We start from the raw sequence: 71,556 nt of genomic DNA on the forward strand, positions 1-71,556 counted from the left end.
TCGAAAAGGGCTAAAACACCTAAAATAGCTCGCTAAAATCAGTGGTTGGGGCTACCCTTGATTTTCATGTTGCAGCGAGATGTGCTGCTTTGGATTACCAGCATTCTCAAACAACTGACTCATGTGGCGGCGGGTCAAATGCAAATGGTGATTTATGGATGTTGAATTAATCGAAATTGCATCTGCTTATCCTGACAGTTCCAAAGACATAAGTCCTAAGATATCGACACACAGACACTGAAGGCCCATAAATCGGCAGCATCTGCCAGCTCTTCACCATTTAAATGCGACGCATCTCTTGCTCAGGGGTATGTAACGTGGCGTGGTGATCCGCATGCGCCGTGGTAGTCTGCACTCACACTATGCATGCGCACCTCTCCTCCTTCCCTCTCTCCGACAGTTGCGCGTTACTCTCTCCACTTCTCTACCAGCACCTGCTTGCGCTTCTGCGTTTTCGCTTCTGCTTTCACGGTGCATGCGCTACTCTCCTCCTCTAAGCGGTTAGAGCGCAGCGCGTGTTCAGCGCAGCGCTTGCTTTGGTTGACTCCGCTTGACTCCATTGGTGCTTCCGATGAAGCATGATGGAAGCAACAGTCCCATCAGTGAGTGGGCTGACGCAAGCACGCGTCAGCATCAGCCCAATTGCGTCCACTCAAGACAAAGCTGAGAAGCGAAGGGCAGCGAACTACCATTCATGGCACATGCATTGATCATGTCTTCACCAATTTCAAGATCCACCCACTGCACCAAGATCCCCTCACGGTTCACTTCAGCGACCACAAAGCCATCCTCATCAAAGCAAAGTGCATACCTCAAGTACTAGACGGTGCTCAATAATGACATTCGTTAACCGTTTCACCTTCGCCTACAACGTTAATAACGATCCAAGGTCGGTAACATGCCCAATGAATGCCAACGGAACGCGATCATGCAAGTGCTCTGGCTTCGCATCGCCTCATGGTCCCCTTTAGCGGGAGATGGTGTAATTTTTTTTGTCCTCCGTACAGGACTGACTGCATGTTTCACACGCCCTCCCACCCAGTGCACACGAAGGAGTGCTGCTCAGTCGGGTTACGGTTTAATTTTTGCATTTGTTTACTTATTTAAAATTATGTGCATACTTTCTAGGCCATTCTACTATCAGACCTGTGTCAGGAGCATCTAGGGAACATAGAACTGTCGAACAAGAAGACTACAGAGAAAGGGTGCTGGGAGGTGCACATACGTATGAAACATTTTCCAAATTGATTAATACACTAACACTTCTTATTTCTAGAGGCTGAATAATTACTGCCGGCGACTCTTTGAATAGCACTTTTTGCACATGGTTTACAGTCACCAAGTCATAATTTACTGGTCGGCACCGAAGTTTCCGGACACATATGGATGTGTTATCACCACTCAAAATGATCTTTTCAATAATGGCAAATGACCCATCCAAGAGTTGAATAACTGAACTATTAGTCTTCTTCTTTGACGCGTATGAGCAGTCTGTCAGGATTGAACCATTTACCATCATTCTTCTGTACTGTACAGAAGGTGGTGGGATTTCTTGCTCAGGCAATGAACAGGCTGGTGGAATAGGAATACCACTTCCAAAGAAACGGGTGCCATCACTGCTGCTTTTGCTTTTGTGTGTGACTTTGGCATCAAAAGAATTGCAGTACTGCACCACGCTAGGGCTGACAGCCAGATCCTGCAGTTCCATCACAGTATTTTCAATTTGCAGAACTCTGCACAGCTGATGGGGAATCCCATTTGCAGCTTTGATAGCTTCCTTGAGGCTCCCATTTCCCGATTCAAATGGAAACGCAGAGTGTGCCCACAGGGGTCCCCAGTCACGAATACTCTTTACAATATGCGTCAACTGGTGCATATTATATGTCATAAAAGCTTTTCCAAAATGCATTTCTGAACGCACATGAAATTCTAACAAGAGTTTCTCAGCTCTAGTCAGCTCAGAAGTTTCTATGCTGCACTGCAGCATAATATGCAAAGCTTCAACCATGCATGCCCAGTGCTGAAGGTATCTTCTGTCAAGAATGCCATCAAGTACTGGAATGCTGTAGTACAATATCCAATTTTCCAGCTCTTTCGCCTTCCACCATTTCCGCTCCTTCGTTGGTCTTGGCAATCTTTTCACATCCTTTGGTGGCCTGATAGCCATAAGCCTCTCATCGATTGTGTGTTGCTTGCGGCTTAGAGAGTAAGCACAACCAGAAGACTCAAACCATAAATCTAAGAATTGTCGTCCTACTCCAAGTAAAATACAATGCATGTAATCAGGAACAAATCCTGCTACAATGTGAAAATAAGGCAGGCTGATCAATGGAGATGCCGTTTTTACACCATGAACGGTCACTCCTTGCCTAACTGCAGTTGTCATGTCTTCAACCATCTGGCTCTCTGTACGCTCAGTGGGGTTAACTGGCTGAACAGGGTACTTTGTTGAACCACCAGCTCGTTCACCTTTCTGTAAACACCAGTTACACCCAAAATAACCATTAGATTGAGTGACACCTTGCATAGGTGCCCTGGCAACCGAGTCAACCGCACAACAAATGCAATAAGCTTTAAATGTCTGAAGTTGCCCCTTTTGCTCCAAGACAAAGCCACTTTCGCTAAGCTGGCTCATTTGCTTAACAAATGTGCTCTGAAAAAGCTCCATGTGTGGCTTCTCCTTCCAGAACCACAATGCTGCAAGCACAAGTTTTGACATCCTCTGCTCAGCCGGAACCTCATTTACAATTAGCTGAATAGGCCAAATGGACGTGCCACTTGACTTGAAAAGCGGTGTGCCATCAGCATTTAATGTGAAGCTGATTCTGGGACCACACTGCTGTGTTGCAGCTGCAAAATTGCGGTACATTTCGCCATCATACAGATCACCCAATGAGCCATCATGGTTAAGTGGCTTTGTTAAGTCAAGAAGTGTACAGTCTTTCAACAATCTTTGCAACTGCGATTCCACATCAAGAGTCACAAAAAAAGGCATATCAGATAAACTAGAAACACTAGTTTTGTGTCCACACTTTGTGCAGTGAAAAGAGGCATTTGTTTCAGCATTTTCTATGTGTGTGAAGCATTTGGGGCAAAAACAATAATATGTCATTGTTGTGCCTGTTTTGCTCAAAAGTTTGGAGAGCTGGTAACGTGAATGAGGCAATATTGGTCGTTCGAAAATTCTGTTGATAAGATGCTGGTCAGCCCTGCAAATGATGAATTATTTTTGACAGCGTGCTTCAGCACCATGAGGAGAATATCGCGTCTAGACAGAACCACTCTTTCAGTCACAACATCGGTAAATAACTCTCCAAAAAGCGACTTGCCACCATGACCAGGCGCTGTGGGACTGTTAGGCATTTGCTGCGGAAAGGAGAAAAGAAATAGTCACTAAAAATGGAGCAGGTGCCCAGCCATCAACATTTACGGTCGAAGTTCGACTATAAAGCAGGACAATAAATTAAGACCCCAAAAGGAGCCAGAAAGCCAGAGCTATTAGGCATGTCTTAACTGAACACTAAGCAGGTAATATTAAATAAATGATTTTGTAACCTACTGTATGGACCAACCAAATCAATATGTTACTAAAGAAAATTTGACAAGCATGAAGCAGTAAACTTGTGCTAAAGCGTTTATTCTAAATGGAAAACAGTTGCTGTGCTTAGTTTTCAGCTTTAAAGGGGCCCTGCAATGCTTATTTTAGTATAATCAGAAAATGCTGCCGATCAGTAGTCCAGGCTACCGAGACAAACATTATAGTGCGGCACATGGTCTAGAATTTACAATTAATTCTCAGTCAGCTAGAAATTGATCCCCCTTCTCTCTACAACTGATGCCATATACCCAAATTTTTGCACCATATACCCACATCCACAGCGATTGGCTGATTTGCTGCATAGTTACCGTGGCCGCTGCGGGATGCTGCCACGTACCCCCAAGCGCACTCGCGATCATGCTGAAATTAAGCCGCGTGTTCGAAGAAAAACAAGAAAAGAAGGTGCTCAAGATCATGACCCATGCTGACGAAGGGTCGCATCTTTTTGCCCCCTGCCATTCCCCTCCCTCCGTAGCTTTCAGTGTGCTTGCTGGCACGAAAGGAGAGAGAAAGCGCTTGAAGCATACGACAAATAACTTCAACTCCGCACTTACTCAACTGATTCTAAAAATTTTTGCAGCATGCGATTCAAAAATTTGAAATTGGTTACGAGGCAATGTGAATGAGGTTTCTGAAAATTAAAAATAGCCTGCAAATACACTCTGCAATCAGCAACCAGAGGCTACACTGCTATAACCAAGCAGCCCCTATGTCCTAAAGCAAGTAATAAGAGATGCAGTACCTTTCAGGAAGTTCTCGTGCCTTGTACAATTTTGATTACATTACTTATTGCTTGTTCTCAAGAGCACTGGTGGGATTTTACGGCAGACATTTAATATCTAGCAAAAATAAATGTGTTAGCTACACTGAGCTTCAGTATTTGCAATGCCCAAACATGTTAACTGGGCCCCTAACAGTTAATGACGTCAACCATGTTTGTGTAAATTTTGCAATTTCTGATGGACCTACCATGTCATCTTCTGAAGCCAGCTCTCCAGGATCATGTTGCTCTGAACCATCATCATCAGACATGGAAAGCTGCAAAAAAATAAAAAAAAAGAAAGACAAAAACAATGAAACCAAGAGAAAAGGGAACTAGACAGAGATCAGCACCACCCTAATTTGTGGCAAAGCCTTGTTCGATTTTTTAGTGCAAGATCTACAACGACACCACACATGGAGACACAACAGGCACAAGTGCTGCCATGTCTGTGTGATGCCATTGCAGATTACTCACTAGTCCGAACAACCCCTTTGGTGTAAACAGTTTGGTCATACATATACATACACATATAAATATAGGTATGTGTGTGTACCTCTTCATCATTTAGCAATGTGTCGTGGGAAATCATCGGGATGGCATGCTGTGGCCCATCATTGGTTGCTTGCAGTTCTGAAGTATTGCGACTGACCGCAGCAGATGCCATGCTGGAGGCCGCTGCACCACAAGCGTCGTTTGAAGTTTCCTGTGACAAAACAGTTTATTAATAAAATACACTTAACATTTGAAACATACTACCTCACCTGTTCATCCTGACTACTCAACGTATCAGTTTGAAGTACGCTGTTTATATCTGACAAGACTGAAGCTTGACCTGCTGCTTGGCTTAGTCCGGGCGCTGCATTGTTGGAGACTGCTTCATCATCAGATGAGGTTGTGTCCGTAGGCACTTCCTGAATGCAAAAAAGGATCTTAGACATGTGCATGCCTTAAGAGGACGCTTTACTTTGAGAGCTGCTATTTAAATATATCATAATAGAGGACGCTTTTTGTTTTTGCGAATGACAGCTTCAGTTCTAATTGGGTTTACTTTTTGTTGAAAAAAAAAAAAAAACGAACGCAATGACTCTACCTCAGCAATGAAAAGAGATATCACAATTTTGCAAACTACACCTAATAATACATCCAAAGCGGACAAAATAGTTGAATTATGCACTACTGTGAAATATAACTAGCCTGTAGGCAGTATAGTTGCAAAACTCCTGAGAACATCGTAACAATTTCACGCAAGCTGTGAATTCATACATAAACGTTGTCCGCTTTAAATGTTCTAACAGATGCAATGTACTGAACAGCGACAAGTGCTTTCAATGCACAAGTACAGATTTTCTGCTGATGTGCTGAACATTGTTAAGTCTATGTTTAACTTAGTTGCAGTGATCTGCTTAAATAACGGCTGCCGTTCACAACCGCTTTATTTGTACTGAAATTTCGCAGAAATACAAGTCTTCATTGTTCACTAAACAGTATGTTACAGCGTAGTTCGGTATGACCGCCGAGCGATATCTGCCGCTGATATTTACGTTGACCTTCGACAACTACATGTGCAGACAAACGCAGGTTGTTCGCCCGCACAAGCCGTTGTTAATACGCTAGGCTTTTTAGCTATGCGAACCAAAACATGCAGTCCTCTGTGAGTCTTTGAACACAAGCGCATGCGTATTGAAGGCGATAGAACAAAAAGGAAGGTAAACTTACATTGTGTTGGCAAGCCCTCTTAGTACTTCTCGGTAGCACGAAGTCCGATCCATGGTTGATGTATCGTTTATATGGGCCTCTTTTCTTTCTCTTTGGAAGTTGATCCATTATGATCGCATTAACATGCTCCAACAGGCGATTTGTTGTTGCACGTGTAGATGATCCTCAGATTGTTGCTCAGCGAATAACACAACCTGGCTGGCACTGCTGGTTCAGCATGACGAAAGGTGTCCAGTTTCGTATTTCAGTATTTCATTTATTAGTAATACCTGTATACCCGGTAAACCACTATATACTCATAAAAAACTAAATAAATTAGACATATTAATATACAGGTCACATGCGTCAGGCAGCACGATGATTTTACATGCAAACATGCATCTGTCAAGTACGAGCACGCGGCTCGTGAACTTTTAACATTCCGCACGTGCACCTGCGTGCATCGCGCACATGTCGCGCAGACATGCTAGATTTGCCTACGATCGCAGTGTTCTAGAAGTTGTACTACGATCCTGGATCTGTCGGCTGCGTTACCTTTTTCTCTTTCACGTGTGTACAGTAGCGCAAGAATGATCACGCACGCAAAAGTGCGGTATGAGGATGATCGAAAACTTGCGGTTGTGGACATTCGAGACATAGAAAACTTCCATCCCGAGAACGCGAAGGATTTCAAATCGAAGTTCTTTTATTCGGTGAAATGGACCGATCCGGACGGGACCTCGGACTTTTACCGGGCTCGGATTCTAGCTCTGGGAGGTAAGCTGTTCGTTTGAGCACACATTTATTTTGCCTTGTCAAGTGCATTTCTTGTGTTCCGCGGTGCGCATATGCCTATCGTTGTGGACGCTATCCGATGCGTGCGGTCGGTCTGAACAATGACACATACTTTTGTCTTGAAATGAGCGTAATTTAAATATATTCTTGTAACTTCCGTAATTTCCAAATACACCTAAAGAAGCTAGTGTAGTATAATAGTAAATTACCATACATGCTCAACTGTCTTTTGCGCCCAATCTCTTCTTCAATAAAACTTGTTGCTAGGCGAGATGCATGTTTAAGGGATCGCCTTTCTTTCCATTTTCCGAGTCGTGCTATAATTCCATGCAGTACAGCACAACTCGATAATTGCCCTTGAAATGTATGCACTGATCCAGATCATACCCCTCTCCTCCCTCACTTTTGACGTTTGTCTGCGCAGCTTCCAGCGTACGGCACGTGTTCGCCACGTGCCGCACGTGGCGAACTCGAGTCCCTCGCAGCTGACTTCATGCCCTTAGAGCACTGTTACGTAGGTCAAATAAAATAATTATTGATCGCGAGTGTTCATGCAGTAGTCATGATATTGATTAATATGCCCACCAGTGAGGTCCCCCCCCCTTCCCAAATGAAAAAGAAAAACGAAAAGAAAATCTGGATTTAAGCATATATATATATATGAAGTGTATTTGTTCCCTCTTAACACAATATGCATATACACAAAGACAGTTAATGAGCACATGAAAATGTTTCATGGTTGCTGTGATACTACGCACAAATATATTTATTCTCCCTGCTTCTGTTTGAGGCTTATTGCATGTAGAGCATGCACTTTTTATGATTGATGCAAGGACTACTGAAAATTCTAAGGATCCTTTCATATAAATGGAAGGCTTATTTAAGCATACACTCAGCATAATATTCTTTCCCACTAAATCTGTTGCCACTGTTCTGTGTTTCCTTTTGTACTTGCAGTGCAGCCTAGTCGCACATCCATGGCTCATAATGAAATTGTTTTCTTTTAAGATTTTTCAATGTGTATTCCTTTAATATTTTCCAGAATCAGAAGAAGACCTGGAGGCGGAGGGAAGAGGCCGGCAGAGGCTTAGATTTGAAAGAATGGCATATTCGCCTGACGGCGAAGATGAAGACGATGATGTCGAGCCAGAGGTACTTGTTTACGTAGTGCTGTATCCTTGCTTATGCATTGTATGACTTTAAACAGCCTCATAATACGTTTTTTGGTTTTGTGTGCAGCGTCCTGCAAAAAAGCCCTCTGGCCCAAAGCAGGAGCTATTGGACATGTTAAAAAAAAAAACTGACGACATCCAGCAAAGGGAAGAAGCTGCTTTAAAGAAGCAGAAAAAGAGGCCAACATATGACGATAGGGGTGGCCTAGTCACTGAGCTGAAGTACAAGGTACAGAGACTTGAAGGCCTTGTGGAAAGAAAGTGCAAAAAAATTGAGGAACTGCGAAACAAAAACGAAGAGTTGGAGCAGGAGGCCATGAAGCTGAGGCAGCTGAACATGAGGCTGCAGGAAAAAATGCTGACAGCCATAGATGAAGGCACAGGTATGGAATTCAGCTTTCTGTAGTTTTATGGCTTCTGTGGCTGCTACATGGACTTATTTGTAATTTGTATGCCAGTAGCATAGCCAGCAATTTTTTTTTGGAGGGGGGGGGGACTCAACTATACTTTATGTATGTTCATGCATGCATTTGTATGTGTGCCTATATTGCCAAACTGAAATGTTGGGGCTGGGCTTTGAACACCCCCTGGCCCTCCCCCTGGCTGCGCCAGTGGTGTAAGCATTGCCTCTACCTAGATTATTTTGTTTAAATTATAGGCTTCTTTCAAATTAAAACTTCCTTACAATTTCAAATCATAAAATTAAACAAGGGGAGATGTTTGTGCATACCATGTTTACACATTTATAAAATAAGGGGAGAGTTAGCCTTCGTAGAATTGTAAGAAAATTATATAAAAAGGTATTACAGTTATAACATGAGCTCGCCATACAATGTTGGAGAGCTTTTCTTCCAACCAGTGGTGACGATCTTGCATAGGACCACAAAAGGCTTTTCAAGTCGGCAGAGCATGAAAGAACTTGTCACCCAATAATTAAATGCTCATTATGCCAAGACACAGTGATGGGAATGGCCAAAAGTGTTTTGTATCAGGTTTTGTAGCAGGAAAAATGATGATTTGTAGCAGCTGCCCTCAGTTTTGTAGCAGGTTGCGAAAACGAAAAAAAAAAACAGGTCAGATGGCGTTTTAATGGTTTTATTATACAATAAAATGAAGTATTAAATACAGTGTGCGCATGAGTTCAATGACGGCGCAACTAACGCAAGCTTTAAACAAAGCCTAGGATCACAAATATATGAAGACTGGTTGACACAAAGACAGCCTCGCCGGTACGACTGCGAGGCTGCGGCACGCAGCGAAAACTGGGAATGAGCCGCAACTGCACTCAGCTCAAACGACAGTGCCACCAGGTAGCGACACCATAGTGTTTCCTACAATACTTACTAGAGGGAACTCTGGCGCTAGTGTCTATGGGAGCTGCAATGCATCGCACTTCAGCCAGCATGGGAATCATGGGTAGTACACGGATTTGTCTAAACTTCGTTCTTTAGGCTCCGCTTGGCTCCGCGTCGCCTGCATCTGCTTTGTCGCAAAACGAAGTTCAGCAAAAATCAGCAGTTTCACTTCACCACTTTAACTTCTTTAGGCTCACCGATTCAAATCTGGTCACGAAGGTCACAACGATACATTCTTTTATCCGAAAGAAAACCAAAACATAGCAATAAACAAAGCCACAAGTGCGTTCGAAGCCCACAAGCACGAAGACTAGGCAAATCCGTGTACTACCCATCATTCCCATGGTGGCTGAAAGATCGCAGTGCCAGAGTTCCCTCTAGGTCATTTTAGGAAACTCTATGACCGACACTACACAGTGACAAGCCTACGCACAACTACAGCCACGTGCCCACGCATTGGATTGTATTGGATTGGCTCTGCCTACGAATGGCACGAGAGGCGGCAGCCTATCTGCCACCTGGTGTTGCTGAAAAATCCCCTTGACGGTGGCCTCCGAGATAAAGCAGCGCATTGCCAGGTAATCTCGGAGGCTATGCGTAGCAGCTTTGGAGCAGTTCTGCTCATTTGTAGCATGGATGTAGCAGCTTTCACGAAATGTAGCAGGTTGGAGCAATGGTGCTCATTTGTAGCATAGATGTAGCAGCTTTAATGAAATGTAGCAGCTTGGAGCAATTGTAGCAGCTTTCCCATCACTGCAAGACACCACTGATTATGGGTTTCCAATTTCTTTGGACAGTTTATTGCCTTAGTTTTAAGCAGATCATTTGTACTGTGTTTTCTTCATCATGTTTTACCAGGCAGTGGTTGCATGTGCAAAACATTGCACAGACCCAACACGTTGCCATTGTCACTTAGAGTGCTCTGTGAAGCTGCTTTGAAAAAAGAAAAATAAGTAAGTGCCGTTATATTTGTAGCTTGGTTCCACATTTATTATGAGGTGTGTTCTCAAATTGTTAGTTACAAAAACAAAACAAAAAATTAAAAACTCTTGTGTCAGTACAGTACAGTACTTGCCTTTGGTACAATTTCTTTCTTGGATGTAGCGATATTTTGGATGTGAGCCTTTATATTGAAACTCATTTGCTTTAAATATTGATTCCTGACTATGCTGTCATCTTAAAGTGACCGAGTTCTGCTGTTTGTAATGAGCCATGCTTCGTGTTGATGATGCAGGCTACAGTAGAGCTTCGTGCTCCACTAAGAGCGGACCAGACCACTCGACGAGGGAAGTGGATATTGACAGCATGGACGTGATTCCTAGGGAGAAAACACCGCCACAGGATGATTACGCAAGAAAAGAGAATGCCATGGTAACGTCCACATCTGAAGGGCAGCTTCAGCAATTTTTAGTATTACGTACAGTTGTCATCATAAGTGAAATTTTCCTTGTGCTTGCCTAAACAGCAAATGCTGCTTTTTTAAATGGTTGTTAAAATGATTTTTTTTTTTTTTTTTTGCTGCAATACGTTTCCTGATGCAGGTGGACATTGGCGGTGGCCTTCAAATAAATTCTAGCGCATGGCACCACATTCAGGGCCATCAAAAGGATTCCCTTTTCGTTAAGGACCTCCTCCTGGGAATTTGGCCCAAGGACCAGCTGAAAAACCGCTCTTTGCAAGGTGTGTTTCTGTTCTATAGAATTCCTTGTACTTTCTTAACAGCGGAGCTGTTTAAGCCAGCTGTAATCTGTCCACCGTGAACAAAAATCCTCAGGTGGGTATGCGTCAAAGGAATTGGGCAAGCCCCACTACGAGTACAGCAGGTGCAAGTGTTAAATGAAAACTTCGCTTGACGAAGTGGAGCATGTGAAGCATGCAAGAGAAGTGAGGGGAATAAAGACATTACAAGATAGAAAGACTAGACAGAGAGAAAGATTGTGTTATAGTTAATCACCGTTCATTTGTGTCTTACAGGGAAGCGGTGTCCACGATTTCCCGATCGGCCTGCAAAGGCTCCACTGACACCTTGGAAAGTGGAAGTGATGCGTGGTAAGTGTTCATGCTTTTTATGATGTTTTGGTGCAAACTGTCTTTGGTCATTCTGCTTCAGACCGTAGTCTTATAGACTATTTTTGTTTAAAAATTGTTTCTTCGTACCAGTTAGTGAGGCCTTGTGAACTTTTTGTTTTAGACTGTTACAGACGGAGACTGCAGCGCCAGGGGATTCCCGAAACCCTTATGCCTGCTGCACTCAAGCAGCTGAACCATTTCGTGGTTGAGAAGCTGGCAGACCTTGAGAGGCTGGCAAAACGGTGAGGTGCTGTTATAAATGTGTTTTGACTAATTTCAGGGAGGTTCTTTGTATGTAGTTTTTAAATGACATGCAGCCTGGTAAAGAAAGTGTTTAAAGCATCATACTGACTAAATGCCATGCCAGTGCATTTGCTTACATCTATGCAAAGTATCATGTGGAGAAAGCTAGTCTTGAGCTTGCAGCACATCAAGTTAACACTGTTTACTCAAATCTGAGCCAGCCCAGATTCTAGGCTGACCCCCTAATGTTTGAAGCCAGAAAAAACAAAAATGTTACCTCAAATGTAGGCTGAGCAGGAAAAAGAAATGTTACAGTGTGCACGAAACTCGTACAGAATATACAGTCAAACACAGATATATTGGGTGCGAGGTCCTCCACTAGAGACGTGAGCACTGCAGTCGTTATGACGTGCAGGGTTGGATCGCGTGATTCACGTTGCTCTGGTGAAGGGAAGTGGACGGTTCAACGCGTTGCTTTTAACCACGATTTCTGGTGTTTTCCGCTTTGAACAGCGTTGTTTTGTTCTCACTTCATGTGTGCGGACACCTAGACTTCACAATGCGGGAAAGTGCAGTCAAAGTTATCGGCAGCATGGTACTTTATGCTGCTCCATGCCACAGTGCGAGTCTAGCGTCAGCTTTCACTTTCACCGTTACCCTGCTTTGCAAGAGCGTGATACCACTGTCACCTGACATTCGTTTATTGTTATTTCGAGCTCATGGGGTTCCTTGCTTATAGAGGACGTCTGTACAATGAGCCCATCTAATGTGGAAGTGCTAGACTAATTGCATAAAGAAATTCCGATATATAATATGTGAAACGGCTGCTGTTCATGTTCATTGTTCTACATCTGTGCCTAGGCTCGCACAATTTGTGCAACCTGCACGTCAACTGAAGGCTGAATTAGCTATATTTGTTTCAAAACCGACTGTGGGTATGTCGCCCGAGTGACCAAACCAAGCTAATTTTCAGCCTTTGAGCCACTAATAGTTGCGTGTGAACATTGGCGTGCAGTGGTTGAGCTGCCTATGCAGGTTGTTTTTCCTGCTTCAAAAGCCACTTCTATCACTCCATTATAGCCACAGAGAACTTGTTCGTTTATTATGGTGTAACTACAACATAATTTACATACTTTGTGTGGAAGTGTGTAGGAATAGCTTTTTTTTCTTTTTTTTTCTTTTTTGCAGCAAGTCTCTCCACCATCTGTTACAGCCAAGAACACAGATACATTCATAGTGTGCTTCAAGGGCAGCACCACAATATCGTTGCATCCTGTGTATATGTAACATTAGTGACGTGAACTTGTAACTTTCATGCACTTATGTATTTTTCAACACTTTCAGGGAAAAGGACACAGGAAATTCCTAAGTGTGGCAAGGTGCAAGTTGAAGAATAAGGAGTACCTGATTTTTTGCTAGTCATTATAACTTTTACAATGCTTTTAAAGTAATAAATTATCGTAAAACAAGTACCTCCATTGTATGGTTTTTATTTGATGTGTGTGCATTACATATCATTCACAAATAAGCATACCAGACCATTTTGTTCAGGATCAACATTTCTTTTGTCCAATTCGCTATCATTTTTGCGTCAAAAATCTGGTGTACTCTTTGCCCATGTTTTTCAGCCAATGGAAGAATATTCGGGTCAAGCTAGACCACCAGTTGTGCACGAGTGTACTTCAAATGGTTGACCAGTTGCGCACCACCTAGCTCTAACTGGATGACCATGTGTGTTCAACTGGCTAACCAATTAAGCACCAGTTGGCTCTAGCTGGGTGACCATATGTTTTCAACTGGTTAACCAGTTGGCTTTAACTGGATCACCATATGTGTTCAACTGGCTAACCAATTGGACACCAGTTGGCTCTAACTGGTTGACCGTATGGTTTCAACTGGTTAACCAGTTGGGCACCAGTTGGCTTTAACTGGATCACCATATGTGTTCAACTGGCTAACCAATTGGGCACCAGTCAGCTTCAACTGGATGACCATTTGGCTTGAACTGGATCACCATATGTTTTCAATAGGTTAACCATTTGGACACCCATTCACATTGACTGGTTGACCAGTTCGGCATCAATATGTTTAATTGGATGACCATTTGTTTTCAACTGGCTAACCAATTGGGCACCAGTTAGGTTCAATTGATAACCAGTTGGCTTTAACTGGATGACCATATGTTTTCAACTGGTTGACCATTTCGACACCAATTTACATTGACTGGTTGACTAGGTGCACACCAGTTATCTATAATTGGTTGACCATGTGTGTTCAATAGGTTGACCAATTGCGCACCATTTGGATTCAATTACGTCCAGTTAAATGCAATTGGAAAACCAATTGGCCACCGGTACTGCCCAAATGGTTTGCCAATTGGACGTAAACTGGTCTACCAATTGGATATAATTGGTGCGCTCTCAACTGGTGGCGAAATTCCAATTGGTCGAAAACCAATTGGTGGCAATTGGTATTTTTCCAATTGGACCCATTGACTTTTTTTGACTGGGGTTACAAGCGTTGAAGCACGACCTTGACATCTGGTCGTCTGGCGCGGGGGAAATGGGAGCGATGGGAACGGCCAGAGGCTTTTGTGCACGGCACTCAGAACACTGCGCGTTGGACATAAGAGGCGGCGCGCTTTGTTTGGGCTTTGAAATTCCTGGACGCCCCCGCATCTACGGAAAGTTTGCCAATTGCCCTCTCCAAGTTTTGCGCTTGTGCATTTTCTTGCTCTGATTTGCCTCGGGAGAGGGTTTTGCGTGGCTGTGGGCTATGGGGGCGGTCGTTGGACCTATACAAGCTGATCGACAGTGAAATATGTTGCGTAAATAGTGACAATTTGTTGGGCGTCACGGTGGGGCGGAGTCAGGGCTCCGAGGAGACGCGGGGGGTTCGCGCCCGCTCACTAACCGTGACGTCGAGGTCACGTGATCCGTAATACCCCCGTGTCCGCCGCAGATTTCTGCCTCGTTTGAATACCCCTTAACGAGTGTTGCTGTTGGATAATTAAAAAATAACAGAAGTAGCTGTAACGGGTTTTTCCGTTACAGTTACTAAGTAAAAAGTAACAGTGTTACAGTTACAAGTTACTCTAACTTAAAAGTAACTAGTTACAGTTAGAAGTTACCGAAAAAAGTAACTAGTTACCGGTAACGCGTTACTAGTAACTAGTTACTGCCCAAGACTGGGATGATTGATGAGAACACGACGTCATCCACGACACAATAAAAGACCGTCTAGCATCTTTTTATTGCCACCGCGGTTAGAGCGTGATGAAAACAGCGCGCCGCTATGTTCGCGTTTCTTTCCACCCCCCTGTACCTGTGAAAGCCTGCAAGATAGCACAAATGCAATTAAACTCGGATGCTAACACGAAATCGTGAGCTTCGTGATACGCGCGGCCGCTCAGCGCCAGCTTCCCGTTGTCTACTTGCACAGCGCCACCACGCGGCAGCGGCGAGCGGACGCGGAGCGCGCGCTCGACGGCCCGAGGAGAGCGTTCGCCCAGGCACTGAAAAATAGAGGAGGCACAAGGCTCATGCGGCACTGCGTGGCATAAGAATGGTGCGTATCGACTTGTTGTATGACGTGGCTTTCTTTGCAACTCGGACATGCAATAACCGGCAGCACGCGCTCCGCCGAAAACGCGCGCGGCAGCGCGCACACGATTACGCTAGACTCTACTGACTCTACTTCCTCGAGCCAGCCGACGACCTTCGACGTTTTCAGCGGCCCACCAGGGGAGCATCCGGCGCTAGCGTCGCGCGCGCAAACTTTAGGCCTTTAGGTTGCTTAGAATTATAGTGTACTAGAATATTCTCCTAGTGGCGCGTCCTCGAGGGAGGGACAATAGGCCGGTTTAAGCAAACGCCAGTAGACGCCACTGGTGGCGTTGCTGCGCCTTTTTCTAGTCGCCGAGCCGGTTCGGGCTGGTTTGGGCCGGTTCGGACGCGCTTTGCTACTGCTTACTTCGTTCGTCTGTATAGTGCGACGCTATACTTTCAACGTGGTAGCACTTGTGAAAAAAACGGTGGAGGACTTGTTTTTGTTTTCTTTTTTTCTCAGACGCTTCTATGTACGATGCTAAAAAGAAAAAGAGAGTCTCGTTGTACGCCGTGAAATGGTGTAAGGAAACGCCGGAATAATTTTGTTTAGATGCGGTTCTGTAACCGATAACAAAGTACAAAAATTTTATCACAATCAATGTGTGTCTGTCGAGGCCTTTATTTATTTGTAGGCCTTCTGGCATAGGAACGCAGCGCAGACGTTGCTGTGCACTTTTATGTAGTTTGTGACCAGCACGCGATTTAAATGTGATAGATATTGCGCCATAGAAGAAAAACAGGTCCATACATGCTGGGTTTGTGCAGTGTATGATAAATGTTGCGAATACATACTGCTGAGGCGATGTCCCGAACTTCAATGAATCCGCCGGTCTGCAGCCTTTACGCTAGCAGACGACGTTGTCGATACTAGTGTGTTGGCGTGGTTTTCAGAAACTTTCTTTACACTATACTACAGTAAATACAGTCTTTTTGTGCTGTAATAAAAGAATCCGTTGCATAAGGAACGCCTACAAACTCGGACAACGTCAAACGCACCGGTAGACAGCGGCCGGTCTACTAGAAAAAGGCGCAGCGGCGGCACCTGGTGGCGTCTACACAAACGGGCACGCGCGCTCCTTCCCGGACGCGTCACTAGGAAATTGTTCTAGTACACTATACTTAGAATAACAGAGAACTGAGCTAGTAGGGGGGCGATCGGAGATCTGTTCGTTCCTCTTGTTCGTTCTCCTGGGGAAGAACAAGCGCGCTGATTGGTTGAAGCGGGAGATGCCACTCAAGGCCGGGGCAACGTTTATATAAAAAAGTATCTATAAACGTTGGGCCGGGGTACAGTGTACTAGAAAAGGGCAGTGGGCTTACTCCGGCGCTCCTCTGACGCAGTTGGTGTCGCATAGGAGAGGTGGCGCCACAGGCATCTTCGATGGAAGCTTCGCCTGCAGAAGCTGCTCGCCGGTGGCCGCTCGTACAAGTTGCGACGCGCGTTTCTTCGATATTTATAATAAACTTGCTTGTATTCACTTCCCTCTGATTGTATTGAGAATGTATATTGCTCTCAGTTCGCCATTATTCTCTTTTCTTTTGCGATAGAGTTTGCCGAAAGTCAGTCCGATGGCAGCTTATGCAGCCTATGCTTTCTCCTTTCTAGTGCGAGGCAGTTAACGCTTTCTTTTCTTTTCTTTCTTTCTTCTTCTTGAGGTGGGGGGGGGGGGGGGGGAGCTTGAGGTCTTTGCACATTTTGACAAGCTCTACATTTGTTCAGGCCACATCGTATTTTCCCCAATATAACACCTCGCCGAGCCCAAAAGGACGGTGTACCCCTCAAAATATACGGTTTCATACAGTGACCACATATACGGTTACATGCCGCGTAGACCTAACCTAAAACGATTTTGTAGCAAGATTATGCCCTGCCTTACACCAGATAATTATAAAACAGTGCTCCTTCCGAGCCGAGCTTCAACATGCAGGCGTGCTGGTTGGGTTTGTGCCTTTGCTATGCTGAAATGAAATTGTAGCTCAAATATTTTTTGTTCTACTTCGGTTGTTGCACTTGGCACAGTAGTTTTCTCGGGGTTATTATTAACTATAATTATGCAGTTATCCGTCTGTTAGGCATATGTACAAGGTTCTGTTCACGGCATGAAGCTCATTATTTTCAAGAACTGAAGTACAACATCCAACCATTGATTTACACACTTTATTCACGTCATGTGCAACGGCTCAGCTTCATCTGCTTGGCCCTCTGCCGCTTTCCTCCTTTGTCACTGTTCAGTCCTTTCACATAGAAATGAAGACGTACGTGTGAAAACGTAAAAACTAATTCTGTGAGAGTAGCTGCGTGCACACTCACACGGACTCAGACTCACTGAAATTTTTCTCAACCGGACTCACTCGGACTCAGAATCCCGAAAATATTACTCAGCCTGACTCAGTCAGACTCAGACTCGCAGCTCGATCTGAGTCTGAGTGAGTCAGCTCATGAGTGAGTTTGCCGACCTATGCACGGCCGTGCAGTATACGACACCGGCGTGGCCAGGAAAACTGTGCTTGCTCCAGTACGGTAAAAGCCCATAGATAAAACTGATTCACAAGATGGTGGAGATGTAGATGCTTCTGGACATTCTTCATAGCCTGCATCCACAGCGTCGTCAGTGTGTTCAAACGGGCCAGACACCGTATTGTCGGTAGTACAGAATGCGGGCTTTGTCAGTCTGAAGATTCCGATCGTTTCCTCTTACGAACGGTCCTTTCTTGTGTCGGCTTTTTACTAATGTAAGCTAGCAGATTTGCTAGAGGCGTCGGCATAGCATCAGCGCATAGAATTGGTCTCCCGCGAGGTTTTCGCACTTCTTTTCCCTCGATAATATGCACATAGTCTCTGAGCATATAACGCGGCTCGAACTGGAGCTCGCACACTGCGCTGGTGTCTTCCAGGGGCTTGTCCGCTCTGCGCAGGTTCTTCTCCCATTCTTTACACCTGTTCTCATCCTTCGGGACGCCAAACAACGACAGCTTCGACCCACCCTTCACGAACACGTAGCCTGTTTGGCACCCAGGGGCGTAGCAGTGGTTTTGCCGATATCGCGGCATGGCTAAGGCACTAAAGAACATACCGATTTCTTGCGCGGTGTGCACGGCTTACAGCTGACGGCAAAAACTCGGCGCTACAACGTCCACAGCAATAACACACCGCTCGACAACTGCTGCTGTGCAAGAGCTGGCCAGCACTTTCAGCCGCCACGCTCCCCCAAAGTTCTATTGATGGCGATGCGAGCGCCGCCGCCCGGGCGAAGAGAGAAGCACACACTGGCGACGTTTGTGGAGCCACCCCACCGCATACCCTCCGCCGGGGAGTAAGCCCACTGCCCTCTTCTAGTACACTGTAGCCGGGGGGTGTCGCCATTTCTTTTTTTTTTTTTGCTTGATCTTTTTTTTTTTCGTGACGTCATACCGCGTCATAACGAGTAAGGTGATCGGAGATCTCTGTTCTGCGCCGTTCGTTCTGCACCCATTCTGGCGGCGCACGCGATTAGCCGAAGCCGGAAAAAACCACGTCTCTGAGGGGCGTAGCCATTTTTCTTTTTGCTTGATCTTTTTTTTTTTCGTGACGTCATACCGCGTCATAACGAGTAAGGTGATCGGAGATCTCTGTTCTGCGCCGTTCGTTCTGCACCCATTCTGGCGGCGCACGCGATTAGCCGAAGCCGGAAAAAACCACGTCTCTGAGGGGCGTAGCCATTTTTCTTTTTGCTTGATCTTTTATTTTTTGGTGACGTCAGACCGCGTCATAACGAGCATGTCGTCTGCTACAAACGAACGGATCGCAAGGCCGTTCGGACGCGTTCTCTCGAGCGAACAAACGGCTTCGCACGGCATGATGCGGCGGTTGCGGCTGCCTCAACAGCTGATTTTCAGAAAATGGCGCTTGCTACGTGTGCTTCTCTTGCGGTTGGAGGTGCGAGATGCGTTTGAAGACATGAGCGAGTGCGGCGTCGCTTTCATTTCTCGAAACGAACGGGCCTGCCACTGGGCTGTGGTCTTACGCGCAGGGACTTCTTACTTCAAAAGCGCTACCAGCTCTTGCCACGTGTCGTCCCGGTCCTCACTCGTGAATGACGGCCCCAGCGGGCGCGACAGCGTAGCTATCTGTGGGTGCTCTTTTATAAAAGCCAGCAGAAACTCCCTTTCACGATGCGACACCCGGGAGCTAAGCCAGACATTCCGGTGGGACGACATTTTGAAAAACTGCGACAACCGCTACTTTTCTTTTTTTTTTTTTTCGCGTGCGCGACTTAACATAGCAAGCACGTTAGAAAAACTAACACCAATAAATATCAGCACTCAAAGCTATTGCTGCTTCAGAAACTGCTTGAGCTTGAAAAGAAAAACAATATCTTTTCGTATAAAAACTGTATTTATTAGAAGGCGAGAAACACTTCGTTTTGAAATATACGGTTTTCTTGCCGAGGACAAACGATGCGCGTCTACTTCCGGAAAGCTCGCCGCTCACCGCTTGACGATTGGCTGTCCTCTTCCTCTCGGCGGAAGAGAGCTGCGGACCGCCCACTTTTGTGACGTAACACCGCCAGAACGAACGCGGAACGAACAGAGATCTCCGATCCCCCCCCCCCCCCCCTAGTTGGCAAGTATTCATTCTAAAAAAGACAGGGCGTGCAAACACGGACACAAGAAAGAAGTCAGGACACCACAAACGCCGACTAACAACTGAAGGGACGCACAACGGCGGAAAAGAACGATGGCACGAAAACTTAATCTGCGCATGCCCATGCAACAGGCGAACCTATCAATCCGGCACGCGTGGCGGTCTACGTGGAAGATAACTGTTAAGGCATTTAATTTCATTATGCAAGTTAATCGACGGTTGGCTCACGCATGCGCTACCACTGCTCTCGATATGCCATGCTTCAATCATCAGGCGCGTTTCTTCATTTCTATGCCGGTACAACACTGCGCATTCATCGAATTTTGGCGTGCACTTACAATCTCGACAATGTAAAGATAGATGAGAAGGTGAGCCTCCTGTTAGCGATCTCTTATGTTCCAACAATCTCTGGGTAATGCATCAGCCGGTTGCTCCGGTTCTTAGTGATTTATACCTTAGCAAGATTGACAAACTTTTGGAAGGCGCCTTAGGTAATTCCGGTACTAAGGTTTTTCGTTATGTGGACGATTACTTGATTTTTTGTAGTGGTGAGGCCTTTGAAACGGTGGTTACCTCAGTGAGCGAAAAATTTGAATTAAATGGAGGAGGGCTGACTTTTACTAAAGAGGTGCCTCAGAATAATGCAATACAATTTCTGGACATTTCCTTAACGTTTTAGAAGAACGACGTGTGCTGATAGTATTCTCCTAGATCTTTGCAACCGCTGTTAAATTTTTCGTCGAAGCACTCGACGGTTGTAAAAAATGGCATCGCCATGTCTTGCCTCAAGTCAGCCCTAACCAAGTCGTGTGAGCACAAAATGAGTGATAGCTTTAACGCACAGCTTACGCGTCTTTTTAGATGTAGGTTATCCTCGTGATGCAGGGGCCACTATCGCTGAACGTTCAAAGAAGTCCATTATGTTAAGTCCGAGCATGGCTGCAGAAAGCGATAGGAAGAAACGTGTCGTAGGTATACCGTACATTCATTGCGTATCTCATAGGCTAAAGAAAGTAGGACGTAGATACGGCGTTAATGTTGTTTTCACGGCTGCCAATAAGCTAGGTAAGATTTGTGCCGCTGTGCAGAGGAAGAATGAGCGAGTAAAAGACAAGAAGCGGACCGATATTTGTTTCGTAAAACACACCAACAAATTCACTGATTGTCGTACAAGTGTCCCTTTCAGCTGCGGCCGCTTCTACGTAGGACAGACGGGTCGATGCATTAACCAGAGATTGTTGGAACATTAGGAGATCGCTAACAGGAGGCTCACCTTCTAATCTATCTTTACACTGCCGAGATTGTAAGTGCACGCCAAAATTCGATGAATGCGCAGTGTTGTACCGGCATAGAAATGAAGAAACGCGCCTGATGATTGAGGCATGGCATATCGAGAATAGTGGTCGCGCATGCGTGAGCCAACCGTCGATTACCTTCCATAAAGATGAAATGAAATGCCTTGACAGTTATCTTTCACGTAGACCCCCAGCGCTCGTGTGTGTCAAGCCTCTTCTCTGTCTTCGTCTTTTTGCGCTTTCAACCTGTGTCATGCCAAACCAACAAGCCCAAACAGCTACCGGATTGATAGGTTCGCCTGTTGCATGGCAACGTGCAGATAAGTTTTTGTGCCTTCTTTTCCACCGTTGTGCGTCCCTTCAGTTGTTAGTCGGCGTTTGTGGTGTCCTGACTTCTTTCTTGTGCCCGTGTTTGCACGCCCTGTCTTTTTTAGAATGAATACTTTAGGTTGCCTCGTCTATTTTGCAGGGACATGACGTGACACGAGGTCAGGGGCCTAGGCAAAAAAAATTTTTTTTTGGGGGGGGGGCACCTTGATCTGAAGTGAGGGCCGGGCAGACAGATGTGGTCATGTGTCATTTTGTGCTCTGTGTGCCATGGCAAAAAAAAAAATGGGGGGGGGGGCACGGGCCCGGTGTGCCCCCCCCCCCCCCTGGCTACGCCACTGCTCAGGGTCCTTTAACAAAGTTGTTATGCCGCTAGGTTCCGACTTCACTTTCGGGAACAGTGTCCACTTCGTCGAAAGCAACGTTTATAGAACCTGGTTCTATAAACGTTGGTCGTAAGCGCGGCAGCCTCGCGCGAACCTTGTGAAACGTATGACATTTTGCCGCTAGTATTTTGTGAAACGTATTGCAGTATGCTGGTTCTTGGGTACTTGTATGTATCGTTCCTTTCAAAAATAAATAGTTGAGAGTTAGCGCTCGTGTGTCTTTTTCTTTTGTGCGCGCTAAAATGTTTAAATTTGTAAAACGGTTCGGCGGCGAAGTTTTTGTTCCGTTCTGTCAAGATTTCGAGATAACCGAAAGTGGGCACGGAAATACTTCGAGATGAAGGGCAATATATACATTGCATCTACGCAAAATCGTTCGGTACCGCGGAAAATTAGGCGATTTTTCGAGATGTGCGAGTTCGAGTTAACGAGGTATTACTATCAAACTCGAATGCAAGTATCACGCCGGCAAGACAGACTGCACGCGCAATACCTACCTGTGAAAGCCTGCGAGAAGCACGAATGCAATTAAACTCGGATGCGAACACGAATTCGTGAGCTTCGTATCAGCGCCCGTCTTCTACTCGAACAGCACCGCCACGCAGCAGTGGTGGGCGGCGGCGGAGCACGCGCTCGACGGCCTGAGGAGAGCGTTCGCCCAGGCACTGAAAAAATGGAGGCGCCGGCCTGACTATGCCCACTGCAGGAAAAAGGCCCCTCCCGTTCTTCTGCAATTAACCCGGTCCTGTGCTAGCTGTGGCCACGCTATGGCTACAGTGTACTAGAAGGGGAAGTGTGTCGTGCGGCGCCGGAAAGAGGGTCCTTCTTGCGATGACCGCTCCGCGCGCCACCAGAGGGGGCTACTGGCCACAGGAGCGCTACGCTCGCCGCGGTGATACCTCTGCGAGTGGTTTGCGTGACTGATTTTTGTATCGTTCCGAGTTGTCGCCGCGCAAGTGCGGCTGTTTATGCGATTAATAACCACTGCAACGCCACCTCATCAGGAAATCTAGCCCTTCCACACAGGCAGCAGCAGTTTTATCGCTAAAACGAGCGTGTACAAAAAGCACCCGATCACAATTCAGTGCTGTCGTTCTCGTCAGTCGAGCCTGTCTTTTTCTTTTTTTTCAGGAATACTATCAAGTAGTGACAAACCTTCAAGTGTTGGATGAATTTTAATGCATTAACTCATAGAGCTTAAACATCTCTATTTAATGCATATGACTGTGTTCGGTCATGCATGTTTTATATTTTTTACATTGCTTTGCATGCTAAACAGCTGGGAAGCTTCAAGCGAATGCATCTGCGTGTTGCTTCTATTTTCGCGACTGGTCGCGCGCAAGGAAAGACACCGACAGACAAACATAATTCTGAACTTTATTTCTGATTCAAAAATTTTTTCAGCCCAGCTGCTCCTTTCGATTAAACAAAAATATCTTCACGAGACACAAACTTATCGAAAGAATAATATCGTGGTTTCCCACGTAGAAACCCAGAAATTATCAATTACTACTAACCCCACCTGTCAAGAAAGCTGCTCAATTACATCGCCTCAGCTTCAGGTGTTTCGCCTGTTGTCTCTTAGAGCTGCGCTCCTTGTTCAATGACTTAGCATAGAATCGAAAACGAAGAAGTACATAAAATTTCGCTATACTTAGTGTCAGCTCCTTGTGATGTGTGTCACACCCTGGCTTTGGCAGGTCAACACTTGGGAGGAACATGGCAAAGTCTTGCATGCTTTCTGCGTTCATTTTCTTTGAACTGAAGAAAACGGTAAATGACTCTTCAATTGCACTGTCTCGGCCAACATCGTTCGACCGTCTTTGACATTCCTGTTCAGGAATATTATCGACTGAACAGTCTCGGTCAACGTCGTTAGACGCAACTTCTGACAACGTGTTACTCTCTCGTCTTCGCTTCGGTTTGGGGAGAACCTGATCGCTGAGGTTGCGATCCTTCCGTTTTTTCGGCAGCGACATTGAAAAATACTTGGGAGCATCCGGGAAAATAGTTGGAATGGCATCCTTTATAAGAGTGGTCGATCTCGGGGGATCTCAATGATCTTACCGTTGATTGTCGTCTGAAACGTTCGCTGTATGAACCTTGTCTCGAAGTGTCCCTCACAAACAACGCTGCTCTCGTCGAGGACTCGATCACCTCTCTTGATCTTCCGTGACCATTCTTCCCGGCGATCAGCTTCAAGCGGCACCCGAAACAAGGAGCGCGCCTCCTTACACGAGCGATAGCCGCTGTTACAATTTGGCACAAAACAGAAGCTGTCTCGCTTGTCCCGCCGTCTCCCTGTCATTTTTTTTTTTTTTTTCATTCCCGTAGACAAGCGCAGACACCACCGCCACTTCTTCACTCAACTACAGCACAATGTGGCAAGAAGTACGGGCGACGGGGTACTGGACACGCGTAAACAGCACAAACTGGCAATGCAACACGTGCTAACACACACGCTCCTCTGGCTCGCAGCGCCCCTAGCGTCCCCAAGCTGTACCAAAACTGCTTCATCGCTGCGAGGGCCCCCTCACCTCCATTGTAACGCGCCGCGCACGGCACACTTCCCCTTCTAGTACACTGTACTATGGCCACAAACTTTCTGCCTCTCCCTTGCGTGCTCACCTTCTCTTAGAATCCAGTCTGTTACCATCTTGCCTTCTTGCTGCATGCTTATGTCTTATTTATTTAAACTAAGATATCCTTATAGGGGTCGTGAAACGTTCTCCGAAAATTTTCAGTATACGTGCGTATTCGGAATCCTGGCCGTCCATTCAGTACTATACCTGGACTCATTTCATCGTCCGGGTTCATTTAATAACTATAAAAAAGGGGGTGATGAACCACTCCTCGGGCTTGGCGTGAAAAACACCCTGGAATGAGTCGGAAAGAATTTTTCGAAAAGATAAAGTGGACCGGAGATGTGGCGATCACTATATTTACCCTCTCAACTCCCTGTCAACTCGCTTCATTCCGGAGGAGAGGGCAGCGCCGTTCGAGGTGCCCCGCCCAGTGCATTACGTCACCTCGCTTCAATGTTGTATGGTTTCCTTTCCGCGTAACTTGGCGGTGTTGTCGGCTGCTGCTGGCAACTAATAGTTCCGGTCGGCTGCTTCTCGTTGCGCGGCGCGGTCTATCGCGCCTGGGTTGTAAGCGCTGACGCGATCTATTTGCATTGGTACTGTCGTTACTTCGATTATGTCGCATTTATACCGATACTTCGCATTGGTATTTCGCTTCGTGACTTTGCTTATGTCCGTTTTTCCATAAAATCAAAATTAAACTAAAAGGAAAAGCCGGCAAGCCCTCGATGTAGCCGATTGGCCCGGCATGTATACACTCAGTATACGCTTTTAGATAACGAACTGACCAAGGCGGCCTGCTTCAACGCACGGAATAAAATCTCGTGCGAAGAAAACGCGACGCAGAAAAAAAAAAAGATGCAGTGGCTTAGCTCGGCTATGCCAGTATAACGTAGCGTTCGCAAAGGTTCAGCTAATTATTCTTAGCTTTCCTGATCGTCTAGGATTACCTTGATTATCATGCTCACTGCTGTTCCAATGACAAACACACGGTATATGTATTATGTGGCACATATATATATATTTATTTTGCCAGGCAGGATCCGATGAGTTAAGCTTCTCCGCTCTTCTGCGCCGTTGAGCAGCATTTGCGCTCTCCTTCTCCATGGCTATACCACACTGGCAAACGCCAGTCAGAGGCGCAGCGGCCCCAGCGCGGTGTCCGACGGCGACTGCACAGCGAAGGCGAGTAGCTGCGCGTGCGCTGGCGCCAATATGTGTGCCAAGGCTACGACGTCACTCCTCTGGAAAGCGCAGACCGGCGGCGGCGGCGGAGTGCGCGGGGCTCACTAAAGCCCCTCCATCGCGTCTGCTGCCGGAAAACGCATGGAGGGGCTTTAGGGCTCACCACCGGCGTTGCGTGACATCACTGATCCTCGCGCACGCGCAGCACGGCTCTTGAGGATCCACGCGAAACTGGCTCGGCTAGGCCAGTCTAGCTAATGCTACAAAAAGAAAACCAGATTCTTTTTTAAGCGGCCGCTGTGAACAGGAGGAAACGTGATAAAATGCCCTTCGACCTTCGGACGGCTGCGGCCCGCCTGCTCGTCGGCGAGAGTGAGGAAATCAGACAATCAGACGCGTCGGAATATAAGCGAGATTTGAGAAAGCGTCGCGACGTATGCGCGTGCGAAGGAAAAAAAAAGCAAAAAAGAAACGCGAGAAGTGAGTCATTTTAGGCTGGCCCCAGCAGCGTGCCCAAGTAATGCCGTCATGGCATTACCATGGCCTTGTGAACGCCGCTTCTGAACTGCCCACTGTGCCCAGCTGTGCCGGCCGCGTGTGCGCGTTTTGTGCCTGCTATCGCCGCTGGACATGAAATGCGTGGTTTGACGACAGTGCAATATGCCTTACTGCAGGTCTTACTGCGGGTGGGATATGGTGTGACAATGTCCTGGCGACTCAAGCGAGCCTACCAAGCAGATAAGTATTATTTATAAATAATACTTATGTTTCGTCTGTTCGCGCGTCCTTATCGTCGCTCGGGCAGCTGTAGGTGTCGTTCTGCACATTGCGTCGCGTGAAAAGTGCAACGAAAAATAAAAAAAAAAGAAAAGTCATTAAGCTCACATAGCGACGATGTGTAATGCGTGTTTAGAAACTCCTGTGAATAAAGCACATGCTTCGCACGGCCAGCCAATCGATGCGCGAGTGCGGCTTGAAAAAAAATGTTTGTACAACACAGTTTCCTTCTTTGTGATAAAGCATAAATGAAGCAGAGTGCTTTCAAGAAGTATACACTAAAGCAAAAAGAAAGCCGCTATTATCACGCTGTCATGTGATGAAATGTGCATTGAGGTCAAATTTGCATATTGAAAGGGTTTGCAGCGCAAGCACGGTAGTGCTGAAGGAAAGGTATAAAAGCGAGGAACGGAAAGCAAAGATGGACGACACGAGCGCTGTGTCGTCCATCTTTGCTTTCCGTTCCTCGCTTTTATACCTTTCCTTCAGCACTACCGTGCTTGCGCTGCAAACCCTTTCAATATGCATATTAACCAACTAGCCCAAATAGCCGTTCTTCTTCAATGTCAAATTTCTTTTCTGTTTATGCTGTTTTCATGCTTGATTTGCTTGCAATGTTTAGGTCCTCCGTCTCATTGTTAATTTGTGCGCGTTGACATCTGGCAAAATCGTCGCATAATTATGACCACATGATGAAACATAATTATGGCCATATGATGTGACAGACATCTGCTAAGTGACAGTGTGTGTTGTGAAGAACATGCATTTTATGGTATTGTCACTTCATTAGTCCCATATCAGCACTGGAACTTTCCAGGGTTACATATGCATATTTATAGCCTTTAGGAGATGTATTAGTTGTGCAAGGCTCTTTTCATCACATTGATATACGTCAGCTGAACCTGTTGAACCACCTTGTTGAATCACCTTGTTTCTTCCCTTTCGTTATTTTGTTTTGAATTATGTTGCCATAGTGTTTATTATCTGTACACAGTATTCTCACTCTTGACGCAATTTCTGACAAGGCGAAAACGCTGGTATTGTGTCCAGGTCTTCTTTTGTCCTCATTACAAGTACGCTGTTATTTTTGCCATGAATCAATACCAATATTCAGTCCCCCCCCCCCCCCCCCCGCAGGGGCGTCTGCGCAAGCAGGCGTTTGGTGTGTAGCGACACCACGGACCCGAGCTAACGGGGGGGTTTCGACCCCCCTCCCACGCCTAGCCGTGCGTGGCTCAGCCGTGTCTGGGGAAAAGGGGATCCTGGGGTTTGAGCCGACGCCGGGTGATTGGACCTTTTAAGGCCCCCCGGCAGAGGCAACACACGCCTTTGGCACCGGCTTCAAGAAGACGGCACCCCTGGGCTGACCCACCCAGGGGAAATCGGCGGTCACCTTTTCCTATCCCCCTCTCTGATCTTTCTCTTTCCTATCTCCTTTCGTCGCTGTCCTGTCTCCTACTCTCTTCAATTACTTCCCAATTTTCGTAGGCGGCGTGGGTTAACCTTGTGCAACTAGCCAGCCTTGGTCTATGCGCATTCGGTTATCGTAGTGGTGTACGGCTGGCGTGTGCATGTTTTCCATATCGTGAATCGTGTAGCGTCCCCTTGTTGGGCTCCATGGTGGGTGGCCGCCATCGCTGCTGAATATAATCCTCACATCATGCATAGAGCACTCCCACTACTGAATGATCGTACCGCTTCAAAGCGCGTACGCACCGAAGATGTGAATTTTCTGAGCCGACCCACAGAAAAATTCCCCCACTACCATGTTATACCCAGTGAGAAGTCCGAGAAATCAGCTAGAACAGTGTCCCCATTTATAGTATCGAGATCCCTGACAGACAGTTTAAGTGTAGGCTATAAAGTCACTAAAATGCCGTGAGAAGTCACAATTTGACAAACTAAAAAACCTCCGAACTTTTGGCGACATTCCCATTACCATAACACCACACCGATCCATGAACTCTGCCCGCGGAGTCGTATAAGACACTGATCTGCCTGACCTCACCGAAGCTGAACTACTGGAAGGATGGAAGGAACAAAATGTCACAAATGTAAAGAGAATAATCATCCGACGAAACAACCAGGAAATCCCCACCAAACACTTGATTGTTACCTTTTCCACAAGCGAACTACCGCAGAGTATAGAAACTGGATACACAAAGACACCTGTAAGACCTTACATCCCGACCCTCGCCGATGCTTTCAGTGTCAAAGATTTGGCCATGGCTCTCAGAGCTGCCGCGGTCGACCTACGTGCGCAAAATGTGGTGTCCAAGGCCATGCCTCGGACGCCTGCAATGAAACACCATACTGCGTGAACTGCGACCGTAGGAGAGGAGAAACATCTGGCGTCTTTCGTTAAGCGGCTGGCGTCTTTTCGTTTTGCTTTAGAAACATCTGGCGTCTTTTCGTTTTGCTTTTAGAAAACATCTGGCGTCTTTCGTTGGTTTATTTCATCAATCAACGGCGTTTTGAACAAAATTTTTATTGTTTAATCACGCACAGGAGAAATCTCACCAGGCACTACCTTGGAGGTAAACAATGGCTGCTAATGGGAATGAGAGGCAGAAGAAGAGGGCTTTTAGCTAACACTTACACTTCTACTTCTACTAACGTTTCCTACTGGAACATGCCAATGGCTGCTAATGGGGAATGAGAGACAGAAGAATTCGGCTTTTAGTTAACGCGCACGCTGCGATTTTTTTATTGTTCAACAACGCACAGGAGAAATCTCCCACCGGCACCACCTTGGAGGTCAAGATCTGGTACTAGCGTTAAGACTGGTTACACACTACGACGGGGACGAACGGGTGCCGCTTTAAGGAGCTTCGCCCCTAAAAGGCATCATAGCACTGAAGGTCCGAGAGAATATCTCATTCAAAGAAGCACGCAGAAGGTGTTCGGTCTTTCACGGTTCAACCTATGCTGATGCGGCGCGTCAGGGGGCAGCGTTGCGTCGGCCACCGCCACTGTCCCAGCTCACGCAAAGTGAGCCACCGGCCGTGGCGGCTGCCCCCGTGGTGGCAGCAGTTAGGTCTGATAAAATTTGTTGCTGGGCTAGTTGGTGCATAGTTAAAATATAAGACGGTGGCGCAAAAAGGGACAAGGATGAAACAGGAAGAAGAGACGTATACAAGCTGTTGATGTACAGACCACGTGTGCGAAAAGAATTTTTACCTTTTGACTCTGCCCATTCCAAAACAGTGAAAAGAGCTATTGCTTCTGCGTGTTTAGATTCAGCGCTTAAGAAGTCGTGTATGCACACCATGAAGGAGAGCAATGTGTGATGGAGTTGGGAGAGAGAGAGAGAAGAGAGAGTCGGGAGAGACCGTGGTGGCACAGCAAACCAAACTTTATGTCACACACCACGGCAAACCAAAATAAACACGCACTCAAAATTTACAACAAAAAGTAACAAGTGCAGAAATGCAAAGTTAACGCGCACTCACTAACCTTACACAACATTCGAGCTATGTCCAGCTCCTCTCTACTCGAGCGCCTGGCCACTCATGGCCTCTCAGTCAGTCGCGTTACACATCGAACGTTCTTACTGCGTTCGTGGAATCCGTTGACTCGGTCCAGTTCCAAAGTCGACGCCCAGTCCCGTCGTCGCAGCTCCTGTCGACGTCTCAGGGCCGTCGCCATCGATCAGACGCCTCGCTGATCGTCTTCCTCGCCGACGCTTCGTTCTCCATCGAGAACACCGGTCCCTCCCAGCTAGGCCTAACTGTCGGCCTCTCCTCAGTGCCACTGGCTCGAACTGTCGACGTGGCTCTCCGGTGATTGTCGGTGGGTCGCCGTCGTCTTGCCGAGCTGTGGTAGTGCCGCAGGTGCCACGATAACTGCGTGATGAGGCTGCCGCAAGCCCGGGACGCCTCGCTCGGTAGACACCGAGGTCGACGGCCACCCTCCCGGGGCATGCACAACGCTGCCTCCAGAACTCAGCCCTACTGTTCCCGTCGCGGACGCGACGCTGGCTTGCACCACCTTGCTCCTCGACAACTCCACCGAACAATGACTGCTTGTTCCTCTGGGGTTCCGCACCTCAGTTCGGGTCGCGTGGCACGCGCCTTTCTCCGGCCAATGGCTTGCGTCGACGTGGCGGGAGTGCACACCATCGGGTACTTGTCCGTTCCCCGCACACCATCGACGCATTGCGCTGTCCGGCACGCGCCCCGTGCCCCTTTACTCATGACATTGGGCCCCTTTTTAAGAGTTTTTAGATGCGAAGTATCTTAAGGCCGAGCTCAATCCGGTGGTGGTGGTGTGCGGCGTGACCACCCTTACTGCGCATGCGCATACCCTCTCCACACACCTCCTCTCCCCTTCCCCTCTCCACTTTCCCCCTCCCTTTCCCCTCTCCACTTTCCCTCTCCACTCCCCCTCTCCCATACCCCTTTCCACACTTCCTCTGAAACGCGGGCTAGACATGCCGAAATTCTCTCCTGCGCGACGCCGCGATGAGCTCGAGCGCATGCGCGTCCCCTTTCCTTCTCTCTCCTCTCCTACGCTGCCCCCCTCTCGCCCGCCTGTCGACCGCGTTCCCCGCTCGCCCTGTGAGAATTAACGGCCAGGCTAGATGGAAGATACGACGCGCGTAGCGTACCTCTTCGCGTTCCACGACGCGAGGTCGGTAGCAGGCCCAACGAACGCCAACGGAACGCGATCGTGCAAGTGCTTCGGCTTCGCATCGCCTCATGGTCCCCTTTAGCGGGAGATGGTGTAATTTTTAGGGGCGAAGCTCCTTAAGGCGGCACCCGTTCGTCCCTCGTAGTCGTAGTCGTAGTCGTAGTAGTCGTAGTGCGTAACCAGTCTTACGCTTTGACCTCCAAGGTGGTGCCGGTGGGAGATTTTTCCTGTGCGTTGTTGAACAATAAAAAATTCGCAGCGTTAGCTAAAAGCCGATCCCATCAGCAGCCATTCTTTACCTCCAAGGTAGTGCCTGGTGAGATTTCTCCTGTGCGTGATTAAACAATAAAAATTTTGTTCAAAACGCCGTTGATTGATGAAATAAACCAACGAAAGTCGCCAGATGTTTTGTAAAAGCAAAACGAAAGAACGCCAGATGTTTCTAAAGCAAAACGAAAAGACGCCAGCTGCTTAACGAAAGACGCCAGATGTTTTCTAAAGCAATGGTTTTCTAAACAATGAAAATTCACAGCGTACATGTAAAATTAAAGTGAGCTGCAAGTCGTCATAACTCATCGAACCTTTAGTATAAAAGCGCCCGATCTCACGTCGGTGATGATGTACTGGGCAGAATTCACGGAAGATTCACGGTTTACCGATGAACCTCCGCAGCTTCGCCCACTCATCATCATTCACTCCGTGGATATGCTGTGATTTTTTCTTAAAAACTGCTTCTTCTCATTGCCTTGGGTTTCTCATAACCTTCTTCTGTAACTTTTCCTTTTGTTCTCTTGTCTTGTGTACACCTTTACTTTCATTGCACACTTGGCTTCACTCCGCACTTTCGCGAACACCTCACCAAACACTGCACTCAATCGTTCACAATATCCACAAGTTCATCGTTCGTAACACACTAGACTACAGTCTCTACACCTGCTGAAATAACTGCTCACAATACGCAACACTCACCCTCCTAAAATATACACAAACTGAATTACTCTCAAGCTTTACTCAAAAATAGTCATCCATTATTATTCTCAAAACCTATTCACTGCACAGGATTTATATTTCACAGAATCCTTCTTAAGACCATAGCAACGACCAGTTTACTTCCCCACGCTTAAACCTGTGCTTTTTCACATTGCGCCTCTTTTTCAGTTTTTTCCGCCGTCTATTCGCTGCCCATCGTCTCGCACGCTCACTACGGCTGACGCCTCTGTTTCCGCTCACCAGACGCCTCTTCCGAACAACTTTTCTATGCTGCGTCCTACATTTATGCCCGACCCTGGTTTCTTGCACTTATCTATCTGCGTCCAAATCACCAAAACCCACTACGCGTTTTCGCAGCGTTCCTTCCCTTTCGTCTTACGCGTCTACCGCTACCCTGAGCCACCGTTCTTGCGTGCCGGTAATTACAGCCAGTTTTCGGTGCTTTCAGAGCTATCGGCGTTCCCTTAACTTTTACGCATTTACCTCTGTGCTTCTGAGACATTCCATTCACCTTACTCTTCTCTACTCTCACATCTCGCGAACGCCGACTACTTCTTCCTTCAAGAGGCATGCTCATCAGCGAAGAACTATTCCTTGGCTCTTTGTTGTCTGGAGGTGTCGCATTCTCTACCTCCTTGCCCTCTTCAAAATCCCTGGCATGAAGTTCGCTAACCGTTGCTTTACTATCTCTATCTGCAACATCTGAGCCCTTTGTCTTCTGCTTATTACTTAAAAGACTGATCTCATTTGCACAACTAGCGTGCTCACTGCCCCTTTCCTCAGTGGAGACAGAACTCTCAAAATCAGGCACACTGACTTCTCCCATTGAAACCTCTATGGGCCTTCTCGCATCCTGTCCAGCGCACACTGTGACTTGTTTGGCTTGTGCCAATCGCAGTTGAAGCCCCTGCTTTTCTTGAGCATACACTTCTAACGCTACGGCGCGTTTTGCCTCGAGTTCAGCGCGTAGTGCCTCTAGCACGGCTTTGCGCTCCTCTCTCTCATTCTCCCACTCTTTTCGAACACGCTCCTTCTCTTCTTCAATAAACTTTAGACCTTGCTCCTTATTGAGCTTTCTCTCCCGAATGACTCTTCATATCTTCTCCCAATCCATCCTTGCAACCCCCGACGATACGTGACTGGGCCCAACGCTGGAAAAATCCTGGCAGGCTCGCCACTTATCTCGGGAGCGCTTGCAATGCGTGATGGAGTTGCGAGAGAGAGAGAAGAGAGAGTCGGGAGAGACCGTGGTGGCACAGCAAACCAAACTTTATGTCACACACCACGGCAAACCAAAATAAACACGCACTCAAAATTTACAACAAAAAGTAACAAGTGCAGAAATGCAAAGTTAACGCGCACTCACTAACCTTACACAACATTCGAGCTATGTCCAGCTCCTCTCTACTCGAGCGCCTGGCCACTATGGCCTCTCAGTCAGTCGCGTTACATATCGAACGTTCTTACTGCGTTCGTGGAATCCGTTGACTCGGTCCAGTTCCAAAGTCGACGCCCAGTCCCGTCGTCGCAGCTCCTGTCGACGTCTCAGTCGATCAGACGCCTCGCTGATCGTCTTCCTCGCCGACGCCTCGTTCTCCGTCGAGAACACCGGTCCCTCCCAGCTAGGCCTAACTGTCGGCCTCTCCTCAGTGCCACTGGCTCGAACTGTCGACGTGGCTCTCCGGTGATTGTCGGTGGGTCGCCGTCATCTTGCCGAGCTGTGGTAGTGCCGCAGGTGCCACGATAACTGCGTGATGAGGCTGCCGCAAGCCCGGGACGCCTCGCTGGGTAGACACCGAGGTCGACGGCCACCCTCCCGGGGCATGCACAACGCTGCCTCTAGAACTCAGCCCTACTGTTCCCGTCGCGGACGCGACGCTGGCTTGCACGACCTTGCTCCTCGACAACTCCACCGAACAATGACTGCTTGTTCCTCTGGGGTTCCGCACCTCAGTTCGGGTCGCGTGGCACGCGCCTTTCTCCGGCCAATGGCTTGCGTCGACGTGGCGGGGGTGCACACCATCGGGTACTTTTCCATTCCCCGCACACCATCGACGCATTGCGCTGTCCGGCACGCGCCCCGTGCCCCTTTACTCATGACAGCGCCTCTCAGCTGCGGGGTTTCCCCGGACTGTGGTTGCTTCTGTAGTAGAAGCAATGTTAAAGATGAAAGGTAAGACTCAGAGTCCTACCTTAGAACGCCAAGAGAAAAAAACTAGACCTGTAGTCATCCCGTACACTCATAAAGTCGCTCATAATCTTAAGAAGGTTGCTACAAGGTTCAATGTTCCTGTGATCTTCTCGGCGCCATGCAAATTGTCCAGCGTTTGTAGGCGAGTAATGAAACCTGGTGATACGAAACGTTGCTGCGATATTAAGCATGAGCATCCTTTTGGGGCGTGTAGTGTCGGTGCGGTGTATTTGATTCCTTTGAGCTGTGGCAATGTATACATCGGCCAAACAGGCCGATGCATTAATGTTCGGTTACAGGAACATGCGCTGTCCATTAAGAATGGTACGGGCTCGCATCTGCCATTTCATTGTAAATCTTGTGCATGTGTGCCCCTGTTTTCATCCAGGAAAATCTTAAAGCGAAGTTGTGACGCAGTCGCAAGAGAACTGGCTGAGGCCTATTTCATTAAATTGTACGGGAGTGGGTGTGTCAGCGTTCCATCTATCGTCCTGCGCAGCAGTGAGTTTGTTTTTTTGCAAGATCGCTTTTGATTTCGGCCGTCTGCGCATGTGCGCAATGGCATATATATTGAGTGTCTTTTCGAGAATAAACCAGTTGGTAGTGTGCGCTTGTATACGTCTCTTCTTCCTGTTTCGTCCTTGTCCCTTTTTGCGCCACCGTCTTATATTTTAACAGTTAAGTCTGCTCTGTTTGCGTCGCGACGAGACGGAAAGAAGTGGGCGTGCTTCTTTCTCAAAGGCAACAACAAAAAGAACCCTTTATTATCAGAAAGCAGCGGCTTTTATCGACCGCATCACTAGCGCCACCGCGGCGCTATAACTGCTGACGATTTGAAGTTTTAAGGCGCGAATAAGACACGGACGAAGAATAGGAACACACACACGGAGCGCCTCGTCCGTGTCTTATTCGCGCCTTAAAACTTCAAATATGTTAAACCAACTAGCCCAGTCTGCCATTCTCACAACTGCTGACGCTGACGCTGTCATAGCCGGCTAGTATCTTATCACACATCTTCCTCACTCTTTTTTTTTTTTTTTTGAAGCTGCTCTTGTTATGATGCTTGAAATCGTTCTGGAGGAACCACACACCTTCCACTTCGTGTGTGATGATGAGAGGAGTCGTTACACTGTTGCGTTGCGCTTCTTTCATCACTGCATATATCTGGCGATTCCGCTGTTAGTGGCGTTGTTCCTCGGCCCTCTTCTGAACTAGTCGGAGGCAGCGGGACGAGATGAGTGCGTTTTCTGCGTAGAGAAGTTTCCCCGGAGTCGATCCAGTACGATCTGGGCTCGTCGGCACTTCCTCGAACGACCCCTTCTTTTTGTAGGTCTACGATCCATACGTCTGTTCCTTCGGACAGCTCTGGCAGATCGCGCACTACATGGCGCCCGTCGTAGTCTTTCTTCTGGCGCTGGTGCTGCGACCTCTCGAAAGATGCCAGTTCTTGGAAGTCCGGCGTCCGGGGCTGGAGGTTTTCGCTGGACGTGGGCATGGCAGTGCGCAGTCTCCTGCCCATGAGCAGCTCGGCGGGGCTGTATCCGTTCTTCATTGGGCTTGTCCTGTAGGCCAGAAGAGTTTTATAAGCGTCAGCAGTTTCTTTAAGGACCCTTTGATAATTTTCACGGCGGACTCCGCCATTCCGTTGCTCTGATGATAATGAGGGCTAGACGTCACGTGTTGAAAGTTGTACTCTTTTGCAAATTTTGAAAATTCAGAGCCAAGGGCTCCTGAGAATTGCGGCCCGTTATCGGAAACTACTACTTCCGGAATCCCGTGTCTCGCGCAAATGGATTTGCAGTGGTTTATTACCGCCGATGAAGTGAAGTTTTTCAGCGGTACGAGCTCCGGGTATCGTGAAAAATAATTCGTGACGACCACCCACCACTTTCCCCCAAGAAAGAATAAATCCATCGCAATGCGCTGCCATGGCCTATCTGGAAACTTGGTCTGTTGCAGAGGCATCTTTCGGTTGGTGCTCTGCTTAAGGCAATTGTGGCAGTTCTTAACAAGTCGTTCAATGTCCGCGTCGATACTTGACCACCAAACTGAGCTCTTGGAACGTGCCCGGCACTTCTCAATTTCGAAGTGTCCCTCGTGAATTATTTCAAGAACGGGCTGCCTTAGTTTTGATGGGATCACTATCCGAGAGCCGCACATGAGCAGGTTTTCAACCCGGGCGATGTTTGCCCTCTCACTCCAGTAAGGCTTCAGGTCAAACCCGACGTCTCGACGGCTTGGCCAGCCCTTTGTACATAGATTGATAAGCGCTTTACATACCGGATCTTGCTCTTGCTCCAGGGCGATAACTTGTAAACTCGGCGCTGTTACTGGAACTGACGAGGCCACCAGTCAAAGATAGCCTTGAATTTCGGCCTCCAGTTCCATGGATTCCGTTCATGGAAGAGGTGACCGAGAAAGGGCGTCCGCCACCGTCAGGTCCCGGCCTGGAACATACACAATGTAGTACGTGTAGCGCATCAGACGCATGCGCATCCTCTGTAGTCTCGGTGTTAGTTCGTCAATTCCTTTTGACCCAAACAAAGATAAGTGGTTTGTGATCTGTCTCCAGGCTAAAGCGCTTTCCCACGAGATAATCACGGAACTTTTCACTGGCCCACACAAGGGCAAGTCCTTCTTTTTCAATGTGGGCGTATCGCCGCTCGGTGGTTGTAAGGGCTCTGGAAGCATAAGAAATGACTTTGAACTGATCGTCTTTCTGCCTTTGGCGCAGGACAGCTCCGAGACCGTATGATGAGGCGTCTGCTGTCACCACTGTTTCCATATTTGGATCGTACATTCTCAAGACAGGGTTCGATGAAAGAAGAGTCTTCCACTTCGTGAAGGCGGCTTCTTGCGCGGGACCGCACACAAATTCATGTCTTGAGCTCAACATCAGAGAAAGAGGCTAGAGGACTTCCGCCATGCGTGGGAGAAAGCGGGCCAGATAATTTGCCATGCCCATCACGCGCCGTAACTCTGTCTTGGACGTCGGGCGTGGCATTTCTGTTACCGCGCTAAGCTTTTCTTTATCGGGACGCACTGCATTATTCCCGATTGTATGTCCTAAGAATGATATCTAGGTTACCCCAAACTCACACTTATCTCTGCTCAATGTAATGCCCGCTGTGCGGAGGCGGTCCATCACTGCCCGAAGCTGCTCGTCATGGTGCGCCTGCATGGCACCCCAAATAAGCACATCGTCCATGTGGCAGACGACTCCCTGCTGTCCAGAAAGAAACTGTCCCATTCGTGTCTGAAAATGTTCGGGGGCCGACGAGATTCCGGACGGAAGTCGATTGAAATAAAATCGGCCGAACGACGTGATAAATGTTGTGAATACTTTGCTCCTTTCACTCAGTGGTATCTGCCAGAAACCCGAGTTCGCGTCAAGTTTCGAGAACATGCTGGCTCCCCGTAGCATTCCGATGGTGTACTCGACGGCCGGTATTGGATGCCATTCTTGTTGAACGTATCTGTTGAGTTCCGTGAAGTCGATACAGATCCTAACAGCACCAGAGGGTTTAGGAACGACAACCATAGGTGCGCACCATGTAGTAGGCTCAGTGACAGGAGAGATGACGCCTAGTTCTTGCATCCGCTCGAGTTCTTGTCTTGTTTTTTCGAACAAAGGCAGGGGGACTCTACGTGGCGACGACCATAGAGTTTCCTACAATACTTACTAGAGGGAACTCTGGCGCTAGTGTCTATGGGAGCTGCAATGCATCGCGCTTCAGCCAGCATGGGAATCATGGGTAGTACACGGATTTGTCTAAACTTCGTTCTTTCGGCTCCGTTTGGCTCCGCGTCGCCTGCATCCGCTTTGTCGCAAAACGAAGTTCAGCAGAAATCAGCAGTTTCACTTCACCACTTTAACTTCTTTAGGCTCACCGATTCAAATCTGGTCACGAAGTTCACAACGATCCATTCTTTTATCCGAAAGAAAACCAACACATAGCAATAAACAAAGCCACAAGTGCGTTCGAAGCCCACAAGCACGAAGGCTAGGCAAATCCGTGTACTACCCATCTTTCCCATGGTGGCTGAACGATCGCAGCGCCAGAGTTCCCTCTAGGTCATTTTAGGAAACTCTATGGCGACGACAGCGCGAAAGGCTTTGCTTCAAGATTCAACTTGAGGTCATATTCTTCTTTGAAGGTCCCCAGTCCCTGGAACACTTGTGGGAAGTCACATTCGGGCTCCAGTTTCTTCACTACATTGACTTGTGGTAGTACCCCGAGCCTAATTCTATCGCTGGTTTCCCAAGAAGAGGGGCTCGGAGGCCTTGCAGGACGTACACGTCTTCGCAGCTGTTCATTCCTGCAAGCTTCATATTCATAGCAGCCATACCAGATATGGCAAGGGATTTTCCATCAGGTCCCTGAAGGCGGCGCCTTGCTGGTTGAAGTTTTATCGCGGGAAATATGCGAGCGAAGAGCTCCGCCGGAATGACCGTTTCGTCCGCGCCAGTATCTATTTTAAATACCACTTTCGAGGATTCAACGAGAACTGGAACTTCCCACCTGTAAGCGGATGAATGGTATGCGACTCCGAGGAAGCCTGGTTCTTCCGTCTGGTTTTCGAAGTTCCTGACGGCTCTCATTGACCGGCAAACCACCGCCAAGTGTCCTCTTTTTTCGCACTTTCGGCAGACTGCATCTTTTGCTGGACAAGACGCTCGACTGTGCCTGTTTCTTCCTCACCAGCCACATGGTTTGGGAGCGTTGCTTCCACTTTCAGGCGAGGGCACGTTCTTCCCCACTTGTCGCGCACTCCTCTGCGACTTTATGTAGTGGACGTCCTGTTCTCGCACGCGGTGAAGCTCTGCCTGCTGTTGGTTGATGGTCTCGTGCTGGCGTGCCACCAACACTGCTTTCTGTAGTTTTAGGTCGGGATCGAGTTGCAGCGCTCTCGAGATCTTGTGGTCTTGGATACCCACCACGAGACGATCTCGAATTAAATCTCCACGCAGCTGCCCGTAGTCGCACGTAGCTGCAAGCGCGTGCAGTGCGGTAACAAAATCCTCGACGGATTCGCCGTCTACTTGTGTTCGGGTGTTAATCTTCACCCTTTCATAAATGATGTTCCGTCGAGGAACAAAGTAGGCCTCGTATTCCTTCAGTACGGCCTCATACTTCTCCTTGTCGTCAGGTTCAAGTTTGAACGTTTTGAAGATGTCCTCGGCCTGAGGTCCCATTAAATAGACCAATGCATATACTTGACTTTTTCTGGCTTCGTGTCTATTCCAGATGCCGTTCGGAAGCGAAGAAATCGCTGTTTCCAGGGAGGCCAGTCGTTGGGCGTTGCGAAGCTGAAGGGCTCGGGTGGTGAAATTTGAAACAAAGCCATCTCACTTGGTCTTTCCTTGTAAGGTTTGTGGTAGCCTGTACGTCTCCTGACACTGATTAGCGGGTCCCCGGCGTCCTCGTTTCCGGGCTAGTCCGACGTCCGATAGCCTTGGTGCCTATGATCGGCAGGCGCCACTTCTGACACCATGTTTGCGTCGCGATGAGACGGAAAGTGGGCGTGCTTCTTTCTGAAAGGCAACAACAAAAAGAATCCTTTATTATCAGAAAGCAGCGGCTTTTAGCGACCGCATCACTAGCGCCACCGCGGCGCTATAACTGCTGACGCTGTCATAGCTGGCTAGTATCTTATCACACATGGTCCACCTACCAAGCCAGAGATCCCGGCTACTGCAGGGTCGTCGGGTCTCACGACCACGCCACGCCAGGCGAGGTCGGAAAAACCAGCAGCTCGCGTACGCGGGCGTCCAATGCCTCACACGAGGCAATGGACACAACTCCGGTACCCCTGGTAGCGAAAGAGCCGTGTAGCTCCTTGGAGCGCGCTAAGAAAACTAAAAAGCCGATAACAGGGCCCAACGACGGCCCTGCTACTTGAGTTCTAAGTTTCCGCTTAAACAACAGCCACTTCCTATTCGTATACCTTACCCCAATTATGGAAACACAAATTATACAATGGAACGTCAGAGGACTGCTTAGAAACCTCGACGATATCCACTTTTACACAAACGTTCACCAATAGTACTGTGTGTACAAGAAACACACTTAAAATCCAAACAAACAAACTTTCTACGCAGTTGCATTATTTTCCCAAAGGACCGGGATGACGCCATGACGTCATCCGGTGGTGTAGCCGTTGTAGTTAGTCAAGGAATAGCATGTACACACTTACCTCTCCAAACGTCCCTACAGGCAGTGGCTGTTCGAGTGGTTTTGAACAAACTCGTCACCATTTGCTCTCTTTACATACCTCCACACTACCACCTGCAAAAACACGAATTCCAGTAGAACCTTATCTGGTCCTTGGGGACTTCAATGCACATAGCAGTCTGTGGGGTGATTCTCGCTGTGATGCGCGAGGACGGCTAATCGAACAATTCCTTTTCTCTTCAGGCGCTTACTTGTTGAACCAGAAAGAGCCAACATATTATAACCTCGCTAACAATACCTACTCAGGCCTCCATAGATCTCACCATTACTTCTACCTCTACTCAAATGGCAAGTCGGTTGGTAATAATCCTTACAGCGCCTCCTCTATTTTTCTGTGCCTGGGCGAAGGAGCGGAGCGCAATGGGAACCGACCGTCGGCGTTAGTGTGGCTTTTAGCCGCCGGGCGCCGCCACCGTAGTAGACCAGCCGTCGCGTCGTCGCTCGCGGAAACGAATGCCGTGGCTGCATTCAAAGCTGCTATATGGTTTAGTTTTCGGCTGTATTCGCGTTCTTTAAAGTATAATGAAAACTTGTAAACTGGAATCATGAAGCACTTGTCGTTCTGGGCAACCAGCCCATTTCGAAGGCATGAGTCTTTCGCGGCTATTTGATCGAGACTCTCGCGCGTCGTCTCCTAGCCCGATTCCATTTAGCGCATGCCAGTGATGCGCGGAAAATGGTTTTGTCACCGTTATGTTCGCTTGACCGATCAGTTATTGACTGTCTGAACGTCGATTTTCGAAAGCAGCATTTTCCAAGAGCTAATACTGAAAGCTTGGGCGCTTAAAGTTCCCCGATGCGTGCTACCGTCTACTGGTGTAGCACACTATACGCAAGCCATGAGTTCATGTGCTAAATAGCATGAAATGTCACTAAGCTGCTTTCAGTGACAATGTACATAATAATTGTCGGTTGCTTCGCCGGTAGCGCATTAGTGTCCATGGGCTCCGATTCTTCAGCTTCGGGACCTAATGTCAGCGCTGCATGCACATGGCGGCGATCGCGAGGCAGCGTTGCTACTGGTACTATATGCATTCGTTGACTGTTCGGACGCAACACGGTCACGTTTAGGGAGACTTGCCATGCTTGGTTCAGTTGTTACCTTGAGCTGCAAACGTGAAGGCTAGTCTGCAAAGAGTGACGATAGTGCATCCTTCGTAAGCCATCGCTTCTTATATTCTATCAAATCTTCGCGTCGTAAACGACGGCTACATATTCTAGTGTGGTTTGAAGATGTATTAGGAGACCAATTATCCCGCCTAATTACTGCAAGCCACCTCTACCGAACACCAGCGGCAGCTGGAATTTCATGGAACGACAGCCGAACAGTGTATTAAGGCGAAAGCCTTAGATGCCTCATCAAACACGAAAATTGACCGTCGGCGGCGTCAGCACAAGTGATGCAAAAAATAATTACGTGATGACGTCATCATATGACGTCACAGATCATAAAATTTTGTGACATCGTCATGACGTCGTCATATTACATTTTCACTTGGTCAAAATGGGCCGATCACGGAGGCAGTGCATGCCTCCGCTGATGTGCAGAAGGCTTGCACTGCCTCCGATCTTGAGGCTGTAAGAAAACCACGTTAGGCGCAGAAATATTTTGGAGGGAGGCGGGGAATGTTCAATACATTGACTAGAAGAAAAAGAAGAAGATGGCTTTCGCCTTTCAGTTCTCTTCGATGAATGCATAAAGGACCCTGTGAGATTTTTTTTTCTTTATCAATAAAGAGAAATAAAAAAAAGGCAATCGTCACTTCTTTCAGTTCCATTTGCAGAGTGGAACACAACAGTATGACATACTAAGGCATTGGGCGGTTGCAATAGAGTGAAATAGAAAACAAAACGCGAATACCATCAAACTCGAGTGCAAGTATCGAAACGACAGCACGGCCTGACAGTCTGCCTGCGGAATACTTACTGAGGGCATCGTTTGCTGAGGGCAGCGCGACCCGGACTGAGGACTGAGAGACACGTACACAAACAAGCGCTGACTGACAACTGATTTATTTCATCACACATGCAGTAAATAAGTACACACAAAAAAAATGATCACGTGGCGCGTGTCTGTCGTGATAGGGATTCATTTGATTACATGTTTCAAAAACTGCACTTCTTTATCATGCAGAGCAACCGAAGTCTGGCTGACGCATGCGCTCTGATTTATATGTATGTGGTATGCTTCCACAATTTCGCGAAAGGTTTGGTTAAAATTTCTGTATATTACTCGTGTTTCATAAAACATTATGTATAGCTAAGTTCGTGCTGGTGTGATTTTTGACGGCTGTGTGGTGCTCCCTGAGACGAACATTAATGCACCGTCCCGTCTGCCCAAAATACTTCCTTCCACATGATAGTGTGATTGCATAAACTACCCCCATCGTGCATGGCACGAACTGCATTTTGTGCTTCATAGTGCATGTATCTTTGCCCGCCGATCTAGGGTTATGTACTAGATTACGCATCTTATTCAACGAGTTGTTTGCGGAAAAGACCACCCGCACGCCGTATCGCCCTGCTGATCTTTTTTATCCCATGGGCGACCTGATGAACGTAGGGGATTACTGCAAACTTATTTTCCGTTTGATTCTGTGGCTGATGAATTACTACTTTCTTGATCTTTTTTTACAAGCTTTTCGCATACTGAGATAAGGGTGGTTTGCGGAAAGCCGGCGTTCTTAAGACGGTCGAGCTGTTGCGAAAAGCTCAGACTGGCAAGGTGGGGGCAGGACTTTTTCATAGCGGATCCTAAACATGTCGTAGCTATATGCCTCTTTTCACTAGCTTCGAATGCGCCGAAGCGTAATTCAAAACCGGTTTATTCGATCTGGGTTGATACTGCCAGCATATGTGATGATTTGTGAAGGTTAACAGCAAGTCTAAAAACTGTATTCTTTGGCTAGTCGGCATTTCATGGGTGAAGCTGAGACCCATTGCTTCCTTTTCAAACGAGGCGAGAATATCGGTAACCTTCCTAAGGATTGCCTGCGACCTGATGACTATCAGGTAGTCGTCAACATACCTGAAGCACTTAACCACGGTTGTTGCCAAAGTTCCCTCGAGTCTCGGTCAACCCGGCCAAGAAAAATCTCACTAAGTGTTGGGGCGACCTGGGAACCTATGCACACCCCCTGTTTCTGAACCATGACGTCCCCATCCCAGACAATAAAAGTAGAGCGTAGGTAAAAAAAACAACAGTTCGAGAAAGCTTTCAACAGAAATTCCGCTCGCATTTCTAAACTCTAGCTCATCGTTATCCATGATACATTCTTTCACAACGTTCATCAGTTGATCTTGCGGAAGAGAATAATATAAATCCTTAACATCGACACTGAACGCTGTGCATGATTGAAGTTCACCTGTGCGTAGATAATCGACGACGTCTTCCGAGTTTCTTACTTTGAAGGGATCCACTATACGGAGCCCTGTTAAGCTCTTCTGCAAAAACCCGGACACAACATGCTGCCAGGTGTTTCTTTCAGACACCACTGTACGCAAAGGAAGTTCGGTTTTATGGGTCTTTATCATGAAGAAGACTTCTAGGTGCTCTCCCTTGTTCTTGTCTATTCGCCGAGACAAGTGTTCCAGGTTCATTTTAACCAACAATTTCTTTGCTTGGTCTTTAACTTTCTTGGGTTCAATTGGTACTTTTTTGAAGCTTTTTGTCAAAGCGGTTGAAGCCTAAAGAGCAAAACGATTTTTCTCGCATTAGTAAAGTAGTCTTCCACGATACCAAAAACACCACGCTTGCTGCGAGAAGACGCTTAATAAGCGAGAAAACGCGCAAATTTAAAAAAAAAAAGAAAATACAGGTGGCGACGCCACCTTGGAATTCCCGCACCATTTGCCGTGACGTCACATACTTTTGAAGGCGCCTGCTTGGGCCTACGTAGTTCCTAATCGGTTAAATCGAAGTACATTGTCCTCTGAGGGAGCCAGAGACTTGACATAACGAGTTTGTGGAAATTTCGTCGAGCCAGTGGCGCTAAAATACGTTAAATGCTCTTTGAAATCTTTTACGTCATGAATTACAAAGTTCGGCGAAATTTAAAAATGAAACTTTGAACTTGGTTTTCTCCTCTAATAATAAACCTATGGTGGTGAAATAAACTACACAAAAGTTCTCCGAGCACACTTTATCAATCTAAACCAATTTGTTGTTTCTCTTTAGTGTCCCTTTAATGAACTTCCTTTTTGTATCATTTTCAGGAAGACATTTCTGGCAAAGCAGCAAGAGTTGCTCGCCCACTGCTTGTGTACGAGACAGTGTATTGTGGGAACACTCCACTGTGCCTCACTGTACACTATCTCGAACATTTCTTACATCTTACAGCATTTGGGCAAATCCTGGGATTGATGCAGAGTGTTATGCATGATACTGTGTGCAACCTTTCCAGTAGCATGTGCATTTGAAAATTTCGCATTGTGCAAAATGACACTTAGTGGAACCGGCTTTATTCAGCAAGCTTTATCTTTAAATGGACAGTTGGGCGAGTTCACGGGTATTCATAGTTAAAGAAAGTGCGGGGGGAAAAAAAACCACGACACAGAAAAATGAGAATGAAAGACACAGGACGATGCGCTACTAGCAACTGAAGTTTAATGCAAACCGCAGAAAGATATACACACACAGTATGAAAGAACTACAAAATTAAAGAATCACGCAGTTGCAGAAAGAGTAAAAACATGTCTAAAAAAGCCAAGCACGTGTTAAGCTTTAGTTGCTAGTACCACGTCATCCTGTCCCCTTCATTTCTATGTGTGTTGTGGTTTTGTTTTCCCACTTTCTTTAACTATGAACTTAAGTCCTGACTGCTTTACAGCCTCTATAAGTGCGTGGACAACTTTTATTCAATCTCATGGCATAACAAGTCCTAGGATCCAATGTGCCAAGCCACCAGCCACAATTTATAGGAAATTTTTAATTTTGGGCACGTGATTGCCTAATTTCAAGTTGACCTTGCAGCCATAATGCTGGGCTTAATTTTCAATGTGGTAATTATGCATAAGCCCATGAAGTGAGGAATTAAAGATGAAGATGAAGGTGCAGATGGCACTAGCTAGCCTGGATATATTGTAAACATAGATGTACTGATTATGCATAATAGAAGTATTGGTACATTGTAGTCATGTGATAACGCCGACAAGTTCCGAAGCATAATTCCAGAAATTTACGTTAGTCTCCAGATATCTGCGAGCAAATACATATGTGCAGCAATATATATGAAGGCAGTGTTGTCATTCTGTGGTTGTTGCTGAATGCTTTTATAAATTGTGGTAAGTGGATCTACAATAAATTTTAGACTTTTTTGCAGGAAACTCAACTGTATGATCATGTGCGACATGTTTTGATGCCATAGTGAAAACTAATGCAATAAAAAAACTAGAACATGCCTATCTGCATGGTTGCATATTTCGCAAAAGTAAAGCTAGCCTTATTGTACTAGAATAACAGACAGCTGAGCTAGTTGGTAAGTATTCATTCTAAAAAAGACAGGGCGTGCAAACACGGACACAAGAAAGAAGTCAGGACACCACAAACAACAAACAGGACACCACAAGAAGTCGGTGTCCCGACTTCTTTCTTGTGTCCGTGTTTGCACGCCCTGTCTTTTTTAGAATGAATCCTTATTGTACTAATTTAGTTGCCTTCATGTGTAGGCTGACACCAAGTTCCTTGTGCATCCATTTCTTTGGATTGAGCTTAGATACTGGCACTGTGAAGTGCACATGTCAATAGGCATTATAAGGAGGTTTTACACACTACTTTCATGTTGCTTTACTGCTGTGAATTATATATAGCGCTTGGGCTCTACTGTATATGTTGTTCCATGTGTTCAGTATTGGGTGCAGGTTCTGTGCACGAAAATGGAAATATACATATGCTTACACTGACATGAGAACTGCTACTGTTTTGATTCCAATAAAATAGTGCAAACACTGTTTCTTGTATCAGTTAAGGTATGACTATTTGTCGTGCATACAAATGGAAGAAATGAACATCTGCATGCAATACAAATTGGTGAAACACTGCTCGCTCAATGCAATGGCCTGTGTTTTATTACCAAACAAGTAGAACAGATGATTTACACATTAGAACACATTGTGGAAGAGAAATTGGTGACAGGCAGTTAGGCAACAAGTCATCACTGTGCTTTAACGTAGTTTGGATGATATTTCATCAATCATAGCATAATTGAAGGTGCCTGTAGTATAAGTGAACTTCAACATAATGTGCAGGTAGACGAGGGAGTGCACATATGACCGAGTTTTTTTCAGTTTTGTACTTACTTGCTATGGTCATCGTGTTTCTGTGTTATGTATGTAAAATTCTGAATTGTGAACAAGCCAACCTGTCTACTGCTGTGAATATAGTATACTAGCAATTCAAACGAACCATTATTGCCTGGAGAACAGCTGTTTCATTGAGGAGGACTGTAATACAAATTTTTTAAAAATCCGTACTGCATCATATGTGCAAGGGGAGTGCCAAGTACACATGGACGTTCACAAGGGAGAAGTGCAAGTGCATTAACTTTTTTATTTTGCAGGAGACATGTCACTGGAAGATTTGTGGATGTTGTGCTTTACCAACGTTACTAAATTAGCTTAACATCGAGGCACACTTTTGGCATTCACTTTAACGCGGTGGTGTGCTGCTTAATAATAACGGTTATTTAGTAAGATAGTAGGTATTCTACGAATATGAAAGCAACTAAATACAATATATCAGTTATAGAGAACCACTGTATGCCACACTAAAGCTCGAATTGCAAATAAGTACTTGAAAATAAGTAATCAGCTGCTCAGAAGGCCCCTGCTTGCAGCTCGCGAGAGTAGGCGTGCTTTAAATGTACCTAATGTTGGCACGTTACAATATCCTTGTAACTGTGGCGTCTGTGTGTGTAATTTTTATATGCTATGGGAGCGGCAGCCGTGAGTGTGCCGACCGACGGTAGAAGAGAACGATGGACACGGACACGCTCGCGCTTAGTGGCCGTTGACAGTGAGACGCGGCCAAGTCTTGGAATGATAAAGACGTGTTGCTCAGTGTCTCGTCCTCGTCTCTCAGGGGTTCCGCGCGGCGGCTGGCCCAGACCCCTACAATGCAAACACAGGCGGTCTTAGAACAGCTGAGAACATGCTGCAGCCATTGGACGCATGCAGCTCGTGGCAGAAATTACTAAAATTGCCCCACAGCATACGCCCGTGGAATGCACATACGTTCAGCCAACTGAAGATGCCTTTGTCACGCTGGTATCCACGAATTTCGGGCGAGCGAAGCATTGTCGATATAGGGAGAAGCACTCAAGAGATCACATGTTTACCATTTTTATAACGGCACAACACGACGAACCGAAGAATTCAGAGCCGAAGGTGTTCACTTCGGCCTGCATGATGCCCCACAAATTATGTAGTGGCCTTACGTAAGCTTAAACACAGGTCGATGGTTCTTTGAAGACGACTGGAAGCAAAAGTACTCTCAGTGAGTTCACAGTGGAATTCGGGTTGTATTATTTCAACCTTACCGCTGAATCCATCATCGGGATATCATCGACGTGAAGTGTATTATCCAAAGGCCAAAGGATCGTGTGCATTCTCTGTCAACAAAATAATAGTGTTAACTCTCAGCTATAATCCAAACCTCATGGTTGACAAGGGGCCGCTCTCCAGCCTGTTAATGAAGAACCTGGTTGCAACTCGATCTGTGCACACACTGATCAAGTCAGCACGAGATCCATGTCGTTAGAACTCAACACCACACACGTTTTTCCACATTTCAGCCTGTTTATTCAACTACAACTACTATTGTACACAGTGTCAACGGGAACAAGCGCATCTGATCCAAACACCGCTCTTGATTTATGTCGGCTATTGGCCAATAAGCATGCTATGTCTCTTGCGACGCGGAGATGCAGATCCGTGACGTCAGCCGGCAGACACCCCACCCAACGACGAGAGTGAGAACCGGCCTCTGTTTGAAAAGAGGGTGCCTGAGAAAATGGCAACTTCGCACTCCGCTTGTAGCCTTCACGCGGCGCGCACGAGTGCAATATTTGGCTGAGCTGTTCAAAGCCGTGTGAGCTTTCTGCAGGATGTGTTTTTTCAACAAGCCCACGCGGTGCTTCATGACCCCTTTAAGATTTCCCAGCTCACGTTCCCCTCAAGTGTACAGCTGACGTCACTTTAGATCAGCCAATGAAAAGTCTCTGTTGTCGACAAAACACGGCGACGCAGCGATGTTTGCCGAGCCATAGTTGACCGAGATTCGTAGCATCATACCGTCTCGCAACACCGGCAGCTTGTGAAAGCGAACGTAGTTTCCACTTTGATAAGTTGTACGGCACTGTCTGACGACGCACACGGTTGGCATAGCGAGGACTAAACCACCCAAAACACACCGTAAAACACAATCTAACGTAACCAGAAAGAAATTACACCATCTCCCGCTAAAGGGGACCATGAGGCGATGTGAAGCCGGAGCATTTGCACGATCACGTTCTGTTGGCGTTCGTTTGGCATGCTACCGACCTCGCGTCGTGGAACGCGAAGAGGAACGCTAGGCGCGTCGTGTCTTCCCTCTAGCCTTGCCGTTAATTCTCACAGGGTGAGCGGCGAATGAGATCATCAGGCGCGCGAAGGGAGAAGCGTAGGAGAGGAGTGAGAGGGGGAGGGGATGCGCATGCGCTGGCGCTCATCGCGGCGTTGCGCAGGAGAGGGGCACACCATCTCCCGCTAAAGGGGACCATGAGGCGATGCAAAGCAGCATTTCGGCATGTTGAGTCCGTGTTTCAAAGTCGGAGGGGAAAGGGTAAGTGGAGAGAGGGAAAGGGGAGAGGGAAAGAGGAGAAGCGGTGTGGAGAGAGGGCAAGTGGAGAGGAGGGAAGAGTGGGGACGTGGTGTGTGGAGAGGGCTTGCGCATGCGCAGTAAGGGTGGTCACGCCACACACCACCACCGGTTTGAGCTCCGTCATAAGATGCTTCGCATCTAAAAAAACTGGGACACTGCATCGTGCGAGTGAAGCAAGAATACGCGCATGGCGGAGCCCGGATGTACTTGAAAGCGGAAGCAAGCAGATCATGTGCTGTACTTGCACAGTATACAACTCAGAGCGCAAAAGTTGCTGCGTTATTTGTTTCTTTTCTAGGTTTCCATAAATATATTCGTTTAGAGCAAAAGAAAGCTCACGCTGCGTTTATAACTTCCCTTAGCATGACTAGAGTGTACTAGAACAGGGGAGTGCTCGGAACGGCCGCAGCACCAATGTACAGAAAGTGGAGCCCAAACAGGGTCAATCCGCCGGTGGCCCTGCGATCGGTAGTCTGCAATATGTGTTGTCATTTAAGAGTTGCGCGCGGCTCCGCCAAAGTGGCACAGGGGTAGAATGCCAGCTCCCTACTGAAAAGGCCCGGGTTCGAGTCGCAGCTGCAGATGGTGGGTTTTTGTAGCGTTAGTTACACTTGCCTAACCGAAGCCGATTTCGCGTGGATCGTCATGAGCAGTGCTGCGCATGCGCGAGGATCAGTGATGTCACACAGCTGGCTCACCGGAGCCGGCATCTCACGCGCTCTCCGCCACCGCCGCGCGCGGCTCACCCCTGCTTGTCTGCGCGTTCGGGAGGAGTAGCCGCGGCAGACAAACTGGCGCCGGCGCACGCGCTGACTCCGCCGCCGCCGGTCTGCGCTTTCCAGAAGAGTGACATCGTAGCCTTGGCAGACGTATTGGTGCCAGCGCACGTGCAGCTATTCGTCTTCGCTGTGCAGTCGCCGTCTGACACTGTGCTGGAGCCGCTTGATAGCGCCTCTGACTGGCTTTTGCAGGTGGGTAACGCCATGGAGAAGGAGAGCGCAAATGCTGCTCAACGGCGCAGAAGGGCCGAGAAGCTTATCTCATGAAATCCCGAAGTAGTTGCCTGGCAATTAGTGGTTCAGCGTACGAAGAATGAACAGGTAGAAGGCTAATAATCCTGGACAATCTGGAAAGCTAAGAATAATCAGCTAAACCTTTGCTAACGCTACGTATATCCTGTCATAGCCGAGCTAAGCCACTGCAAATGTTTTATTCTGAGTGTTACTTTTTATAGCTGTATTAGTTTTCCATCAATCGTTTCTTTAACTAGCTTTTGTGGTTACGTATTGCCACAAAAAGAAACGTAAAATGTGAAATCTCGTTTCGAGTCTCATATTCGCGCAAATCGTGAAGGCCATGCTTTCAGTTTTTGTTCAATCCCGGGTGGTGGCGCCGCAAATAACTGCGCTCACTGTCAAATTTCTTCTATTTTTGTTCAAATTTCGCGCTACTTTTTCAAACAACACGTAGCAACTGAAGCTAGTATTAAGAAACAAATGAAAACCAATACAGCTATAAAAGGTGACACTAAGAATAAAAAAAATGCCCCCACCTCCCCGAAGGGAATCGTGAGGAAATGCGAATGCATTTCTTGCGCCGAGAGTACACGGCGTAGTAATTTTAATGGCGTATATTAATGACGAGACGAGGATTTGTACCGTAACCATTTATTTACACATTCATCAGCACCTGTTTGTGTTGTCATTGTACCTGACGGCCATAATCTCAGCCTTGTGGTCGCCGTTGGCGTTTCACAGCGGCGTCTCGAGCACACATTTCCGGATGTTCTTGAGGCGCGCAGCCAGCGAACGGTCGAGAGTGAGGCGCGAGCGGACGGGAGAGTGGGGCGCAGGGAGGAGAGAGAGCGAACGGCGAGACTTGAAATATACTGAGTATGTGCAGCGCAATGGTACGAAGACAAGAGAAGACACACAAACGACACAGACTGGCGCTGAAACGACGCGCCATAGACTGGCGCGTCATTTGTGTGTCTTCTCTTGTCTTCGTACCATTGCGCTGCACATACTCAGTATATTTCAAGACATGTACAAACTCGCCCATCAACGGATCCTTCTTGAACGACGAGAGGAGCGGCGAAGCACTGCACCTACCCTCTCCTACACTCTCTCGCACCACATGCTCCGGTTGGTAGGGGCGAGGATAAGCGCGCGCGCCCGCAGCTGTTGCTATGGGAGAGGGAGTGAGAGCGGAGAGGTAACACCTGCCGGCGCACGGACAACGCCAGATGCCTGAGATAGCCCGACTAAGAAATGCATTCGCATTTAAAACCCACCATCTACAGTTGCGATTCGAACCCGGGCCTTTTGAGTGGGAAGCGGGCACTCTACCGCTGCACCACTTCGGCGGAGCCGCGCGCGACTTAAAGGACGACACATTGCAGACTACCGATCGCAGCGCCGCAGGCGGATTGACCTTGTTTGGGCATCACTTTTCGAAGCCCGTTCCGAGCACTCCCCTGTTCTAGTACACTCTAGCATGACGTCACACGTTAGTGCCTATGGCGGCCGGTAGGGCCACATAGTCGTTTAGGAGCCCAAAAAAACTGCGATTTCAAACGAGCGTCATTAGTGATAGACTGAATATAGAGCCGAAATATTTCGGAATGGCTAATCCTTGTTGAAGCAGGGAAAGTAACAACCGGGCAGCTCATTTTCTTTTCACGACCCCTTTAACACCTGTTTGTTCCCTGATCCACTCTGCTCTCTTCTTGTCCCTTGAGGTTACACCTAAAAGACGAGTCCACTTGTCGAAACGTCGGCTCCAGCACACACACCCCTGTTTACGAATTTCTCATCGCAAGCTTCCCCTTCCTGCTTGTGAAGGATAAACAGTGCTAAAAATGGACGAAGACTAAGCGACACAGGCGCTGTGTCGTGTCCTTCCTTAGTTTCCTTCACAACCACCCAAGTTCCTCTTCTAGTTCCCCTTCTTGCTTTTATCTGGATTTAGTCACATACGACGCTTACAATCAAGCCCTCGGACTCCAATTGCTGTGGAACCACGGTCTCACCATGGTGGTAGCCGGACTTGCGCAGCAGAGGGTGCTAATAATCACTGGCCTCCACTAATTAGTGTGCAGGCATAAAATGGAATCAGCTTGCACAAGACAGAGGCCTGCAGCGGACAGCTGGGGGTGGGGTGGTAGAACAATAACCATAGACAAAGGCCAAGAATGTCCCACCCCTCGGGACGAGAAGTAATGACCACTATCTAGCACAAATGGTCTTGAATGTGAGGCATCCAAACTGTGCAGAGAACAATGAGTTGGAAAATGCAAAAACAACATCTCGCAATGCCGTTTTATTATTACCTTATTATCCTATGCTCAATGATCACAGGTGGTCAACGAAACTTGCCCGAAGGCATCTACACATTTGTCTATCACTGTTGCGTTAAGCAGGAATGGTCGCGGTGTTCATAGCGACCCTTGGATGGGCTGGAAGAAGCTGGTGCAAGGCTGCCAGATAATGGAGAACACTCAATGCCATGCTAAGAGGCGCCAGTCATCAAGGCGGCACCGAGTCGGGCAAGAGGGCTCCAGCCAATGCTTGGCAGAGACGGTCGTAATGCAGCTGGCTGTTCTGCAGAATGTCCTGTGCTAGGTCATCCACGCTCGAATAACGGCTGCGGCTCGGGTCAAACATGTCGCACACAAGCGCTTCCACTTCATCCTGCACAAAAATGTGGGTGCCAGCCTGAGTACCTTAACTGCAAGGAAGCAGGATAATCTAAGTAATGCACTGAAGACAACAAAGTATGACATTATATGCAGTGACCTCTCTTCCTTTTGCTATTATTAACCCTTTGAGGGTCAAATTTTTTCGTGAAATGCAGTGCACAAATGTAATTTTTTATTGCTGACATAAATTCTTCAAAAGATTTTATTTAAAAAAAATTGTCAAAAAAAATTTTTTTTTTGCGTGACCGTAAAGTGGCAAAAATCGTTTTCGCTGTTACATACACATGGTTTTTTCGCAGTAACATCAAGCAAAATCCTAAAAAAGCACTTATACAATTTTTATAAATAAAATTTATGCACTGTGTTAAACACAGCTCACAGACACAAAAAAAATAAGTGCACCAGAGTGAGTGATATTAGGAATGGGGTCATCCCTCAAGTGCGTGGCTGAGATTACGGGTTGTGGTATCCCACCGCTGCCACCACTGTTAGGACATGGGGTTGCGTAGCCGGTGTGAACACGGGTGTGCATCGTGCTCGGAGCAGTCAGAAGGACAAGTTGAAGATGGAAATACTTTATGTACAGACTATTTACATGTTTCCGATCTCAGTGAACAGGACTGCCAGCACGACGTGGTCGTGCTGGCAGTCCATTGCAGTCCATTGTGACGTGTCCTCTCTGGGCAGGCGCTAAACGGTCTGACTTTTCGTTGGGGGCTGCATGTGTCTGACTTTTCGTTGGGGATCGCAGGTGTCCTGAATTTCCGTTGGTGGTTGCAGGCGATGGTCCTTTCGCTGGTTGTTGGGAGCGCCATTGTCTGTTTCCTCCATCCCCCTCAGGAATGCTGCTCGAAGTCGTTGGGCAGCGTGGAAGAATGACAACTGGCGTCAGTTGTTCGGGCAGGCTGGGCGAAGACTCCGTTTTCCAGTATCTGTATTTGTTGGAAATTCGGCGACATTGTGGCCTTTGTGCTGAGGCACAACAGCACCCCCGCCGCCAAACAATGCATCAGGAGGACGAGCTGCTCAATGTGGCTCGGCTGGATTGATGCGGCCGGACACCAGGCTCATCCATGGCTCTCGAGGCGAAGCTCCCAGGATCACTGCTCTTGTTCAGGGCATTCCACACGAACACGCAGCTCACACAGACTCGGGGTTTCTGTAGATAAGAAGAACTCGACAGGGCAACCATTGTTAAACCGCATCCAACGCTGCAAGTGCCCTCGCACCCCTGAACTGCCAGACGAGATTCAAACAAATCAAACTGACAACTAACGTTCCCGCTTCAAATAAAACAAGGAGAAGTGCGTATCTCATGGCAACGAGTTCAACAACAGACCTCAATTTCAGGTGTTGTTATAGAAGCAACTTCGAGGGAACACAAGAACTGTAATTGTACTATAGCTGCTTAGGCATGGAAGCTAAACAACCAAGGAAGCCAACGGAAGCTCAAAGGCTTCGATAAATCCTCACTAAACGCCCTCGGCGTAAGCGTAACACCATAAGAACACAAAATGGTTGTACTAGCTATGAACTGAAATTGAAAATACAGCTTACACCATTCACAAAACAATGTTGAACAACAAACAATGTTAAGGTAGGTAGCGCAAAGAGACACGGACACAAGCGAAGAATAAGTGCACAGGACAAGCGCAACATGAGTTCCCACAAACTAGCCCAGTTATCCGTTCTCGTAAACAAACAATGGTTTTATCTTGAGTTCACCTTCATATGTCATCGCGAGAGCTTCTTCATACAATGTGAAGGTGTTTGCATGGGCTCATGTTTGGCACCAACGCTTAGCGATCTCCTACTTGCGCGATACGACAGACGCCTCATGGCCAGCATCCATACGAAGGACACCGCTAAGGTGTTCCGACACGTGGACGACTTTCTGGTATTCTATAATCATGACAAACAAGACGATCGACATCGTGTTGCAAATATTTATGACGGATTTCTTTCTGAAATGAAGCAACTAAACTTGACAATTGAAATGCCCACTAACAATAGTTTAAAATTTCTAGACATGCAAATAGATTTCAGCAATGACCATGTGTGCTGGCGGTACGAGCCCCGTTCGCTAAAAGGTATACTTCGCTACACGTCTTCACATTCTAAATTAGTAAAACGTGGCGTCGCAAAATCCTGTTTGTTGGCAGCGCTTTCACGGTAATGGGAACATTATTATCACCAAGAAACAAAAGGAAGAACAGGACCCCATACGTTCATAAAGTGTCGCACAACCTAAAGGAAGTGGCACAAAAATCTGGAGTTAAGATAGTCTTCAGCGCCCGTCATAAGCTATCCAGCCTCTGCAAGAGGATTAATGGTGAACAAGTACGAACTCTTTGCAAAAAGAAGCACGCGCAACAATTTGTTGGATGATGCCGAGGGAACGTTGTTTATAAGATCCCCCTCACTTGCGGACGGTGCTACATCGGCCAAACTGGCCGATGTATCAATGAGAGGTTACGTGAACATGCATACTCGCTAAAAGGGTCAGTCAGCAGTCATCTAGTAGATCACTGTAGGAAATGTGATTGCGAACCAGTTTTTAAATATTGTGAAGTACTAGGCATGGGGAGTTCCTTCGCCCTCTGACCCTTTCTGCGAACCATGCGCTTCTCTTTTCTTTTTCTTTCGGCGGCTTGGACGCATGCGGTAGAAACCAGCAATGATGACAATCGCACTTCTCTCGCAATTTCGCGCCGACGTCTGAACTTCTTCCTCAAACGCGTCGCGACCTTAGCCGCATTTCTGTCTTTCGGACGCCCGCCCGTCCGTTTCCGCTCCGTTTTTCTGTTCCGTTCCGCCTTTCGAGCGGTGAGGCGTCCGCAACCGTCCTCGGTGGGACCGCACGATCGGACAGCATGTGCGCGCTGATTGGCCGACGCGATGTTCGCGAAGTGCTGGTAACCGTTCGGCACTGTAGCTGTGTTCGATGGCGGCGACTATCACCAGCAGACGACTCATATTGCCCATGTGGGTTTAATTTTCCGCATTTTGGCGTAAACAAAGCATTTGCACGGTTACGTTCTGTTCTACAGCGGCACGAGTTGCATGGTTGCTGTCATGGACGCCCGAAACGCTGTATAGAGGGGCTTTAAGCTGTACAATAGTTGAAATTCAGTTATTGCTGCCGCATCTCAGCAACAATCAGACCATCTGCGCTAGGTCGCGTTCGGCGCGACATCGCAGCGTTTGAAGGTGTGTGCGCGTGAACTTGCAAAAACATTGCGTCCCCGTACATGTCTCTAATGCGATGATTCAGGTAGGGAACCTGTCGCGGCAACAGCGCTGCACGCTCACGACGATCAGGCTGTCGATCGCGGCGTGGAGACGTTAGGTCATGAATAAAATTTCTTCCTCTTCATATCCTAGAAGTGCGCAGTGCCAGCAATGGGGAGGCGGGAGGGGGGGGGGGGGGGGGTATGCAGTGCCATAAACTAACGGCGACGCCTGCCATCGATGGCACCGTCCTGTAATGCAATGAAAACAAACGCTCACTTGCACAAATTGTCTGTTTTCTTTCCAGCTAGCACTGCAGAATCTACGCAGTTAGCCACAAAGGTACGATGCTAAAAAAAAGAAAAAAAAAGCTGCAAGTTGGAGAATTTTCACAAAGTTCACTCGTGTATCCTAGTTCTCCCAAAGCCGTTCAACCTTGCGTCATAAATCCGCGGCCATGGCAAAGCCCGAGTGCCTGCTCAAATTATTGTCACTGTTCTTGGCCGTCCTTTTGACAGATAGATATATGCGCATAGGCGTGCTAAGGGTTCGGGGGGGGGGGGGGGGGGGCGAAGGTTCATCGTGGCGCCCCCCTCCATATTAAGTCAATGTATGGGGCAGACTTTGCGCCCCCCTCTTCTTAGGTGACTAGGGGGGGGTGCCCCCCTGCCCCCCTTCTGCGCATGCCTACGTATATGAGTTTCTATTCGAAGTTGTAACTTTTATTATCAGAAGTTACAGCATCAGACTGGCATCCTCTCTGTTCTAATACTGTGCAAGCCTGTTGAGTAGCTGTGTTCTTTTCTTACTCTGCCCAGATAAAATACATGGATACATGCGATGTTTTTTTTCTTGTTAACAGTTATCACATACTGAGGAAGACATCAAAAGAAATAGTCGCGATACTTAAGTTGTACAACCAAGGAACAATTACCCGTACAGCTGGGAAGAAAAACTGGGACCTAGACAGCCCGATAATTGAGGGGAGGACAGGGTGAAACTTATTAGGTTCTGCATGTAATCCATGCCCAGCCCCGCCAGAATCATTAACAAGATGTGACAAAATCTTTGTGATGATTCTATCATGGCTCCCACCCGGTATCTGATCGAATGCTGGCAAGCAAGACAGCCACCTACATAAGTGGTAAACTGCACAGATGGCAATAATCCCAAAGCCAAGAAAAGAGGTACAACTAGATCATCTCCGGCCTATTTCATTAACATCGAACACAGGCAAGCCTATTATGTAATGCTCATATGACTAAGTACATTAAGATCGCATTAATGTTATTTTGTTGACATGCTGAAATGGTCATACCAAGCCAGAAGCTACGTACGTAGCCTGAGGCATTGATGACCACGATCTTTTCCTGCATACCATGATCAGGTTCAGGCCAAAACTGTCCGCATACAACATTATGCTACAAATTGAGACACGGACTAGAGCAAGACACACACAAGCGCTTCCGTCTGTGTGTCCGTGTGTCTTGCTCTAGTCCGTGTCTACTAGCGCTAACCTTCCAAGGCCAACTTGGTACGCCTAGTGCAGGCCTTCATTATCCTGCGCTGTATGAAACACCCTACCAAACTCCAAATGTCAGGGAAGACTACTATAGATAGTGATCACTAAAGATAGTGCAATATCACGACTCACACAGAGTCCTATGGGCACACACATCAATCAATCAATCAATAAATCAATCAATCAATCATGTTTTTTATTTTCGTCCTTTGTTTACATGATAAAACGAAAAAAGGTGGCAAGAGAAAAGGCTGCTTCGTCGCAGCTTGACAGAGCTCCTGAACTTGACTCAATGAACTTGACATAATAAACTACAAAGCATGAAGGCAAATATTCCCCATAATGTACGCAGATATCTTTAATTACTCCCCCTAAGTAGAAAGAGTCACCCCAAATCACACAAGAAAAATACAGGAATGATGTGACAATGTACATAGCTCTTAACAACATGCCCATTGTAACAGATGGCGATCCCAAAGTGGGAGGCTCAATGTGAGCTGAAAACGCCTAGGGAGCTGAGGAATTGCACATTTTATTGGCAATGGCTTCCACACGAGCCAAATATGTAATCAATGAAAGGAGGGATTTTTGAGGGCTCATTTTTTTGTTTGACACAACCTTAACGAAAACCAGCAGATAATTAAGCCAAGGGTATAGGGGACGTTAATTGTACTGTTTTAAGTGTATCATTGCACTAATTGTGATACAGATGTGAAGAAAGTAAAGTAGACAGAATGACAACTCGCCTCCATCAGGGACCGAACCTGCAACCTTCAGATAACCCCTAAAGACGAGCTTTAGGGTCCAGATTCACAGACTGCAAAACACTGGTTTTCCCAGCTCTGTTGTGTCTGCTATAGCAGAAGCATTGCTACAAAAAATGAAAGGGAAAAGAAAAAACACAAAGGCTTGGCCTGAGCACAGGAGACCGCAAGTAGTTCCCTATACGCACCGAGTTGCGCATGGCCTGAAAAAGGTGGCTGTCAGGTATGGTGTGCCTGTAGTGTTTTCGGCACCAAGGAAGCTGAGTGGTTTATGCACACGTATTGGACGAAAGAAAAAAACCACAGTGTGATAAGAAGCATGGCCAGATCTTTGTGGATTGTGCTGTTAGCGTCGTATACGAGATACCACTGACTTGTGGGGTGGTTTACATAGGCCAGACGGGTCGTTGTGTAAACACAAGAGCGTAGGAACATTTCAAAACGTTAGAAAAGGGAACAGGATCGAATTTGGCCCTTCACTGTAAACAATGCAAATGTAAGCCGGTACTGACTGATCTGAGAATTTTGGGCCGAAGTCATGAGAAAATGGCACGTGAAATACTTGAGGCCTTTCACATTGCGATGAAGGGCGAAGCATGTTGTAGTGATAGCTCTGTGGCGTTGCGCAGAATGGAACAAGATTTCCTGCAGTCTTTTTTGTAATCTTGAGAAGGAAATGAGGATGCAAAAATGACACACAGTAATAGCATGCTTGTTTTGCGTTATGCTTATATGGTTGGTTCGGTTGATGTAAAGAGCGATAGTGATATGACCATGTGACCGCATGAGTGTATATATTTGAGCCTCGCTTTGGTGATTAAAAGAGTTTGTAGTCTAGCCGCTTTCCTGTCTCCTTCACCATTTCCTGTGTTCGTCTGTTTTCGGCTGAATATAATTCCTTGAGGTGCCCATTTATTGCCAGAAACTGCTGGGCACAAAATAATGTATCTCTTTCTCTGTTCTCTTGCTGTCATCTTTTTCTTCATATATAAAACCACACAGAGAAACTGCAGCACAAAACAACAACCTTGTGGAAATTTATTCCTTGCAACATGTAAATTTTCTGAACACAATAGTTCTACTCTACCAGAAACACAAAATGTGTCCAGCCATGCCTGAAGTTCTTGTTGTGCATAAATATGTTCCACATACCTAAGTGGTAAGCTTGATGGAGCATTTAAGTGAAAGTAGTGCATGCATGAAATTTCTTGACTTATCTAATGATTGTTATACATAGCTGCTTGCCAGAAGTTTTCAAGAATAGAGTACATACATAAAAGTGAATATTTATATTGATGACAACATAAAGTGTTTGCAGGGAACGTAATATTCACATTTCTTTTTACTGGTCTAAATGGTTTCTGCTGTACGTCCCTTCAATATACTTAGCCATACGTCACACGACAATTAAACCATGCATAGTACATTATCAAAGTGCACAACAAAAAGCAGTGCCATGGCATGTATGATCCTGCTCTCAGCAATGAGGAAATTCGAGAATGATTGACTAATGACTGTGGTAGCTATTAGCAGCGCGCCCATGTATGTGTTCTCATTTGATCACTTTCACTACAAAGATTTCCTTCTGTATGGCAACAAGAGCAGTGCCAGCAGCCGTGCACGCTACATGCGCTCATGCTCCTTCTATATGCTGCAGGCAACAAGCATGCTGTAATCATCAGACAGGCGACATCGTTGACCAACAACTATCGGATTTGACGTGGCATCTTGGTTCCTTGCAAGCCGAGACAGTCCACCACGTGTTCCGTCTCTGCGCGTGGGAAATGCCCCCATCGGTCCTATAAAAGGAACGTCAACCCGGCCAGCTTCACAGAGCAGTGGCAGCAGCCGCGCACGCTACATGCGCTTATGCTCCTTCTTTATGCTGCAGGTGGGCAATTATTCCGTGTATATGTAGCATTTGTGAACTGAGTGCTTGGTGGTCGCGGCTGCTGGTCTGCTCAACTGCGCACCGTTTTCTTTTTGAGTTTGCATATTCTGTTTGTGACTGCTAATTTGCAATGAATACGCATGCCACGCTAACAGACCTCGCTAAAATACTGGGAGAAATAGCGCCTAATAGCATCAAGGAAATAGTAAAAGTAATGACTGAAATGACTGCGAAGTTCACGACAGCACTGCATGATCTCAAGAGTGAAATGAAGGCACTTCACTCGTCGAACCTGGCAGTAAAAGCTGAGCTGACATCTGTCAGGGCGTCGATGGACTTCATAAATGAAAGTTTTGAGGATTTCAAGTCAGAAATCAAGTCACTTCGCTCGGAAGTAAATGAAGTAAAAACTCGCACCCATGACCTGCAGCAGGAAAACCAGAAATTGAACAAAGAACTGAAGGAAGTGAATAAAGAGTTGATACAACTAAAGCAATATGGGAGGAAGAATAACACTGAATTGAAAGGTGTGCCTGCTGCAAGGAATGAAGACCTCTGTAAAACTATCCAAGCAGTCGCAACGAGCTTACAAATAGAGCATGCCAGTAGTGAAATAGATGTTGTCCACAGGGTGCCAACGAGGGGAAACTGGCCTGCAAATATTGCAGTGAAGTTTGTGTCCAGATCCACACGTGACAGGTTTTTGCAGGCGGCGAAAAAAACACGACTGAATGCTTTCATGCTTGGTTTTGAGGAAAACACGCCCGTTTTCATAAACGAGCATCTCTGTAGGGAAAACAAGATACTACTTGGGAAAGCTATACAGGTCAAGAGGGAAAACAACTGGAAATTTGCCTGGGTTTCTGACGGCAAAATACTCATGAGGAAGGCTGAAAACACAAGGGTAGTACAGGTGACCTGCGAAGAAGACTTGACGAAAATAGTATGACGTGAGCCTTGATAACATGTATTATTTCTAATCATGGCCAAAGACCGTACATCGAAAACTGCGCGCGATTTAGCTATGTTTTACATCAACGTCCGTAGTATACATAAAAATCTAAAGTTGCTTTTGTCCCTTATCGCACAACATAAACAGAATTACGATATCATTGCTGCTACAGAAACTTGGTTAAAAATGAATGAAAACTTGTGTATCCCTGGGTACAAAACAGTATCTGAATCACGTGATTCAACATCTCGTGGGGGTGGTGTTGCTTTTTTTGTACGGTGTGGCCTAGGATTTTCCATCGTTTCGTCGGCCACTGTCAGCCTACCACACATTAAAACATTGTTTCTTCGATTGGAAAGCTCACTCATAGTAGGGGTGGTTTACAGGCCACCGAATTCAAGCGTACCTAACTTCTTAGATAAACTAGAAGAAATTTTCTTGTCACTCTTAAACGACAACGTTCCTGTTGTAATCGTTGGTGACATTAATATCGACAGTATTAATTCAAACAGTGATGCTACCGAGGACTTCTGATTTGGAGCAATTTTTGGAGCAGCAAAATTTCCGTCTTGGAGCACTTTGGAGCAGCAAAATTTTCATGTTGGAGCACTTTGGAACAGATAATTTTGCATCTGGGAGCCCTCTAGAGAAGCGAATTTTACATCCTGGAGTGCACTACAGAAGCATATTGCAGTAGCATTCAAGCACCGGAATATTACTATGGGGCTCTTATGAAGGCTAGAAATATTTCGATTCATTGCAAATCTCATGGAAAAAATCATCTCAGGAGAACTCCATACTTCACTCGCTAATGAAAAAATAAGGGCTCATGCAGTTGAGTTCTGAATTAACCTCTTCGGCGATTTTCAACACTAGCAAGTAAACAGAATACGAGATCAATAAAAATTCACTTTATGAAATAACACTCTAAATACATCTATGTGGTTATCAGCAGACAATGTAGACAAACGTCGTGATGTACAGCAGTGCCTCAATGCCAAAGAGCCACACTGTCCCTAATGCATTCCCCTAAGAAAACTCCAAGGCGAAAGCCAGGTTCTTTTTTTTCTGGATCGAAGGGTTGATCCTCCCCCTCCTTCTTTGCAAGCTATCTGCACCTCACCTGGTTTTGCGCTAGCTCCATGATCGGCACACCGATTACGGAAGCAGTGTAAAGCGACGATGTCGTGATGGCGTCATCACGTGACATCACGATATATGACGCCGTGATGACGTCAAGTTTTGACGATCTATGACGTGATGATGACGCCATCACATGATTATTTTTTGCATCAATCAATTGATGCCGCCGACGGTCAATTTTCATGTTTGATAAAGCATCTGATGCTTTCGCATTAATAATGCGTATTGAACGTTAACAACCTGGCCTTACATACCAAACCGTCCTTCACCATGTCACCTCCTTGCCATGCGCGAAACAGCTTCGCTTATCATCCACTTCACTGAGTGAAATGGCTCCTCAACTTTTTTTAAATGTTTATTGTGATAACAATTATATGGACCCTCTCCGCGGATTTTTGCCGTCGCCATTGCCGTAATTTTCCGTATAAAGTCCAAATTAATAACATCACCACGCGCATTCTAGCCACGGGTAAAAGCTCGCGAGCGCTGGCGACGAACGCGGCTGAAGCGGAGATTAAACTAGCCGGCCGTCTGTCTCCGCCGCACGAACAGCGCATGAGATAACATCTTCCCGCATGCGGGCCTGCCGTCGATTGCTCATCAAACAGAGAGGAAACGCCCCGCCCGTCTTTCGTAAGGAGCATGACGGGACGCCAGGGGAGCGGAAGGGGGGGGGGGGGACCGCATCGTTCGAAGGGCGCAGTCGCTTGCGCGCGTGCTATCTCGAGGCATCAGGAGACGGCTCGTAAACTTGCTGTGCTCTCAACGCTTACTTCGCGTTTAGAAAACTCGGAGCAAGAAAACGCTTCGGTTCCTGGAGGGGCCATATTCCCTTAAACCAGCGTTTTGTTGAGTTACGCGAGATCGGATCCAAAAGAGTTAGCTGCTAGTCTTACTTCGTTTCACAATACAATTTTTTGGTATCGCATTCATTTCTTCGCTCTTAAGCGAAACTTAGTTTTTTTAACCGTTAGCTATTGACCCCCGAAAGCGAGGGGCGGACGTGTAACATGGCGTAACCGCTTCACTGTGGGCCGTCAGCGACAGGCCCGCTAATGACAGCTGCGCATTTGCGGCTGCTCCAACCAGGAGATATGATTTTACTAATGAGATGACATTTTTAAAAAAGCAAGCAAAAAATTCGAATTGGAACCCTAGCACGTGAGCTCGAAAGGGCAGGGCCTTTTAAGGGGTATTTACCGCAGAGTGATTACAAACTCAGACGTGCTGGCGGAAGGAATTACGAAAAAGCTGTTCTGGATGAAGATCCACGGATAAAGTATATCTGAGGAAAAGTGTCAACGCGTTTCCACCGTTCGCGTGCTCTTCCATAAACGCGAAGCAAGGAAAATTCGATATTGTCCCATATATCTACTGCGAGCGATCCCAGATTTCATTCCGCGATGTCCGGAAACAGAAGTGACAGACATTTTAACGGCACTCATGTAGTTATTACTGAACATTGCTTTCCTTACGTGCCGTGCGACGCTTGAAACGAGCTATCAGCAGCGTTTCTGGAACAGACGACGTCCGCTGATGAATCGCCGTCGCAGTTTCTCGCTACCGATAGGCCTAGACGTCACGAGCCTCTGCGGAGAGCGCGTTTTGCTGTCGAGCCGACTTGCAGAACAGAAGCTGCGTCGGCACCGTGCATGGCATCGTGGCTTACTCGGAACGCACGCGCGAGCGCTATTTATTCAGCGGAATAATTCTTGTTCCATGATTGCGACTTTATTGGCAGCCCCAAGATCGAGCTGCACATGTTCTGACGCGCCGGCGGTGCGATTGCCGGTGATAGACGCCCCCAATCCCGAGACTTTGGCGCAGTTTGGCGCAAATTTCGTCGATATTATCAGGATGGCGCAGTAAATACAATTTGGCGCACTTTGGCGCAGTTGGCGCTGGAGTGGAATCACTGGAATTTTAATATACCAGTGGCGAGAAACCTATATGGCCAGAGACTTGTAGAATTTATTGGTACAAAAATATGGAATGACATACCAACTGAGGGAAAGCAGAGCAATAACGTATCACACTGGTTAAAAAAGTAATATCAACAGCAAATGTCATGTGTATAGACACTTATGTCACGTGCGCAACCTGTAGATACACTCATATGTTTTCTTTTTTCTTTCTTTTCTCTTTCAATGTTGTTATGCTTACCACATATAAGTTATAAACGACATGTTGTCTCGTTGTTCTATACCATGTATTCTGTCTATACCATATATTTTTGTCTGTTATATTTTTCTTTTTTTTAATCTGCTATTTCTAATTTTTTCTATGTAGTTGTCATTGACGATCGAAACTGTCAATTACATGTTTGTTAATGAACATTTCTGTAATTACATGTCTGTAAATGACCCCAATACTAGCCTTCGGCTAAGGGGTCATGCAGTGTTTGCAATCAATATGTATTTATTTCATGTGAATAAACTTCAAACTTCAAAACTTCAAACTTCAATGTTCACTGAATTATATATAGCAGGCTCTAACTAAGCTAATGGCACACCCTAATGTGTCATATAGGTAGCAACAACTAGGATAGTTAATATAGAGCCATGCTTTTATAAAGTAAAGAGCATGGCCTGGAAACATAAATATGTGAGTTGTACCTGCACTTCATCTGAAAGCTCACTCAAATCAAGCAACTCAGCTTTTCACTGAGTACAGTGCAAAGCTGAGTACAGTGAGATAAGTGTAGGCTCATATGATGCCGGACAAGAAGCAAGACAGAACATTAAAGGGACCGACAACTGCCCAGAATATGAAATGAGATGACTGCACTGATGAAAAGATTGTCCGTCGCATTGACTCAAACCAACCCTGCTTATCTCGAGAGAGGCGGATTTATATTTTTATTTCTTCATTGAAAGTCGCGAAAAATGACCTTTGGCGCCTCTGGCGGCAAGATCATAAATGGTCCGATGAAGCCGGTCACGTGACCGTTGATTGGTGTACGCGTTAGATGACTTTTCTGTTAGTACTTGAATATTGTTCATTTCTTTATATTAAAATATATTACTCCATAAAAATGTACATATAGGCCTGCGTTAGTTGTTTGCAACAAAGTAGCGCTGCCTTCGCTTGGCGTAGGCAGCCTTGACACAGGCGCAGGCAACCTTGGGCGCAGCGCACACAACGCTGTACAAATACAGAGAAGGTGCATAAAGCCACATCATCCCATTGTAACAGCTTGCTATATTCAAAAATGGTTGGAAAGCTCAAAATAAAGGTAGTTAAGCATAGTTACAGTAACTCCTGCGAAAGCAGAGCAACGACCGCTTTCACAAGGGCTAGCGGCATAGCTATCAATTCTCAGCGTTGCTGGAGCAAGCCTTCATGCGTGTTTGGAGCCTTTCAGATCGAAAAATACTGCTTATAAAATAACTACGTGCTTTTCGGATAAACCACTGCAGCTACGAACTCTACGAAGGGTAAGCTTCCTGTCGCGCCGTAAAAAACTGGGTCGAGAAAAATCAGTTGTCGGTCCCTTTAAGCTGTACCAGCTGTCACACCAGACTCAGATCATAGTACTGTATAGATGCAGTGAATGCATATCATTGCATCTATGCATCTTGTATGCTTGTGGAAGTCTCTACTTATAGGGTGCAATGTTTGCATAATCAACATTGGTTCATTAAAAATTCTTGTAATCACTGAATGTTGTGTTCATTCTTCAATTATCACCAAGGCCAAGGTAGGCTGATAAATTGAGAAAACATTTCTTGCAATTCGTCATTTTCCTAACAAAACAACCTGTACTTTCTCGAGTGACGCTTTGAGACTAATATGCGCTATATGTTCTGTTTGAACCTGCAAGCTGGGCCTCTTTTATAATTAATTACCCAGTCACTACATAACTGCCTGATGAAATGAGGATACCCCCATGGGTACTGTGAGAGTAAGCAAAGAAGTACGTGCAGAACCTAAAATTGCTTCAAAAAGAAAACATGCATCAGGGCAAATTTGGCATTCTTTCATAACAACACTTGAATCGCACAGCATGTGTGATCTCTCATTTGTTCCTATATTGTTTAATATAGTACACACCTTATTGTAGAACTGTGTTTGAATAAAATAACCCGATGATTATCACAACCAACCACAATTATGATGTCCAACAACATTTTTAACGCTTATGAGCAGTAACACATTGAAATTCACACAATAAAAAACTAACATCGTAATTAGATTCTTTTTACAACTGTACATATTCTTTAAATTGTACTGCATTATATCATCATATTTTCACCCAGCATACAACTACGATGCCATTTTTTTTTTGTTGTGTATGAATATGATGCTATATGTAGTAATGTTGTTTTTGAAAAAGTTTATATTTGTTATTTGTCTTCTGCTTGTCTATTTGCCTTATAAATTAATTATTTCCCCTTTTGCATGTATAATTATTTGCTTTTGCTAGTACATATGCCCTGTAATTGCTCCTACAGTGGGCGGTGGCTAAGTAAACATTTACTCCATCTCCCACTTTTCACCATTTTGCTTGATTTGGTGAAAAATAAACACTGACAGACTGCCTGATTTATACGTGGGTGTCAAACCAGTTTCGCAACTCACTATGACACATTAACCATGAAATCGTGGAATTATATGATCAGGTTACGTCACCAGTATAACTATTCTTTTGCTTTCCACCCATCTATGAAATACTCAGACAAAATAACTTAACCTCTCTGTTTTGACACAACAAATAAGAGACAAGAAAACAACATTATTGAAATAAATACTGCTTGATTACTGTTGGTGGAGCCCCTTTTCCATGGCCCCACTTGCTATTGCAGCTTAACGGGCCTGTTCGAGGGTCGCCAATTCAATTCCAATTACAGATTGCAAAGCCACACCTTCCCCGACCAATTGTAGGGTTGGTTGTTAAGTGTTCATAAGACTGCCTTTGCGGGACACTGTGTGCACTGGCAGTAGGAACCGCTGTCTGCCTTATGGGAGGATGAGATCGTATCAGTAAAGTAGATTACTGAAAAACCAAAAAGACGCGTACCATCAAGGAAAAAAGTAAGACAGGACAGAAAGGGCGTCACTCGCAACTAACTTTATTCCCAGAACATCAGCATCATATATAACCACAGCGACCCTGCGCGTGTTAGTGACACATCTGTTGCTCTGCGTGTGGCTGAATTTAGTTTCATCGATTCATTTTTCGATTAGTTAATCTTGTTATCGCGGGTTTTTGACGAGCTTGTGAGGCGATGTGCGCGCGCAGGGTCGCTGTGGTTATATATGATGCTGATGTTCTGGGAATAAAGTTAGTTGCGAGTGACGCCCTTTCTGTCCTGTCTTACTTTTTTCCTTGATGGTACGCGTCTTTTTGGTTTTTCAGTAAGCATGTACCAACTAGCCCAACAAAAAGTTCTATTAAGTAAAGTAGATGTTTGCATCCTTCTGCCTTCTGCTGGGGCTTGTTGCTGTTTTATTTGGAAGTATCGGTTCAGTGACATGGCATGAAGTATACATGGATTCTTGCTCCTACATCAGGTGGCATAAGTGTGGTTCCATTTCCACATACCTGAGGCATTGAGGGGTAACATAGTCATATTAGATTCAGTAAAAAAAATTTTCCAGTGACTCAAAATATTTGCTCGTTGTACAAATGATATTTCTTTCATGCTCTCGGGTATTATGATAAGTCTTATCAACACAGAGTGCCCCTGGTGTGTTGCATTGAGTCCTTTGTGCTGGGCTGTAAGTGTGGCCCCAGCAAGTTTCTCAAATGTGTTGATTATGCCCAGTTCGATAAGGCAGTCTGTGCTCATGTTTTGGGCAGACCAAGGGCCACCTTGCAGGCAATCAATATTATTTAATTTGGTTGGTAGATTTCAGTTTGTCGCACGGCTTGGAATGGGAGAGCATAAGTTATTCTGCTCATGATGAAGGCGTGCACTACCTTCATAGTGTCCATCTCCATCTCCAGTATAATTCCTTCACGTGCCGAACATAACTACCTCGGGAAGCATGTCACCAATCAGGTGTCACTTTTGGCAATAATATTGTTACGTAAAATGACACGAGGCGTGACTATTTACAAGTGTATTTACACTGATGTGCACAGCATCGATCAAGATGGAGGACAGCACCCACAGCAGACAGACAGGCCAGTCCTCTTTGTCGTCTTCTGCACGCAGAATGTATGGCTCTTGATGGGTTAGCTACGTAGCATTACCCCTGGCGGTAAAAGCGCCGTCTTGGTGCACTTTAAAGATGTTCTTCAGAAGGAGGGCGGTATGGTTTTAGCCGACTGACGTGCACTACGTCACTTGGCGTGTTTGCAGGCGGGTTAGTCTCGGAGATGGGAACGATCTCGTAGGTGACGTCCATTACCTGGCGGACAATACGGTATGGACCCATGTAGCGGGATAACAACTTCTCGGACAGGCCAATACGACGAACTGGGCACCATAGGAGAACTAGGGAACCAGGCGAGAAACGAACGTCGACATGCCTGCAGTCGTAGAGGGTCTTCTGGATTGCTTGTGAAGCCGACAGCCTAGAGCGGGCAATCTGACACACGTGGTCGGCACGAGCAATAGCATCCCATGCGTATTGGCTCGGCGGAGATGTAGTAGCCGGAAGTAGGGTGTCCAGTGGGAACGTCGGATCACGGCCATAGAGCATATAAAATGTGAGTAACCGGCGGTATCATGATGCGATGAATTGTAAGCGAAGGTCACGTGAGGTAGCGCCAGGTCCCAGTCATGGTGGTCAGATGAGACATACATGGAGAGCATGTCCGTGAGAGTGCGATTTAGGCGCTCGGTGAGGCCATTTGTTTGGGGATGGTAGGAAGTGGTCAACTTGTGCTGCGTTGAGGAAGAGCGTAAAAGATCGTCAATGACTCGTGACAAAAATGCGCGGCCACGATCGGTGAGCAGTTGACGAGGAGCACCATGGTGTAGAATGACGTCGTGGAGCGGAAAGTCGGCAATGCCAGTAGCAGTGCTGGTGGGGAGCGCTCGAGTGATGGCGTACCTGGTCGCATGGCCTATAGCAACGGCAACCCACTTGTTGCCAGAGTTGGACTCAGGAAAAGGGCCGAGAAGGTCAACACCAACACGGAAGAAAGGTTCGGTAGGGATGGAGATTGGGTGAAGGAGTCCAGCAGGGGGTGTGGCAGGTCGCTTCTGATGTTGGCATTTATTGCAGGAGGCCACGTAACATCGAACGGACCGGGTGAGGCCGCGCCAAAAGAAGCGGTGCCGGATACGGTTGTACGTGCAAAATATGCCCAGGTGGCCGGCAGTGAGCTCGTCGTGAAGCTCATGCAGGACCGTTGAACGCAGATCTTTAGGCACGACGAGAAGTAACTCAGGGCCATCGGGCAGAACGCTACGATGGTACAGCGTGCCATTCAAGAGGACAAACATGCGGAGTGACGCGTCGTTAGGGGCACATTCAAGACGGCCAATGAGTGATCGCAAGGAAGCATCGCGACGTTGTTCGTCACCAATCTGAAGAAACTCAGACATGGACATGACGCTGGGGCTAGGCTGGATGACCAGTCCGTCTGGCTTTTCAACAGGGTAACGAGACAAGCAATTGGCGTCCAGATGGAGGTGTCCAGACTTGTAGGCAACTGAGTAGGAGTACTCCTGAAGACGCAGCGCCCACCGGCCAAGTCGTCCAGTAGGGTCCTTCGGTGAAGAAAGCCAACAGAGCGCGTGATGATCTGTTACGACACAGAATGGGCGGCCATACAAGCAAGGGCGGAATTTTGAAACCGCCCAGACAAGGGCAAGGCATTCCCGTTCTGTTATAGGGTAGTTGCCTTCAGACTTCGAGAGGAGCCGACTTGCGTATGCAATAACACGATCAGTGCCCCGCTGAGTTTGGGCCAATACTGCGCCGATGCCGTGACCACTAGCGTCTGTGCGCACTTCTGTAGGAGCACCTGGGTCAAAATGTGCACGAATAGGTGGTGTCGTTAGAACAGTGATTAGCTGAGAAAAGGCGTCAGCTTGGAGAGGACCCCAACAAAACGGGACGTCTTGTTTGAGAAGGTGAGTGAGTGGGCGTGCGAGTGCCGCAAAATTTTTCACGAAGCGGCAAAAGTACGAGCACAGGCCCACGAAACTGCGAACATTGTGGATAGAGCGAGGAACGGGGAAGTTCGTTACAGCACGGACTTTGGCCGGATCTGGTCGTACACCGGAAGCGTCAACGACGTGGCCCAGCACAGTAATTTGACGAAGACCGAAGTGGCACTTCGAGGAAATGAGCTGGAGGCCAGCTTGTCGGAATATAGATAGAATGGTCGAAAGGCGTTCAAGGTGTGTTGCGAAGGTGGGTGAGAAGATGATCACGTCGTCCAAGTAACACAAGCACGTCGACCATTTAAATCCTTGAAGCAGCATATCCAGCATTCTCTCGAAGGTTGCTGGAGCGTTGAAAAGATGGGCATGACCTTGAATTGGTAAAGGCCGTCAGGGGTAACAAAGGCGGTCTTCACACGATCCATGTCGTCTACAGCAATTTGCCAGTAGCCAGACCGGAGGTCGAGAGATGAAAAGAAGGTGGCGCCATGGAGACAGTCGAGTGCATCGATACGTGGAAGAGGATACATGTCTTTCTTGGTAATTTTGTTGAGGTGCCGATAATCAATGCAGAAACGCCAGGAGCCATCTTTCTTCTTTACTAATACCACGGGCGAGGCCCAGATGGTTCGATTATGTCTTTCGCTAGCACATTGGCCACTTCTTTCTGAATCACTGCTCGCTCTGATGCAGACACGCGGTAAGGCTGACGGTGGATGGGCGCAGAGTCACCTGTGTTAATTCGGTGAGTGACAATCTTAGTCTGGCCCAAGGGACGATCATGGATGTCGAAAATGTCACTATTGGCCGCGAGATCGACCTATAGGTGGCAGCAGCGTCGCCGCGTTAGTGTGGAGAGGTGATCGGAGGCGCGTATACAAATGCACGCAGCGGCGCTTCGTT

The 71,556-nt window shown here is 46.9% G+C and overlaps 3 protein-coding genes and 1 pseudogene across 10 annotated transcripts in view; 1 reads left to right on the forward strand and 3 right to left on the reverse strand.

Moving 5' to 3' along the window:
• Nucleotides 1–3,129: 3,129 nt before the first annotated feature.
• LOC119389550 (uncharacterized) lies at nt 3,130–6,260 on the reverse strand. Of its 2 annotated transcripts, none has more exons than XM_037656880.2 (5): nt 6,078–6,260; nt 5,123–5,272; nt 4,915–5,064; nt 4,568–4,636; nt 3,130–3,366 (listed from the first exon to the last, which is right to left on the reverse strand). In XM_037656880.2, the coding sequence occupies exons 1-5, from the start codon at nt 6,183–6,185 to the stop codon at nt 3,130–3,132; spliced, it is 714 nt and encodes a 237-aa protein (XP_037512808.1). In that variant the 5' UTR covers nt 6,186–6,260. The 2 variants fall into 2 exon arrangements, with proteins under 2 accessions (XP_037512808.1, XP_049269579.1); XM_049413622.1 differs by having other exon boundaries at nt 3,130–3,369.
• A 279-nt stretch (nt 6,261–6,539) lies between these two features.
• LOC119389570 (BEN domain-containing protein 5) lies at nt 6,540–13,155 on the forward strand. Its single transcript, XM_049413618.1, has 7 exons — nt 6,540–6,833; nt 7,894–8,003; nt 8,091–8,406; nt 10,613–10,749; nt 10,920–11,058; nt 11,353–11,427; nt 11,570–13,155. Exons 1-7 carry the CDS (start codon nt 6,647–6,649, stop codon nt 11,692–11,694), a joined length of 1,089 nt encoding a protein of 362 aa, XP_049269575.1. The 5' UTR covers nt 6,540–6,646; the 3' UTR covers nt 11,695–13,155.
• Nucleotides 13,156–17,466: 4,311 nt separating this feature from the next.
• On the reverse strand, nt 17,467–37,295 carry LOC125756966 (uncharacterized; annotated as a pseudogene).
• Nucleotides 37,296–52,716: 15,421 nt separating this feature from the next.
• Nucleotides 52,717–71,556, reverse strand: part of LOC119389576 (mitoguardin) — a 500,148-nt gene continuing 481,308 nt past the window's right edge. For all 7 annotated transcript variants that reach the window (XM_049413597.1, XM_037656926.2, XM_037656941.2 and 4 more), the window contains one exon: nt 52,717–53,076. In XM_049413597.1, the coding sequence (XP_049269554.1) occupies nt 52,912–53,076 (165 nt within the window). In that variant the 3' untranslated portion in view covers nt 52,717–52,911. The remainder of the gene's footprint in view (nt 53,077–71,556) is intronic.

This window comes from Rhipicephalus sanguineus, chromosome 1 (genome assembly GCF_013339695.2).
Source record: "Rhipicephalus sanguineus isolate Rsan-2018 chromosome 1, BIME_Rsan_1.4, whole genome shotgun sequence".
Classification (NCBI taxonomy): domain Eukaryota; kingdom Metazoa; phylum Arthropoda; class Arachnida; order Ixodida; family Ixodidae; genus Rhipicephalus; species Rhipicephalus sanguineus.

Excerpts from the sequence above, each read along its gene's own strand:
- LOC119389570 (XM_049413618.1), top strand. The coding sequence starts at position 6,647 with ATGATCACGCACGCAAAAGTGCGGTATGAGGATGATCGAAAACTTGCG. Across the intron at positions 11,059-11,352 it reads GAAAAACCGCTCTTTGCAAG|GGAAGCGGTGTCCACGATTT; the intron begins GTGTGTTTCTGT and ends TGTGTCTTACAG. Across the intron at positions 11,428-11,569 it reads GAAAGTGGAAGTGATGCGTG|ACTGTTACAGACGGAGACTG; the intron begins GTAAGTGTTCAT and ends TTTTTGTTTTAG.
- LOC119389550 (XM_049413622.1), bottom strand. The coding sequence starts at position 6,185 with ATGGATCAACTTCCAAAGAGAAAGAAAAGAGGCCCATATAAACGATAC. Across the intron at positions 5,273-6,077 it reads AGAGGGCTTGCCAACACAAT|GAAGTGCCTACGGACACAAC; the intron begins GTAAGTTTACCT and ends TTTTGCATTCAG. Across the intron at positions 3,370-4,567 it reads TGGCTTCAGAAGATGACATG|CAGCAAATGCCTAACAGTCC; the intron begins GTAGGTCCATCA and ends TTCTCCTTTCCG.